Source organism: Antennarius striatus, chromosome 10 (genome assembly GCF_040054535.1).
Source record: "Antennarius striatus isolate MH-2024 chromosome 10, ASM4005453v1, whole genome shotgun sequence".
Classification (NCBI taxonomy): domain Eukaryota; kingdom Metazoa; phylum Chordata; class Actinopteri; order Lophiiformes; family Antennariidae; genus Antennarius; species Antennarius striatus.
Window position 1 is genome coordinate 21,909,224 of NC_090785.1, and position 72,089 is coordinate 21,981,312.

General features: G+C 42.3%; 1 protein-coding gene and 1 long non-coding RNA gene across 4 annotated transcripts; one reads left to right on the top strand and one right to left on the bottom strand.

The window, feature by feature from the left end:
- Positions 1-16,712: 16,712 nt before the first annotated feature.
- On the bottom strand, positions 16,713-31,393 carry LOC137602518 (uncharacterized). Its single transcript, XR_011037172.1, has 3 exons — positions 31,302-31,393; positions 19,688-19,721; positions 16,713-17,081 (listed from the first exon to the last, which is right to left on the bottom strand). It is a non-coding gene; the product is annotated as an uncharacterized lncRNA (long non-coding RNA).
- Positions 30,653-39,878, top strand: pcdh18b (protocadherin 18b). Of its 3 annotated transcripts, none has more exons than XM_068325331.1 (4): positions 30,653-33,437; positions 33,823-33,911; positions 34,297-34,466; positions 38,373-39,878. In XM_068325331.1, the coding sequence occupies exons 1-4, from the start codon at positions 30,939-30,941 to the stop codon at positions 39,329-39,331; spliced, it is 3,717 nt and encodes a 1,238-aa protein (XP_068181432.1). In that variant the 5' UTR covers positions 30,653-30,938; the 3' UTR covers positions 39,332-39,878. The 3 variants fall into 3 exon arrangements, with proteins under 3 accessions (XP_068181432.1, XP_068181434.1, XP_068181433.1); XM_068325333.1 differs by having other exon boundaries at positions 34,297-34,412; XM_068325332.1 differs by having other exon boundaries at positions 33,856-33,911.
- Positions 39,879-72,089: the final 32,211 nt, after the last annotated feature.

Here is a 72,089-nt window from a genome sequence, read left to right on the forward strand (position 1 = left end):
AATCTGTTCTGCATAAAGAAACAACTTGTCATTCATCACACTGTTAATATCTAAGGGACACCACTCTTTCTTTAACACCCGTTTCTAGGATTTAATAGTATGAGATCTTTTCATTATGAAAAGTATCCGAAAACACGACCATTATAATACCATTATAATATTTACACTATTATTAATAGCAGTGGCCACAGTAAATGAATGACACCAAAGTTGTTTCTCAGTTAAAGCATTGCTATAATGTAATCATAAAGCTATTTTTAGTGACAATATCTCCGGCTTCCTCCCACCTCCTAACATGCAAATTAAGTGAACTGATCGCTCCAAACTGACCATAAGTGTGAGTGTGTGGCCCCATTCGTCTGAGACGTACACCAGGTGTGGTTTCTTTGGAGATTCATCTTTCATTGCAGACCCTCCAGTCCTGTGAATCTTGTAGAAAGTGTTTCTTCATCAGGACTAATACAAACTGGAGATCTTGTCCTGGAGTTTTGATCCTTGTTGGTTTTTCTAAGTCATCACGTTACTGATTTTATGTGGGACAGAGTTGTCTGTCTCGCTACTCTCTGTTCTTTCAATTTCATGTGTGTCACTGATCCCTTTGTTCTGTCTGACAAGAGTAATGGAGATTCTGTCTTTTCTTAAAAAACTACTGTGTGTGTTAACCATCAATACTGTAAAACCAGTAACCACTGAACACTATCTGGGTACTTGTTTTTGTGTAAATGGAGACACAGTGTTTTAGCTCATTGTTGTGGAATGTATTTGTTCGGGTTGTGTCTCTCTGCTTTTATGAATGTGGTTCCCTGCAGCAGCAGCAGCAGCAGCTGCTCTTTAGTGGCAAATAGACTTTTGGTTTTTCTTAGAGACTAAAACAGAGCTAAAAGATGATACATTTGGCTTATATTATCTTGATAGAGTCTAAATGAGCAATGATGTTATTCTGTGTCTGCAACTGTTCTGCTGACATGTAATCTAACACACTGTATGAACTTCAGGTGAAGGACAGGAAATGCTCCATAATGACTTTTAAGATTTACGTATATTCTAGACTTATGACCAGTAGCTCTTGCTTGTCATGATAAATAGCTTTACTTGCATACATATAGTATTTTCTTGTGAATAGTTCATGTTTACATGCATTCTTATTGAATGTGTTTCCACCTCGTTCAAACTGCTGCTTTGTTCCACCGTTGTACTTACATTCTCTTTTGGGTTTGGGTTTAGGATGATCTTTTTGATTGCTAGTACAGCAAAATATGGGACAACAAGCAGCAAAGAATTTGTCAGCGTGGCAGGATTTCTCAGTATCTTGCTTGTATTTGTAAAGCAGATGTTGGAACTTTCTAATCATGAATCGATGTGTTGTCTCACTCTCGGCATCTCGTGTATATATATCCGTGAGATCAGGGCACCCTGTATCAGATGCACCAGGCTTTTTACTAACTGCAATGCAAGCAAGGTGTGACAACATCGGCCCCTCAGAGAGTTTGAGACTGGAGACGACTTTATTACAGCAGAGTTTGCTTTCGCTTTGACGTTTGCTTTTCTGAACATACAGTGCCTGTAAGTTTTAGAGAAAAAAATCTGCTTATTTTTACGATGTACCGTACCTTTTGTGAACAAAAACTAATGGACATATTTTTGAGTGTTTAGCTCAATAGCCTTGCAGCACAAAAGTTACAACTTTAGCAAGATGTTTATATTGCTTATTGTGCTTATTGACTCAAGTCATACTGTTTCAGTAGGAGCAATAGATCAAGTGATGATTGCAGTCTGCACAATGGATGGAGTGGGTCATTGATTAAGTCCATTCTATATGTCAGTTGATAAGATGCATGTAGGGAAGAGATTTGAAAAAAATAATAATGTTAGTACAGTAAATGCAGAAGGAGCAGAAACTTCACAACATGTATAGAAACTATTGTACTTAATAATTTGTATAGTTTTAAACTTTTACGTTATATTTTATTTGACCTTTGTTTAACCAGGGCCCGTTGACTAGTAACTACAGGATACAGTGGTGCGTGTGAAATGGAGCTGATGGCAGAGTGAAAGATAACATGAAGTTTGTGAAGACGGGCTTTAGAGGCAGATCTGTAAACAACATCTGCATAATCTAAAATGGTGAGAACTGTCATTTTGACCAGAAGATGTGTCGTTTGCGTACAGCATGAAGAATATCATTGACATAATGACTAGTGTTGGGTCCATTATAGATTATTGTGCTACTCCTTTAAATAAGGGTAGAGGGGATGACGGATGATCTTCTACCGTCAGAGAGTGAGAGCAACCCAAGACAAATAACTATCTGACAGACCTACACCTCCAAGTCTGTCCAGCAGAATATGATGGTCTACATCCAAAGGTAGTCTAGGGTCATCCAGTGAAATAGTCTGAGGTGAGCAAAATTGTTAATTCATTCATTTATTCATTCATCTTCAATGCCCACTTCTTCCACTGTTGTGGGTTGCTGGAGCCTATCACAGAGGACTTGGAGCATGGGACACTCCAGATGCAATGCTGATGCACCACGGAGCCAACATGAAGGACAGACAAACATGCGTGCAAATGCACATGCAAACATGGAAACTCCACACAGAGCGGGACGTAAACCGGGAACCGCCTTGAGTTCAACTCTGAATTTCCACAGAGAAAGATGGAAGATTATTTGGCAAAAGAGTCAAGAAATGCTGGATTTAGGAGCAGATGATGTATATCTTAATAAAAATATCACTGGAAAAGAGAGACTTTAAACACTGCAATGGTGGAGGAAGGAAAAAAAAGACTGGAAAAATGATTCTCAATGCCAGAAATCTCCACAGCTGCCCAAGTAATTGTTGAGTCACTGGCACTCCTCAAGAACCAAATCAACCCCCTGCAGATGTATTAGGTTGAGATAATACTGAATTTCCATTTAAAAAAAACAACATTTCCCCTCAGCTCCAGACAGTAAGGGATCAGCAGGAGTAAGATGAGCCATCTTAGGGGATTCACAGTCAACACAAGAAGGATTTTCTTTCCACTGCTCTGTGTATCAGCAAATACGAGTGGGAGAGAGTGACATGTTTTTGTGCCTGAAGATGCATTGTCACCAAGAGCTCCTGACTGGGTCTCCAGAGCTGAGTGCGTTGTGCCTCTCTACAGTGCCATGTTCCTTGCATCATTCAAAACCAATATTTGAATAGCAGCAGTCCCCAAACTCTGGCTTTTTGAAAACACATGGAGACATGGAGAGAGAGAGAGAGAGAGAGAGAGAGAGAGAGAGAGAGAGAGAGGAGAGAGAGAGAGAGAGAGAGAGAGAGAGAGAGACAGAGAGAGAGAGAGAGAGAGAGAGAGACAGAGAGAGAGAGAGAGAGAGAGAGAGAGAGAGAGCCTGCAATTTGAGCTCGTCAGAGAAGCCAGACTTCCTCCCACTGCAGCCCTCCTCCTTCTTTTCCTCTTTTTATCCTTTATAGCACTTTTTTTGTTCCTTTATTTCTGGGAAAGATTTTTCGTCTGGTGTGTTGGCGTCCTTCGGGTTCAACTCGTTTTTTGTGCTGAGTGTGTTTTATAAATCTCTCTCTCTCTCTCTCTCTCTCTCTCTCTTTCACTGTTTCTCCTCTGTCTATGTTTGTGTTCGAGGTCCAGATCCAAGGCTGCAAACAAACACTTTAGACAATGACAAACAAGAAGATATGAATTGGAGAGGTAGTGCAAGATGGAGAGATCAAGGGAGAGAGAAAAAAAAGAAAGAGAGAGAAATCTGAGAGCAATCAAAGCATGGCTGCTCTCCCAGAATGATTCCTAACACATGCCCCGTGCCTGTTGGTTCCTTTGTGTATATGTTTCCAGTCTAAAGTCAGATCTGAAAACAGTCTGAATGTGCAAAGATTTCCTTATTCATGTATATACATCCTTTCGGTCATTATATTCTACTTAAAAACAGTAGCCACAACTAATTTTTACAGGTGTGTATGTACGGGGTAGCTCAGGCACAAGGAGACTATCACAGCTACACTGATCTACAGCTCTTGAAGGGCCCTCCACACATCAGGATGATCTGCCACAGATTTTGAAAAAGTACGGTTAACAGTCCACGGTGCACTGGCGTCATGCCCGGAGTTTCCCCCGCCTCATGTCCTCAGTCAGTTGGGATAGGCTCCAGCTCCATGCAAAAGCGTATGAAGCAGTCGAGACAATGAATGAATGGAAAAAGGTTAACAGTATTGCATTTATCAATCATGTTCATCCAACAAAAACCAGATCTGTCTCTTTCTCCATCTCTGCTCCCTGGTTCACCTCTGATCTTCGCCTCAAGAAAGCCCAAGCTTGGCAACTTTAACGACTCTATGTCACGGTTTGGCGTGGCAGTTCTGGTGTGTGGCAGGGAGAGGCCAGGCTGGTGGGTGGAGCCACGGCTCCACACCTGTGACTCATCCACACCCCCATTCTGATCGTTCACACCTGAACTTCATTGGGGTTATCATGATGACGCTTTTTAAGCCTAGCTCAATGAGAGCTAGGTGCTGGTTAGTTTTCTCTTGTTTAGTTCCTGGAAGTCTGTTATGTTTCTTGCCTGTCTGGAGAATTCTTTGAGTCTCGAATAAATCATGGAAGAAAGATTTGCCTTTGGTGTCCTTGTCTTTGGGTCCATATCCCGCCATGCTTGACAGAATGAACCAGCCACAAGTGGACCCAGCGGACACCGATTATCTTGCTGCCCTGACCAGCAGCAAGTCCTGGAATCCGGAACAGGCTGCCGAGTGGAGACAGCGGGGAAGAGACACCTGGGCATGGCCGAGTCTGCTCCTGTTCCTGCACCCCAGTCCGAGTCTGCTCCTTTTCCTGCACCCCGCCTCGAGTCTGCTCCTTTTCCTGCACCCCGCCTCGAGTCTGCTCCTGTTCCTGCACCCCGCCTCGAGTCTGCTCCTGTTCCTGCACCCCGCCTCGAGTCTGCTCCTGTTCCTGCACCCCGCCTCGAGTCTGCTCCTGTTCCTGCACCCCACCTCGAGTCTTCTCCTGCACTTGGATCCCACCAAATTCCAGAACCTTTTCCTGACCCTGGGCCTGGACTCCATTTGGTTCGCGGGCACGACCGTGACCCTCCTTGGGACCGGTTTTGGGACGTTGGGGGGTACTGTGAGGGGGGATACTGTCACGGTTTGGCGTGGCAGTCCTGGTGTGTGGCAGGGAGAGGCCAGGCTGGTGGGTGGAGCCACAGCTCCACACCTGAGACTCATCCACACCCCCATTCTGATCGTTCACACCTGAATTTCATTGGGGTTATCATGATGAGGCTTTTTAAGCCTAGCTCAATGAGAGCTAGGTGCTGGTTCATTTTCTCTTGTTTAGTTCCAGGAAGTCTGTTATGTTTCTTGCCTGTCTGGAGAATTCTTTGAGTCTCAAATAAATCATGGAAGAAAGATTTGTCTTTGGTGTCCTGCCTTTGGGTCCATATCCTGCCATATGTAACACTCTACAGCAAAACTGATCTCACTATTCACAAAGATTTATACAATAACCATGTCTTACGTTACAGGGAGGTCATTGCCAACACCAAAACCCAATACAACAGTAGTATAATCACCGCCAATAAAGGAAACTCAAGGTGACTCTTCTCCCTACTTAATAACATCACCTAACCCTAGGACTCCCCATCGCCTCACTGGCAGACAACCTCCTTCTGCAACTCCACCATGACCTTTCAAAAATATCCACCTGTATGGTTTTGACAAAATCAAAAACATTAACCAACTTCTTGGATCCATCCCTTACCTTAGCGTCCCAGCCGACTGTCACACACTCTTAGTCTTCCTCCTCCTTCCAGCTACCTACTCCCTCAGAAATAACAAAACACATCAGAAATTCTAAGACATCCACCTGTCAACTGGACCCCCGACCCACACAATTTGTTAAAGCCTGTCTCCCCTCCCAGATTCTTCTTATGTCTGCCATTTTTTACTCCTCTCTCACCACTGGAATTGTCTCTACATTGTTATGACTTCAACAACTTCCGTCCCATCTCCAATCGACCCTTCATTTCCAAAATTCTTGAAAACAACAATTGCCTCCCAACTCCATGCTCACCTCTCACACAATAACCTGTATGAACAGTTCCAGTCTGGTTTCCACCCGCTCCACAGCACTGGAACTGCCCTCAACAAGATCACCTGTGATCCTATGGCAACTGATTCTGAACTCCTCACCATCCCTGTTCTCCTCAATCTGAATGCATCCTTCGATACCATCTGTCATTCCACCCTCCTCAACAACCTACCTTCTAGTGGTAGAGTGGTTCTCATCTTAGATCTGGCCACACTCAGTTCATCCAGCTCAAGTCTTTTAAATCATCCCCCATCTCCATCACTTCAGGCGTGCCCCAGGGTTCTGTCCTGGGTCTCCTCCTTTTCATCATATTCCTCCTTCCCCTCGGCAATATTTTTCGTAAATTCAACATTCATTTCCACTGTTATGCTGATGACACCCAGCTCTACCTCACCACTAAATCCTCCTTTCAGCCCACTCCCCTTACTGATGGTATCTCTGAAATAAAAATCTGGTTCACCCTAAACTTCCATAAATTAAACAGCAATAAAACCGAGGTCCTCCTCATTCGCACCAAATCCACCATTTCCAGTACAGACAGTTTTTCTCTTATGATCAATGACTCCACCGTTCTGCCTTCTCCCTGGTTAAGAGTCTGGGCGTCATCCTTGACAGCACATTATCCTTCCAGTCACACATCAGCAACATCACCAGGTCTGCCCACTTCCACCTATATAACATCAATATGTATGTAACATCACTCCTCCCTGACGCCCCACACTGCCACCATTCTCGTCCACAGTCTCGTCACTTCTCGTCTCGACGAGCTTCCGGTCCAGTTCTGAATTCATTTGAAAAATTATCCTCCTAACTTCTTAAAAGGGGGACCAGTCTGCCATTCCAGTGGCACTGTATGCAATGTTGCAAAGACATGTCAGCCATGACAACCCTACAAGATCCAGCCCTAGAACTACAGAGCTGTTTAATAGCTACAGTAGCTTTAGCCCTAGTGATAGTGTTCACCTAAAAGTCCTCCAGCTCAGCTTCCCCCTGGAATGAATGTCAGAGTAATTGAGGAGATCCTCAAAGTTCTCCTTCCACAGTGAAACTACTCCCCCAGCTGAGGTCAGCAGGCCCCCATTATCCCATTAAAGGTGTGGACATAGGGTTGCTTTACCCTACTGAGATGTTGAACAGTTTGTCAGAATCTCTTTTGGGCCTACTGAAAGTTATCTTCCATAGTCTTAGCAACCCTTTCCCCCAACGGGATCTTTGCATCCTTGGATGTTGAAGATGTCATTGTTTTTGTCGTCCCGTACTCATCTACATGCAGAGCTGTTTTTGTATCTTTCTTGTCACAGGTCCTGACTGCAGACGCCATCAGACCAATAGGAGCTTAGAGGTCAGAGGTCAGAACAGTCAGAACCTGTTCCACTACCTGAAGTTGCAAGGAAACAACCCTTTAATCTACTTGAGTAAACGCCAATACTTATCTACAACTAAATATAAAGAGAATAATTCCTTTGTAAATTCATTGGTAAGTTCATCATAACTTTCAGTTTAAATTAAATAATTCAGTTTAATTCTGAGTTGTTGGATTGAGGTACATGAGAAATGAGCAGTGACTATTTCTGTAGTTATTTAATGCTCGCCATCAGGTCATATTCCCAAAACTGAAACATTTTTTTATGTACTGCTCGTGAATTGAGGTACAGGTATCTGTAGCTGTTCTGTATTCTGACAGCACAGTAGAGGCTACTTCACCACAAAGCAACAGACCAGCTGTCTAAAACACAAATATGTTTTTATGATAGTACAACTACAGTATCTGTCCTTGTTGAATAATGACCATGAAAACTTTGACAAAGAAAATGAATGGTCATACCTTTAGCATTAATTCCATAAAATTATTATTATTGGACAAAAGTAAAGTGTTTGCTGGAAAATCCTTATTTATTTAAAATAAGGACAAATGATATGTAATTCTTGTGTGAATTACATATCATTTACCCTACCTCTCGCCCATAGGCTCCAGCAGACCCACGACTCGTAAGGGGGATGAGATGATTTTCGTCCATCTACAAGAAACTGGATGAATAGACTGATGTGTGAACAACAGTAAATCAGATTCATATCAGTCTTTTATATGTATCACCACATATGACCTCATTGTTTGCTGCTTTTACTGAACAAAAGGAATACAAATTATTTTTCCACTGATGATGTTTTTGTGACCACAAACATGACACATTGGATATTTGAGGTTTGATCATTAATAGTGACTAGTGCATAGAGTGGGTTATCTGTCAGTTCTAGTGATTTCATCTATAATGAATCAAAACAAAATGAAAAAAAAATAGTGCATGAAGTTCTTTGGTACAGATTGACTGCACTAAAAAAACATGACCTGAAGCTGCATCTACAGACATTTTTCAGTACGAATGATAATATATCCCTCATTTATATGTACATGTACAATATTTTTGAACAAGACACAAGATTGATTCACTCATTAGACAGATATTCAGACTAGTTTGTGAGCATCCACAAATATAGTCCCCATCAAGATGTTCATCTTCTCGTTCATAAATGTGAATGAACTTCATAAAGTATAACTGAAAATTATCTTTTCTGTTGACACACATCTGAAAATAATATTGCAGCAGCTCTGTCCCCATGAAGAGTTCATTCTGCATAATGAATGCTTTGGATTTGACACTCGACTCTTGTGCCAAACCTCAGGCATCATTTTTTGCTGAGCTCAGATTCTTTAATATAATCTAGATGTGGGGAGTGATGGATGGGGAGTGTTTTTTTTGTTTGTTTGTTTTTTTAAATCTACTTACCAATACTATTTAGTACGCACCCTCACACACTCATACAGACACACAAAACACTGTACGTCTGTCTATCTAAAGAAAATGGCACACGGTAGGTGTCCTCATTGGTCCGAAGATTGTCCTAATCTTAACTCTACCTGTTGAAATGTGTGTGTGTGTGTGTGTGTGTGTGTGTGTGTGTGTGTGTGTGTGTGTGTGTGTGTGTGTGTGTGTGTGTGATATTTCAAATGCATGACTTGCTTCTTGCCATATTAGTGTGCACCATATAATCCATTGCGCGTTATAGTGCGCTATATATATATATATATATATATATATATATATATATATATATATATATATATATATATATATATATATATATAATTGTATTATTTTTTATTTTTTTGCGGGACCCTGAACAATGTGGTAAATGCATGTGTTGGTTTCCATGTAAATGTACGTGTTAGCCACGGGGGAGCCACTGGTTCCTAAAAGCATGGGGGCCGTTCCAGTGTTTTAGCAGTGAGGGAGGAGTTGAGGTATGGATTGGCACAGAGGTGGGGGTGTTTGGTTGGTGTCTCAAAACACAGGCAGGGAGAAAGAAGGAGCTCATTGTTTTGAATTTCCTCAAAGGGAGAGAGAGGAGAGCAGTGGGGGCGGAATGGGGAGCGTATTATATTTCAAGTGATGTAGAGTGGTCCATTTTGGTAATGGGACACTAGGGGGGAGGATGTGGAGGAGAAAAATGACAAGAAACTGCAGTTTCAAAGTTCAGTTTCCAAAATACACATAAACCTCCTCCTCATTCTTTGTCCCTCCCTCTGTCTCATGAAAACACACACACACACACACACACACACACACACACACACACACACACACACACACACACACACACACACAAACACACACACACACACACACACAGAGAGAGGGGGGGGACTTTTTATTTGATTTTTAAAATCATGTTTATTCATAAAAGTCAAATTACAAGATAATCACGTTGACACAGAATCCAAGAGATTCACGCAAAAAAGAACTCACATCTCAAAAACAAACAACGGTAGGATTTTCAACAGAGAGAGAGAGAGAGAGAGAGAGAGAGAGAGAGAGAGAGAGAGAGAGAGAGAGAGAGAGAGAGAGAGAGAGAGAGAGGGAGAGAGAGATTTAACCTCTGCACTAAATTCCTAACGGTTCATCATGCTTGCATTTTCATCTGTTCGACTTTGTGCTCCCTGTAAGAAAAGCTTTGATTCACTGCATTAAAATATACCTTCTCCAAAAGCTGAAGTGTATGTGGGCCAAAAAGATTTTAAACTAAAGTAACTATTCTGTATGATTTATTAAGTCTCAGTTGTCTAGAGAGTGTTCAGTTATGGAAAAAAAAACAAGTTACGGTTGGTGGGAATTTGTGATCCTTTTTCAAAACAGTGAAAGTAAAATCAAATGTCTTTTTGGCATTCACTTTAGTTCCTGTAAAGAATCCTGTGCTCCTGATTGCGGTATATTTCTGTACTGGCTCTAGTCTATCCTTGTCGGTAGATTTTCTCTTTGACAAGCATGTTGAATCTCTGTTGACCCCGTTGCTGAGAAAAGTCACTTCGCCTGACTGTTCAGCTGAACGTGAATCAGTACCTAAGAACAATTTTAGAGCTAAGGCATAATCTTAGTGGAGGCAACAAGTCAGTCCTTGTCTGTCTGCAGTAACTGATTCATGTTTTGTTGGGGGGAGGGACACAGCATTGCATATGGAACGACCAGAAACATTTAAGGTATGTGATTTGGTCTCTCCTGATCTCTTCAGCATCTAATTCATGGACAGAAGTTTCTACTCCTCCCCTGAGCTCTGAGCGTTTCCTCTAGAGAGAAACGAAAGCGTTTGGTTCTGTTGATCAGGATTTAAACTTACTTATCCACTCTTAGTGTTTACATTTTTTCTTTTTCTTGGGGCTCTTGTGGGGGGGCAACCAGATGAGCCAGTTTTTTCCAGCGCTGGTGGTCATGTGCCAGCTGCTCTGCATCCTCCTCCTGTTGTCGGAGGTCGCCTGTAATGACGTCGAGCCATTGGGTGCGGGGCTTGCCTCGAGGTCGTTTCCAGCCTTCGGCCTTTGGGTCAAACTGAAGAATGGTTCTTGTTGGATGATCAGAGGGAAGAAGGAGGACATGACCAAACCAGTGGGTGCGACGTTGTGCAGCCTGGCAAGATGCTCTGGGTTGACATGTGCGTCCTCAAGTCCTAAGCACTTTGTTGGAAACCAAACTTTGTCTGACCTCGAAATCTAATCTAATTGCCACATAGAAATAAAACCTAATCAAATCCACACATTTTATGAAAGAAGAAATGTAACCAATAGGTTAATTGTAGCATGACAGTTCACACACACAATAGATTTTGAAGTGAAAGTTATCATTGTTCAGAGAACTCTACAGATCACCTCCAAAACGATCTGTTTCCCATGCAGTTCTGGTCTGTCCCCACTAGCTTCTCACATTTAACCCGTAAACGAGGCCCTGCCAGTATAGATGGCTTTGATAGCAGGGCTCTTGGAACCATCGAAAACATCAGGTGGCCCCAGTGGGTTTCCAACAAAGTCCTTAGAGCCTCTTGTCAGCACAGAGCATCTTGCCAGACTGCGCAACATCGCACTTGCTGGTTTACTCATGTCCTCCTTCTTCCTTCTGATCATCTAGTTTGACCCAAAGGCCACGGGCTGGAAACGACCTTGAGTGAGGCACACCCCACACCCGATGGCTAAACGTCATTGTGGGCGACCTCCGACAACAGGGAGTCGCTGTGGAGAATGCAGAGCTGCTGGCACAAGACTGTCAGCGCTGGAGCAAACTGGCTCATCTGGTTGTCTCAACGCACAGGGACGGGACTGACTGACCCATTTTACCTGAGGGAAAGAAGCTGCCCAATAATTATGCACACCTTGACATTGGGTGTTGATCATCTTAGGCTACACCCTACATCCATTTCACAAAAAAAAACATTTCCTGATAATGGCCAATCCAATTAGCAATCAAGTTTCTATTGGTTGTTATGGGAAGATACGTATACAAATGATGATAGATGGCCACTTGTTTAATAATTGTAGGTACAGTGTGACTCCTTAAAATATAGTTATAAATACAAAAGAAGATCCAAAATAAAATGATTGAAGAGAACATTTGCTCTGTTGGTGTTGTCCCTAAATATATATACTATTTGAATGTTTTTTTGAACCCTATAACAGATGTTGAGAGGTCAGGTAATGATTTTCAGTGTTGGTCAAAGAGACAAAGCCTCACAGATTGTTTGCTACAATCCATCAATTCAGCAAACACATGGCCCCAGAACTGTCCCCGAATACTGGTCCTCGATGAATGACTGTGTGTGTGTGTGTGTGTGTGTGTGTGTGTGTGTGTGTGTGTGTGTGTGTGTGTGTGTGTGTGTGTGTGTGTGTGTGTGTGTGTGTGTGTGTGTGTTTAATGACTGACTGGCCACATAAAGCACACATAGCCAAGGATGAATACTCAGACTATCTCTAGTTGCTCATGACACATGTGATCTGTGTGTCTATATGCACTGTTAAGCCTGGAATCAAACACACACACACACACACACACACACACACACACACACACACACACACAGAAATAGAGAGAGAAAGAGAGAGTTCATGAGAAACCGTTTTAACCTCTGCTTCCTTTAGAACCACGTGTGTCAAAGAAACTGTGTCCCTGAAAGTATCCAATAAAATTTGAATACTTGAAATAAAGTTGTATTTGCATATAGATACAGTTAATCAGTAATTAATAATAATAATAATAATAATAATCTATACATTAATCATCCCTCTTTTTACACTCACACTCACACACGTACATACTGTATATATGTGTCAATTACACACACGGGTTACAGGTTACAGGCCCCTAAACACAGCACACACTAGGGGCCTGTAGGCATGCAATTAGTCAAGAGAGGACAGAGGACATACAGAGTACAAGGGAGGCGGAACGACGGGTCACGCACGAGCATCTTGTAGGGGGGACGGCGCCTTGCTCAAGGGCGCCTCGGCAGTGGCTGGGAGGTGAGCCGACACCTCCCACCGTCGACTCACACTCGGTTGGATGTTCTGGCGGGAGCGGGACTCGAGCCCCCCACGGCTGGCCAATCCTGTCTTCAAGACGATGGCCTTACCGCTGAGCCACTGAAATGTCCTCCATCTTAAAAGCCCCCCTCTACTTGCTCCTCCCTCCCTCTCTGACCTCGTCTAAATCGGTACCTACCTCCCTTTGCTTCTCCTCCTCCCTCCAACTCACTGCCCCCCCCCCCCCGCCCACATGGTCACCATGGGGAGCAGGGCCTTCAGTCCATCTGCTTTCCCCTGACCTCCACAACACCGACCCACTCCCACGCTTCGAAACAAACCTACTCAGGTTCTTTTACCCTGAGTCACACTGTCCTCGCTTTTATGCCTTTTAATAAGTATTTTAATGTAGTATAATTTAAGTTAATAGGCTGTGTTTGCATTTACGTTGTTTTACTTTTGCGATGTTAAGCAACCGTGAGTGACAAGAAAGGAACCTAAAAAATAACTTGTATTATTATAATGACTGAAGTACTTCTTACTTCGGTGTAGTACTTCATGCTTCTACTGCAATGGATGTGTCATAGCTAAGATTATGAATATGAAGACGTTATAAGGAAAAGTTTAAAAGAGTTTAAAGGCTTCACCCTCACCGCTTGTTTCCATTTTAATAATCTGCTATAAATGGGTTTACCTTAAAACTTATGGGGTTTACTATTAGTTTTATCACAAAATCTCAAAATCATTAAGAAGTCATGCTTTTGTTTTCTATACCCTCTTGAAGTTAGTGCTCTAGGAGGATGTACATGAAGTGATTTACATATAGATATATTAATAAGGCCTTGTTGAAAAGATTTGGAGTGCATTCATCCAATAAGCCTTCATAGTCTTTGGGTGAATTTAATGTCATGTTTCTTTTTGTTTACCCTCAGGTCTCTGAACAGGATGGACAAATGACAGCAGAAGGTTCAGAACTACGAGCGTCCATGAGAAAACGACCTCCTAATAGTTATTGTGTAGCGTGTATGGGTTTGTGACGTGTGTACACACACACACACACACACACACACACACACACACACACACACACACACACACACACACACACACACACACACACACACACAGGGAGGCAGGTCTGCTAGTGAAAGACAACAAAACCAGCGACAGCATGTGACAAGAGTGACTGGGGTTAGGGGTCATGGGGTTGGGGGGGTAACTGGGGTTGGATGAAATCTGCATTGGACATACACATCCACACATATTCACGCACACACACACACTCACACACACACACACACTCACACACACACACACACACACACACTCACACACACACACACTCACACACACACTGGGCTGATTAGCTGAGGTGCTGCTTAGAATAAAAATGATCCTCCATTAATGATGATAAGACTCATGTCTAAGTGATTCTTGATCACTCTGGGACTTGTAAACAAGTATTTAGGTCATTTAAAATAACTGTGAACATGGATTTTTATTCTATTATAGATTTTTTTTATATTTTCTTTCGTAATTCATTTTCTCATCAGAATGACACTGCATGAAGTCAATTTAATTCAGGAGCAACATTTTATCTCTCTTTACTTATTTTGTTGTTTGTGTTCATCTCAGCGATTGTGTACCTTTAGATCTCACAATAATTACAGGCAAATTATGGGTGGAGGGTGGGAGAGTAAATGATTCCTCAGACTCTGACTTATAGTATATAGTATAGTTCATTTGGTTCCATTGACATTGCCATTGACACTTTGTTGTTGTAAGTTGTAGCCTACGTATGCGTCAAGCATCAAGTGGGTTTAGTTGGCTTATAGTTCTTTTTTTGTAAGTATTAAAATGTTTAAGTATTAAAATGTAAATGTTTAACATATAATGAGTGATAAATAATGTATAGGGGCAGCGAGGTGGTGCAATGGGTACTAACATCTAGTACAAACACCTGGGGTCTTCCTCCTCAGAGTTCCTGTGTTCTCCCTGTTTCTGCGTGGGTTCTCCCTCCCACCACCAAAAACATGCAGCTTAGGTGGACTGGTCTCTGTGAATTGGACTTAGGCGTGAGTGTGTGTGTGTGTGTGTGAGTGTGTGTGAGTGTGTGTTTGTCTCTCTTTGTGACCCTGCGATGAACTTACAACTTGGTGCACCCTGCCTTTATTACCTGACTCAGATAATCGGCTGAAGATGAGACGATTGGACGAAGACAATCGGATTGTCTTATCTTCAAGAAGATGAATGAATGAATGAATGAATGAATGAATGAATGAATGAATGAATGAATGAATGAATGAATGAATGAATGAACGAACTTCTAACTCAACTTAATTTAACCCAGTTGCGGGCGACTGGGTTAACCCAGTTAGTAAACCAATGAGATGAGACCTATATGCTGATGACACCCACCTTCACCGAGATTGGCTGATTTGACTATTTTATCTTTCTCATAATTTCTTGAGCATGGAGAAGAAGAAAAAGCAGGTCGATATTGGGGGTTTTTCTGCTTCAATGGAGAGAAACTTGGGTGATTTCCAAATAGGCTGCGCATCAATATTCATCCTGATAAATCACCACTTTCATCTTTCAGAATTTCACTCCCTCTTATTTCCACCACTGCCAACCCTACTTTCTGAGGTATTCTAACGTCTTGAAATCTGGTCAATGCGGTGGGCCACGGTGGAATACAAACTGTTTGAGCTCTTTGTGTATCCTCAAAGAAGTAAAGTTACTTCTGCTATAAGAAGATAACACTAAGAGAGGCTGTTAATGGGGGGATACAATAGTACTGAGATGTGTTTCTTACTTGCAGCCTCAATAAGAAAGCGATGGATACCTTGGGACAAAGTTGAGAGGAAGGTTTTCTGCACTCTAATGGTTCAAGTAACACATCTCTCTTTTCTTTAGTCAATCAATCTGATGTGTTTCTCCATTTTATTTCCTTTCACTTTTAATTTAAGGAGGAGGCTCCCTTTTAAAGCAGACCACTGTGAGCAAATGACTTGCAGGAGTCTTACATCCAACAAAGACCTTTGACAAAGGAAGGCACATTTTCCAATCAGAGGCAGCATGCCAGTGTTTTTTGTCTGAGAGTGTGTCTGTGGGTGGGTGACGCGACACACGGCTTATGAGAATATTTGAGTTAGAGTTTAACTCCAGTCCAGTGGAGGAAGGGCTAAGAGGTCAGGGGTCACCTCTGGTCTGACAAAAGGTGCCTGAACCTTCACAAAAAGTCATGTGCCTGGGAGCGGAGGCTGGGAGGAGAAGACTTATTACCATCGACTCTCGCCTCGCGCCTAACAATGAAGACTCAGCATCTGTACATCGCGCCACACTGACACTTATCCCTCAGTGGGATAGGACCATGACGCAGAGCACCAGAGACTGAAGGGGGGCTGGTGCAGGACATCTGTAGATATGTAGCATGTCGTGGCACTGAGCAGCGCCTGCTGTCACGTATCAGCAGATTGCCTGATTTAGGCTGCCAACCATCTGCATCTAATTACAGCTATTCATGGAGGCCACTTGGATAAATAACCTTCAAGTGAATAGTGAACACTACGCGCACCAGCAGATGAATAGATGCAGAGTGCAGAGCTCAGCTTTTGTCTGCCTGGACCTAAAATGTTCACAGAATGTAAGGGACCAAAGACATTTGCTTACAAGTCCAACTTCATATATATAGTCATAAATGGTATGACTTAAAATGATCAATAGAATGAAAAAGTGATCAAAATTTGCATCATTTATAAAGACAACATGACCTGTAGTCAACAGCAGCTCTCATTAAAATCTTACAGTGTTAAATATTAAGTGTCTGTTTTCCTAACATTCTCACTCTGTCTTCACACATTCTGTTGCAGACAGGTTGTTGTGTCCTTATTGCTCATCACTGCTCTGAACAAAGAGCGGTGGGGGTTGTCCTTTGTCTGAAGGTATTAACAGATGAGTAAGGCAGTGGGACAGGAGGGATGCATGATGGTTGGTTGTGCACCATCATGCAGCCTATGGGTGGACTGGTCTACGCCGGTCCGTCTGTGAACATGGATGGTTGTCTGTCTTTCCTGTGATCCCACTGGCGTCTCTTCCAGAGTGCACCCCACCTCTTGCCCATAGCCAGCTGTGATAGGGTTTAGCACAGGATAAGTGGCTGTAGATGAGACAATTACAAAGGATGGATAAAGTTAGTGGCTAATCCAAAGAACAAGAAAAATCTATCAAAAATGTCTTTAAATCAGATACTTGCTACTAGTTAAACAATTTTTTTTTAATCAACAATAGATGCTAGTTTAAATGGCAAACTAATGTTGTTACACCACTCATGCTTCTGGATTAGAGTACATAAATAAAAGTGGCGTATAGAAAAGACTCATTGGAGTGCTGTTGTGTTCTCATTTTAGAAAAGTGTTATTTATAGAAGAAAAGGGCAAGAGCAGAGTACGAGATTAAACATGAAGGAAGTAAACAAGTGTGGGGGGGGCGGGTGAGGTCGTCCTTTAGGCTAAGTCTGATGAATGAATGGTTGTGACTGATGACTGGGGCTTTTCTCATGGAAATCAACGGTGGCAAAGTAATTAGGAACTGCTTTCATTAGCCTTAACACAGCCAGGAAAGGAGACGCTCCTCGTGCACTAGTGTACTAGTGCACTGGTGCAGTGCTCCCTGTTTTTACAGTCTGCCCGACTAGAGAATGGCTCTTGGGAGCACTGGATTTGTTTGAACCTTAAGTTTTCATTAACAGACCTGCTAGCAAGAATGGAGAAGAAGAGGAGAAGGGAGAACTGAGGAGAAAGACAGCACTCAACTCCCCAAATCAGATCATTAGGCTGTTTTCTCTAAGTTATTTTTATCCAGTGGAAGGCTCTGATTCAAATTAATAGTCAAGTAGCTCCACTGCTGCTATGCAAACCCATAACCATAAGTTCATTTACCTCAAGAAAGTAGTGCATCCCTGGGATGCGCTGCAACAAAAATTTGTGCATCCCAGCATGACGTTTATGCATCCCAAAAGTAATAACAGAATATACGGTAAAAGCCGTACGCAAGGATTGAGTTTAGCCAATAGTACAACATAAAAACTAAACAACCAGTTCATTTGAATTATATTATTAATAATGTCATTACTGTTTATTGAGTAAAAAGAAAGAAAAGAATAAATTACATATTATTTTTTTATCAAAATGTTAAAGCCTGGCAGTTATTCTTTTAAAAAAAAGTTTCAGAAATATTGTGTCAGAGTAAATTATTTGAGCATAGAGAACTGACCTCTTTACATTTGTTACGTCTGCAAGGATGCTTAATACCAGAGATACCTAATTTTTTTCTATTAACTCTTTCTCTGCGACTTCAGCCAAACTATCCAAAGTTGGCTTCCTGTGACGTACGAGTCATAATGTATATTTTGTTGTTTAAGGAGATCCACATCAGGTACACCCATGTCAAGCATCAGTTCAACACTGATTGTCATTTGGTTTGGTTTTTTTCGGAGGCATGGTGATAACGTAAGATTAATTTGTCGCTCTCTCACTGCTGCGTGTAAAACGAGCAGACGTCGTGTTGCCGTTACTCTCGACTCAACTTTTTTCTGATGTAAATCATCTGCCGTGCTTTCCCCTCCCCCTCTTTTCAGTCTTTCTGGAATGTATATGTTGTGTTGCTCATGAATGATTCAGGAAGGACTACGGCGCTAAGTGTTACTGGCTTTTAATGTGTCCTTCCTCATCAGCACACGGGTATTAGCCTGGTCAACGTTTCAGCAAAGAAACACACACACACACACACACACACACACTCACACACACACACACACACACACACACACACACACACACACACACACACACACACACACACACACACACACACACACACACACACACACTGAAGACTCATGTAGCTGTGCCCTGCAGCTGCCTCCACACTTCCCTCAGTAGCTGCGAGTGTGTCTGTGTGCAAAACATGCGTTCAGTAGATGCCAGGAGACTCTTTAGTTGTCAGAAAATCTTGTTTACTTTTCATTTTTTACACCACACCACAGCCCCACTCTGGGGTTTTCTCATCGCTGCCATACTTCTAAAAACTTGTATAGCCTGTGCTCGTGCTTTTCCCCTGTCTATTTCTCTGAACAACTCAACCAACTGGCAGATTTGAGAGCCAGTTCCAACAAATATACATTCAGAGTTGTTTCTGTGAGCCAAACTCTGTTATGTTTTCGGGGGGGGGGGGGGGAAAGGCTTCTTTTCCTGACTTCGCACTGCAACAGACATACTGATACAGTTTCATTGAAAAAATTATTGCAGCTTATAAGACTGTCCTTCAAACGGTTTCCAGTGCAGACCATCAGACAAAGCTGTTGATCATTGGCCAGCTGAAACATTCTCCATGAGGCCATTCCAGTTTTGTTCTCCCTCCCAACCTAGAATGGGTTCAGATAAGGCATAAAGGACTGAGAATCATTAGGTCTGGCCTGGTTATAGCCCAAGTAATAAGTTAGTTTAGTATCCCCTTTAGTACCCCCTTCCCTTCAGGCTACCCTGATAAACACAACTGCTGTTTTTCCCTTTCTGGTCCTGTTAATTAAGACCATAAAACAAGATCCTGCAGTGATTAGTAATGGCACTGGTTTGCTTGCTCTAGCCAGATTTTTAAAAACCATACAGAGAAAGCTGTGTGAGGAAGTGTCGCAGAAAATTATTAACATGGAATGTGTTTCCCAGACAAGCCAATAAGGTAATAGGAAATAATGGGGAAACAAACCTGACGTACCTCCACTTCACAGTTGGTCTGATGTCTAATTGGAAAAAAAACAAAACAAAAACATTTAATAGCATTAAGAAATATAATTTTTATTACATGACTTTATTTGCACTATTATCATAATTTTGACGCTTGCCAATTACATTTGTGCATAATCCATTTCCTATATTAACCCGCTGAATGGCATTTCCCCTCTAAAGCAAGTAATGTGAAATATGGAGGCATTTTAAACAAAAGGTTAAACTGGATCTTCAGTCTGATGCTCACCAAACAAATATGGGGAGACTGTCTGGCCTGCTGTGAAATCTGATCCAGGGATCTATAAGAGTTTCCATGCAAATACCTCAAAATTAAGAACAGCCCCACTTCAAAAATAAAAAAGAAGAGTGAAGTTAGGGGCTCACATCTGCCAAGACTAACAGAAAGGAAGCCAAGGGGGCTGGTGTATGGCTGTGGCTCATAAATCGTCGGTCTAATGAATGAGTACTCCTGAAAATATGTCACCCATTGGCCGTGCACGTGTGGTGAACATTCAACTGGAGCCACACAAGAGGCCTTTGTTCACCCTGTTCTCCCCCTCCGACACTCACAAACTCTGTACTCGCTGCTGCTCTTCGTCTCTTGCTGAAATAGTGTTCATCAACCACGACTAATGACTTGAAACTCACCCAGGTTGTTGAAAAGCAAAGATAGAAGAAAAAAATCAGTGGAAACTTTATAACTGATAGCAGAGCAAAGATTTTATGTTGCGCTTGCTGCTTTGTGTGGAGGAGATGAACAGGGAGAATTGGTTTTATACGTTCTAAAATTAAACAAAAAGCAGATAGTTCAATTAGCATATGGCAGGCAGTACTTAGGATCACCTTTTTAATAATATAATAAAAACAAACAGGGGTGGAGTATACTATAGGTGTAACAATACAAATAGCTAAACCTGTAACAACCAGCAAGACATTGACCTCTGAGATGTGAAAAGAGGGCGTAGACCAGGAGCCATTGTGCAGCGTGGAAAAACAATGTGATCAGGTATCAGGGCAGCATATGCCAGACGTGTGTCCGTCAGGGAGGAGGGCTTTGGCTCCGTCACAACCTTACTGCAGGGAAGGAGTCTCTGTAGCAGTGTCTGTCGTGATCAAAACAGGCCTGCGCTGCGTGCACATGAAACCTGACTACCGCGAGTCTTTTGATGCAAACCCCAATGGTCAATAAGCTTTTGTGGGACAGAAAACCTACTGACAGAGTCCCTGCAGGGAGACACCTTTCTTCAGTTTGTCAGGACTGCGTAAATTTACATGCGTCTATGACAGACAACTTACACCTTGCAACTGCGTTGACTAGATATTCTGATTTTTGAAGCTCAGTAATATTGCATTAATTTCTAAACAATTACAACAAGGTTTTATTTGAACAATATTAAACTTATAAATAAGACTACATATGCATTCAGTATTAATTTCAGGGTACATTATTCCTGGACAGGTCTTTTCACATTGTGTGATCTTTGTGCTGCTCCTCAAAAGAACAAGATATATAAAAGCTTCTTTTCAAAGATCGAAAATAAGTCAGCAAGGTTAATAGTGGTGGCCTACAGTGAATACCTGACAAGATAAATGGCTTGTGTATAGCTCAGAAACCCCACTACCAAGTCAAGGAGCTCTTTAAATCGCTCCAAATGTGAATGAAGTCCTGGGAGGTAGTTAACAAGATAGCCCCCTAGGTAGAAGCATTGGCTTTATGTTTGGGCAGGCAATGCCAGCAACGACAATCAGAGCTGGCAAGAACAGAAACAACAGAAAAAAAACACTCTCTATGGCATGAGAACAATATTAACTCATTCAAATTAGACATAGACAGACCAACACAACTCTTACTGGCAGAAACATTTAGAAGCAAACATCACAATTCAAAGGTTTTAGGAACCACATTTTTACAAGGGAAATCTCATTTTAAGGGCCTGTACGTACACACACACACTCACACACACGCACAAATGTGAGTGTGAATAGTCTAAGAGTGCAAAAAATTTATTTGACCAGGAGGATCATTAATAGTAAATTTCTTCTTCTTCTTCTTCTGATCCTTTCCCTGTAGAGAGTTTGTCTCTTTGCTCTATCGCCTCCGTGTCAGACCCCATCAGCCTCAGTGACAGTAATGGGAAAAACACGTATAAATAGATGGTAAAGATTTTAAACAACAATAAACTTAAAGAGCGGGTTGACACAGCGTGGAGGGTGCACCTTGGTCTGGTGGCGGATGGGAGTCTTTCTACAAGCAGCCATTAACAAAAACGATTGGGAATCTCCAATGGAGGATTTTACACGGTGCTGTGGTCAACAAGTTTTATTGCAAGTTTGAATCTAAATATGTCGGAAAACTCTCCGTTCTGTTCTCACAGAGAAACTGTTTTTCACTGCTTCCTAGAGTGTCAGAGACTAGACAATCTGTTCCTGTTTTTAGAGAGACTCTTTGAGTGAAGAACTTGTGTTCAGTCAGTGGTTGGTTTAATTCACATATATTTTGCTTACGTTCCTATATACTATCTGTTTTTGAAATTTGATTTACTTTTTAAGAGAATCTCTTTTGGATTTTGTGTCAATAAACGTGATTTTAAAAATCAATCAAATCTTGTCCTTCTTCTTTTACTCGCTATTACTTCATTCATCTTCTTCAGCAATGGGTCACAGGTTCGAATATAGGTTACACTGGAGCCCGTCCCAGCTGACATCCTGCACAAGGCAGGTACAAGTTCGTCACAGGGCCATACAGAATGACAGACACCAACTCATACTCAAATTCACACCTATGGACCAATTCACCTCAAAGGCGGTGAGAAATGATCACAATGACAGTTGTAAGTTATTAAGCATCTTTTGAGGTCAAATGTAAATGTAGGAAACAAGATAAAGCGTTCCACTGATAACCAATAACAAACCACGGCCTCAGACTCCTGCCCAATCCTGTCAACACAGCTGCTAGGGTCTGCGGTCAGAAGATCAATGGCAGCCTACAACTCCATTGGTGGACATAGGTGGTAAAGTAAGTCATGAGGCTTAAGTCTTTTACAGGCTTTGCAAGCCCAGGGGGCCTCCTCAGAGGAACTCCCATATTAGAAGGACAGAACGGTGTATGAGCTTCTGTAGGAAAACATGGTACGGACGTTTGGGAAGGAAATGCTGAAGACTTTAGGTTGGCCTGAAGGATAGTTGGTCATTCATAGAGGGTTAGCTAACCCATTTGATAGCTTTCAGGCTATCAAACACAGTACAGTGGTACCTCTACTTACGAATGTCTCTACATACGAAATGTTCTACTTACAAACACCTCAACAGGAAAATATTACCTCTAGTTACAAAAGAAATTTTGAGTTACTAAAGGTAAAAACACAGTATGGGCTAATACTCGTAGCTCCCACAGGTTCCTGAACGCAACATTCTGATAGTTGCTCTGCCATTGGCTATTACCTAGCATCCTGGCACCCCATTGGCTAAGAGGGACCTCTGTGTGGAGCTAGATCGGTGTCTATGCAGCGTCCTCCTCATTCGGCCCTCGACCCATGAGGTGTTCTGATAGTTTTACGTAAATATATTAACTTTTAGAGTATTCACTATGGACCCCAAGAAAGTGACGGAGAAAAGAGGAAAAGAAAAGATGAAGAAAAGAGTTTTTTTGTCCGTACAAACAAAGCAAGAGATGATAGAAAAGCCTGAAAAAGGGATGCGTTTGGTTGATCTCACCAAAGAATATGGCCGTAATGCATCTACAATCACCACGTTATTAAAACAAGAGGAAGTTTAAGGAGTTTAAGGCGTCGCGTGGGTGGTTGGAGAAGTTCAGGAGGAGGACTGGAATTCACTCTGCTGTTCATGGTGGGGCAAGAGGGCATGAACCAAAGAGGGCAAAAAACAATGAGGACAGCAGTTAAAAGATAAATGACCGACATTATTATTCTTTATTCTTTGTTTTTTACGTTATACACAACTCTCATTTATTGTGTAATAATCTAATCGTAACATGTATTTGTTACATGTTTTGATGCATTTTTATGCTTTATAAAAAAATTTATGTCTGAATTTTGGGGGGCTTGGAATGGATTAGGGCATTTGCATGGAAAACGCGTCTCTACTTACGAAATTTTCTACTTTTGAAATTACTTCCAGAACCGATTATTTACGTAAGTAGAGGTACCACTGTACATGCACATTTCAGCCTGATGATACTTCGATCTGTTTTGTGTTTCCTCAGGTTACACAACAAATGGTTTTGGATTTCACAACACTGATACTCTTACTTCCCCTTATCTTGATACCATTGGTTACTCTGTCACTCAGATGTGCTTTCAGGCACCTAAATATAACACAGATTGGTGAATGCAAATCAGTTCTTTGTAATACCAAAGTATTCTATCGATAAAAAGCAAAAGTGGATAGTTTGGACACAGTCCCACAAGGCTTCCATTCAGATCTGTCTGTCAATATATCTAAACTTCATGGTGATCCAAACAGCAAATTACTTTCTGGAATTGCTTCAGTTCTGTCTGCAGCATTTAGTTTTGTCTTCATAAAAACTAAGTACAAAGCTGAGAACAAATCACAAATAACAGACCCGGCTCAACAGAAGTGTCTTTGTGTTGTTTTTCCTCTAACTGCAAATGTACACAACACGGCATCATGCTGACTTTGCTTCTGCACAACAGCAATGAGGACAGAATCTCAGAAACTGACACCAGAGTGTGATGTCTCTCTACTCACAGTGCAACCACCTAAACAAACGCCTATGTGGAAACAAATATTCAAATCTGCAGAATGGATGTTTGCAGATCCGTCACCACAGTCTCGTGTGTGTTTTTCTTCCCTTCACTCTCACATCTTCACAAAGAAAGAGTTTCCTTCCGAGAGACGACGGCACAAATTTTTATCTATGCAGGGTAGGAAGAAACACAACTTTGTAAGGTGACGAGGATAGTTGAATGTGAATATGATCTTTTAGTTTCTTTATGTGAGCGAAGTAATTGGTAAATAAAAAAAAGCTCATGTATTATTAATGTGAACTCAGGGGGAGAACGTTTACCTAAACTTAAAGGTCCCATATTATACTCTTTCTAATTAACTTTACACAGCTGACTGGTGTCCAACTACAATGTATTCAAAATATATAGAACCAAACTGATCCAAACTGAATTTCACTTGTTTAAATGTTCAAAAATGCCATATTGCATTTGCAATATGGCAAACGCAATATGCTCTATTCGCCCACACCGAGCATCTCCAAATGCATCTCCCTCATCTCATCTTTATGCCGGAAAATTGTGGAAATCATATAATAATGTGCAGACATTATTGGTGTGTGGTTGTTGCTGCAGCTGCTGCCCATTAGTCACTATGTTGACGAGTTGGGAGTGACGCAGCAGACATAAATGCACACACACACACACACACACACACATACACATACACACAGATTAGAGGAAGCGTGTAGGAATGTGTGTTTGGTGTGAACAGTGAATATCCCAGAGTTTGTTAACCCTGAGATGTGGGGAACTCAAAGTTTTCAGTTCCAGAAAGAAAGGCCCCTCCCACAGGTGTCTAAAAATAGCTAAGAAGAAACTAATGTCTCCAACAGTCTCCAAGCTTTGATACTGCAGTGAGTATCAGTAGTGTCTGTCTCCAGTCATCTGTACATTTTTATGGGACAACCAAGGTCTCACATAATAGTATTAAAATGAAATTATCTTCCAATGCCAAAGCAGAGCGGACAAAAGCAGAGTTAACTAGTTAGCCAAAAACATCATGGCTGACTTCACCATACTCGTATGCAACTGTAAATAAAATGTGGCGAAGCTTGCTTGTGGCCCCACTCCATAACAAACAAGGTCTCTCCTAATAGTATTTACATGAAAATATCTTCAAACGCAATGCAGAGCTGACAAAAGCAGAGCTAACTAGTTAGCCAAATATAAGCTGACTTCACCATACTCGTATGCAACTGTAAATAAAATGTGGCAAAGTTTGCTTGTGGCCCCACTGCATTTTCTCGGACAAGTATAGAGTGATCCTTTTATGAGGATCAGCGCTGAGGCAAAACCAGTTTTGTGCTGATCCTCATTGCTGCAAGAAGTCAGAGCACACACCAGCAAACCTGCAGGAAGGACAGGCAACATGTCATTAAAAGTGAAAAGTAATGATGGCCTCATTAAAGATGCTATTTGATTCGCACAACCAACAACTTGCGAGTCTATCTCTGATCGACCACATCACGACACACTGCTAGACAAACCCATCTTCCCTTTGGGGATGGACATGTCCTTATACCCCGGAGATGGGAGTTTTCTTGCTCAGACGGCCCGGGCTATGTCTGTCACTCCTGTCAATCACTAAGTTTGTTGTGTCATGAAAGAATTCTAAACAAGTTTCAGGACCGTTCCGTGAGTTTGTGAGCTGCATAGTCGATCTGTTTACTTTTCAGATTCTAGGAATTGGTAGCTTTAGGGAGGACCGCTATGTATATGTGAAGACCTGAGATAATAGGTTTTTCACAATATGACTCATTTAATACTGACACACATTCACCTTAAAAGTTTTTTTTTTAATTTTTTTATTGACTTCCCAATCATCCATCCATTTTCTACCGTTTCGGGTCATGTTTCGGCCGGGTCATGGGGAGCTGGAGCCTATCCCAGCTGACTGAGGGCGTGAGGCCAGTGTGGGCTAAACTGTCCACAACATCACTCTTTCTCGATATGGGGACCTGGAACTTTCTAGTTCTCCCTCAAAATTTGTTAGAGGTAATTCAAAACAATTCAAAACAATATCCTCCTGTACTTCAGATGTGATTGAGCACTGTGTAAATAAAAGTTGAGTTGAGTTGAGAATATACATAAGCACCACAAAGAAATGTTTTGACCCTGTTTTCTATGGAATAACTTCAGCCAGCTTCTGAGAAGTGGACCATCAAATGCAAAGGTTTTGGGTGTCTGCTGCCTTTTAGGGGGTCATCCATGGATGGAGTTTTGCTTTAATTCTGTGTTACTGATTCATCATGCTCTATTTATTCTAAACACCAGCTTATTTTGACTTGTCCCATTTGATTCTGTTACGAAGAGCACCTCTGCTGATTATCCATCGCAGTTTAATAAAAGATGTGTTAACTCTGGCCAAGCTTGAAGGGTGGAGGGAGGAAGAAGACCCCGATTCCTCAGCCTCGGAACACAAATCCCTTCCGTCTCATGCGAGCTAACAACATGCTAATGAGATGACGGCAGATGCTCGCGTGCCTTTACAATCCTCCTGACCCCTGACACACGCCGAGACCCCCCCTTCTGTCTGATGCAGGGAGAGGCTGAATATCTCTACTACCTCATTTCTAGCCCTTGATTGTAAAGTAACTGTTATTGATTTCATGATATTAACACCAATAACCATCTTTTGTTTCTCTTAGTACCAATTAGCCTCTGCTGATTTGTCATTTCCTGGAGTTACAATTCTGACGTTATATATTTGCTGGATTCAGACATAAGAAGGAAAATGAAGTGAGCACATATATGTTCTAAAAGAACCACACACATGACACTAAACACAGTAACACTCCAACTCTCCACCCCACACCCCTGGTGTGTGTTGGGCTCATTCTCCAGGGAGAGAGGATGGTTTGGGAGGGGTGTCTCATGACTCCCTCTCTCCACCTGCTAGGCAGCCTTTGTCATCAGGATCTCCTGCTTCATTTCAATGACAAAGTTTTTTGGAGACCTTCGCCCTGCACCCCTCACACTCCCCTCCAAACTCCCTTTCAGAAATTTTATTGTCCCCGAGGGCAGAATCCATCCCATCACCCACTCAGCCATCGCTCCTCCATATGAGTCGTCTGGGATTGCCGGTGGCCTTTCTTCCCTCCAAAAAAGAATAAATGCTCTCTGTGATGTTTGATACCTCCGTCTATATTACTGCTGACCATTTGGATATGATAGTCAATAGATTCCATCTGTGCCATACACAATCTTGCATCTTACAATATTTCACAAGAGAATAGAGAATACAACCTTTTTTTTTGTAGCCCCATCAGTTTTAACTGTTACATTTTTTTTCACGATTATCTCTTTTCATTCTATATAATATATTATCAGTATAATATGAAGGAACATTTCCTTTTATTAAACTTTTGCCAGTAACCATTAATGCCATTAGGATACCAGCAGCTCCCCGCCTGGAGGGTTGTAGTACTATGTACAGTATTTTGGGGCAACAGCAGGTAAACCTATGGCGGCTGAATAGACACTCATCATCATTTTGACTGCAAGACTAAAAAGATATAAGTGATACGATATAGATACACTTTTATTTCAGTGAGGTTTGTCCAAATGTGATCTTGGTTAAATGAAATGATGATGATGATGATATAAAATTAATTTAAATACATGTTAATGTTAGATTCACACTGGAAGCATTCATAACATCGTAGGAAAGTGCACTATCTTTGCTGATGTGCTCATTTCATGTTTGATGGATACTTTATATATATATATATATATATATATATATATATATATATATATATATATATATATATATATATATATATATATATATATATATATATATATATATATATATATATATATAAAAACCTCCCAGGAACACTTAGGCATAACTCATTTCTCCAGTTTATGTTTTGAAATTGTCCAGTACTTGAAGATTTTAGATACGGAGTTCAACTCAGTTCTTTATCCCTTCAGATCGGGGTTTGAATTCCACGTTTGACTAAATGTGAAGTTTTTGACTTATATCATAACCTCCCTCAGTTTAACCCCACTTCACCGTTTGTTTAGATCAGTCATGTAGTTTGGATCCTTCATTTGAGGAATCTAAATTAAGAATGTCTGACTTGTATTTTCTTTAACTTTTTTTCCAAACACGAGAGTCCAAATGCTGACCCAAAGCATTCTCAACTGGTATTTATTGTTGTTCTTCTAAAAAAAAATAATCAACTCACAATACTGCTTCTATCTAGTGACAGAATGTGTCTGAAATCATTTTGGAAAGTGAATTAGTTGTCTTTTGTAGCTGAAGCTCAGCTCAAAATACAGGGACTCAGCCAACGCTGATATAAAGTTAGAGACATGGGAGGGTTTTTTTGTTGGTGGTGGTGAAAGGTGGTATTTATTCTGTATTCAGTGTCCCATACTTAAAACATCAGTAGTAATATCCCATCCTCTGGTTGGATTAGTACAGATTATGATTCTAAACATTACATTCTGTCAGAGACTAACTGTTGGAAGAATTACTCTAGTCGATATTTCACCAAGTGATGGTGAACAAACACCACTAACAGCCTGCAGTCGTTTGTGAATTCATAAAATGAACATTTTCAGACTGTGAACTGAATGGACTCTTTGCCCTTGTGAAGTCGCTCAGCATCAGCGTGTATGTATATGAGCTGGTGAGCTGATGTCCATGTGTTTGCTCAGAGACAGATGGCGGTGCAGAGAGCCTGTTCCCACGGGTCACACATAGGAATTTAAAATGCAGATAAAATCCATCACAGAGAAACATCCTCCCAAAGACGCCGGCCCCAGATAATATGCTCTGTTGAAACCAATCGGCGTGCTAGACATCAGATGTGTCTTGCTCTCTAAATGAAAATATTGAGAATACATTATGTGCAGTGTGACTCATTACTTTCCAAATTATTTGGGGAAATGGAATCTAGGGAAACCTTCAAAATGGGCTTCTGATGGCTTATTTTAGTCAGGGACAAACTGATAAAGTTTTTTTTTTTTTTCAAAAGTTTGCTGTGAACTTTTAAGTGTGGAGAATGTATTAATACAGGCTAGAAAATGAAGTATCTTGATCCTTTGCAGCTTCACTGAAAAAATACCAGCAGCTGTGAGTCATCTAAACAATAGAAAACCAACTAAATAAGATCGGTTTAGAAGGTTATTCCACTATATATATATATATATATATATATATATATATGTGTGTGTGTGTGTGTGTGTGTGTGTGTGTGTGTGTGTGTGTGTGTGTGTGTGTGTGTGTGTGTGAATGAATGAATGAATGAATAAATAAATAAATATTGGTGTTACCTCTACAGGGTATGGGGGGGGGGTGCAGGCTTCAGGTAGACCACTGGTATTCAGTGGTGGGGGTATAAACTGATGGACAGGGGTGGTTTGATGTGGTTTCGTGCCCAGCACCCCCTCCTCACTTCCCTTCATCACGTATCATAATATTGTAAGTTGGTTTAATGGGTTTGCTTTTCGCTTTCAACAATGCTGTGATGATATTATTAGAGCATTTTACGCAATATTTGATTTTTAACTCCCCGGGTCACAACATCACCACCGTCTCCCTCCTCCTAGAAGTGTTCTGAGAGGAAGAACTTTTTACGCGCGTCTGACAAAAGAGCAGAATTGGCACACGTTTCGAATAGAAACCATAACAATGCAAGTCTGCCGCGGGTCAGTGTGTGTGTGTGTGTGTGTGTGTGTGTGTGTGTGTGTGTGTGTGTGTGTGTGTGTGTGTGTGTGTGTGTGTGAGCCCAGAAAATGTCCTCCTCTGGCTCCTTGTTGTGGCACACTTTTAATGCTGGGGTGTTCTCTGTGCAGTTCGGGGTGGTGGCGGGGGGGTGCGAGACGGGGTTACTATCAATAGTCCCTCCTGTGCTGCGAGAAAACCATTCTGGTGGGGGTCGGGGGTTGAGGTGGTGGAGGGGTAGACGCTTTTTTGGGTGCGGGGCGGGCAAAGAGAGAGAGACTGAAGGAGTGACGGAGCAGAGTGCGCGGCGCAGAGCGCGCACTTTGCGCGCGCACAGACACACACACACACGCACACACACACGCACACACACACACGCACACACACAAACACACACACACTTTGACTTCCTCCCTCTCTCTCCCCTGCTCTCTCACTGACTCTCCCGCACAGACTGGGAGAAAGCTGCGCCTTTTCTTCTCCCAGACGTTCCTTCTGACTCCATCACAGACGCACACACTCATTAGGAGACAGGCATACGTTGGTGTAAGCAACAGATTTGTTTACCAGGACAAGAGCTGTTCTTTTCTGAAGTTAAGCGCACTATATATATATATTTATGCATTTATTTATTTATTTTTGATTTTTCTTGCTTTTGCGGACTTCTTTGCGGACAGTGAGCAGCAGCCGGAGGATTTAACAATGACAGGCGTTTGAGAACAATTTTATTTTCTTTACCCCCCCCCCCCATTTTTTTTCTGCTTCTTTGAAGTGTGGCACAGAAGATGGAGGCAAAGATCCAAACCAAAGGAAATCTATTCTCTTCGGCACTATTCAAACTACTCCTTGTGGTCGCACTTACGCACAGCGCCAGCAGTAAGACTTTGAAATATAAAGTTTATGAAGAGCAAAAAGTGGGCACTGTTATTGCCAGGCTTAAGGAGGATGTTTCGGGTGTTTTATCAAAATTACCGAATTCCCTGACCTTTCGGTTCCGAGCTATGCAAAGAGGGAGCACGTCGCTCCTGTCTGTTCGGGAGGAGGACGGAGAGATCAGCATCGCCTCTAAAATCGACCGAGAGAAGCTTTGTGAGAAAAACTTGAACTGCTCGATAGAATTCGACGTAGTCACCCTCCCCACGGAGTACCTGCAGCTTTTCCATGTGGAGGTGGAAGTGTTGGACATCAACGACAACTCCCCGCACTTCTCCCGCGCCATCGTTCCAATTGAGATCTCCGAGAGCGCATCCGTGGGGACGCGCGTCCCGCTGGATGGCGCAGTGGATGCGGACGTCGGGGAGAACTCTCTGCACACATACTCTCTGACACCCAATAATTTCTTTAAAATTGACATCAGGACCAGGACGGACGGAGCCAAGTACGCCGAGCTGGTGGTAATGAGGGAGTTGGACCGGGAGCTGCAGTCCAGCTACCAGTTGCAACTCACAGCCTCGGATAATGGTGCCCCCCCAAAGTCTGGCTCCACTTTGCTCAAGGTCAGCATCTCTGATTCAAATGATAACAGTCCAGCTTTCGATGAGCAGGCATATATTATCAGTTTGCAGGAAAACTCTCCCCTTGGGACTCTGCTCATTGATTTAAATGCCACAGACCCAGATGAGGGCACTAATGGGAAAATAGTTTACTCCTTCAGTAGCCATGTGTCACAAAAGATCTTGGAAATATTTAAGATAAATCCAGAAAGTGGACACATTACTCTGATCAAAAACGTGGACTATGAAGCCGCTGCCTCCTATGAGCTGGATGTTCAGGCTCAGGATTTGGGCCCTAATTCCATCCCTGGTCTTTGCAAAATTGTGGTGAAAGTGGTGGATGTGAATGACAACAAACCAGAGATAAACATCAACCTGATGACGCCTGGCAAAGAGGAAGTGGCCTACATTTCAGAGGGTGCACCTGTGGACACCTTCATAGCTCTGGTGCGTGTTGATGACATTGATGGTGGACTTAACGGTGAAGTGGTGTGTAGGTTGCACGGCCACGGCCACTTCAGACTCCAGAAGACCTACGAGAAGAACTACATGATCCTCACCAATGTGTCACTGGACAGGGAGAAGAGGTCAGAGTACAGTCTGACCGTCATAGCTGAAGACAGGGGCTCCCCCAGCCTCTCCACTATCAAACACTTCACAGTTCAAGTGCTGGATGAAAACGACAATCCACCACTTTTTGAGAAGAGTCGCTATGAGGTTTTTAAGTCAGAGAATAATTCTCCTGGAGCATACCTGATGACTGTAGTGGCCTCAGATCCAGATCTTGGCACCAATGGCCAAGTGACCTACACCATCATAGATACCCTGATCCAAGGGAGCCCTATCTCCACTTACGTTACCATTGACCCCTCTAATGGTGCCATTTATGCGCTACGCAGCTTTGACCACGAGGACGTGAGCCGAATCACCTTCACCATTCAGGCACGTGACGGGGGAAACCCCGTCCTGTCATCTAACACCACTGTCCTGCTGACTGTTTTGGATGAAAATGACAATTCACCCATCATTCACTCCCCCTCCCTGCGGAATCACACCGCCGAGCTGCCTGTGTGGAAGTATGCGTCGCCGGGCCAACTGGTCACCGCGCTTAAAGTCACGGATCGTGATGCTGGTGCCAATGGAGAACTTAGCTGCACCATCGTGGGCGGTAATGAAGACGGACTGTTTATAATGGATGCTCGTCGCTGTGAACTCAGAACCAATGCAAGTCTTGAGCAGGCTCCACGGGATGTAATGGAGATCAGGGTGGAAGTGCAGGACAGGGGCAGCAGTCGGCTGTCCACGGGGGCTCTCCTCAGGCTCACTCTGCAGGAGACGATGGACATCCTTCCTCCTCTTCATCCCACTGGCTCCAGCCAGGCTCCACTAGACCTCTCCCTCATTGTCATCATCTCTCTTGGTGCCGTTTGTGCTCTGCTGCTTATTGTCATGGTGATGTTTGCCACTGCCCGCTGTAGTCGTGAGAAGAAGGACCCCAGACATAACTACAACTGCAGAGTTGCGGAGAACAGCTACCAAAACCACCCCAAGAAGCCCGCTAGGCAGATACACAAGTCCGACATCACCCTGGTCCCAACTGTTAACGGGACGCTGCCTGTCCGTGCCCACTCGCATTCCCCCTCAGCCTCACCCACACCTGAGAGGGGTACCCTGGGGAGCAGGCAGAGCCATCACAGCCGGCAGTCCCTCAGTAGCTTAGTAACCATCTCGTCCAATCACGTACCAGAGAACTTTGCCCTGGAGCTAGCCCACACTACCCCCCCTGTAGAGGTAAGACAGAATTGATGCTTTTTTGTAATTTTTCGAACCCATTTTTTGCTTAAAGTAGTAAAGATAAATTACCAAATAAACAACATTGATCTATAATTTACAATGTTATCATATTAAGTATTTGTTCTGAATTTATTCATTCCTCCCATATTTTGTTACTCGCAGCCGTTTGTGTCATGTTTTTGTTGACCATCACATTCAGGGCCAAGTCATAAATTCATGCCTACCCCAACACCTACCCCCTTCCCCCACAATTCTCCTCACCCAACATTGTCTTGTGGCCTTGCTTGTTTGACTCCATTCATTTTCCCCTCTTCATTTTTTCCTTTATTTTTGTCTTTTTCTTTCTTTTTTGTCTTTTTGTTTGTTTCCCTTGGGATTGTAGCAAGTCTCACAGCTTCTGTCCATGCTCCATCAGGGCCAGTACCAGCCACGACCAAGCTTCAGAGGCAATAAATACACCAGGAGCTACAGGTAATGCACACACACTGGGATCTGTGTGAAACCTTTATTTTGCGACATTGAAAATAGTATGATTCAGATTTAGGCATATTCTAATGTACTCTTTGATAAAATCACAGAAAAAAGTTTTCCTTGTAATTTTTTTCTGTTGTCAGCAATTTTGCATGGTCTCTTATACACATACCCACAAGCCTTTTGGTTTAGAGTCAAACTGTATGCTCAATAACTTTGCATTTGCATAATTCTATGTAAAACCTCCTCTGCAGAGAACTCTCAGTCTCTGTGTGCATCTCATTATCCATCAGTTGCATGCCTTTCCCTTCCAATTTGATCATTTTATCAGAAATTGCAATTTTTCTCAGAGAAATGTATAGAATCTGTGTGTTTCTCCATGCAGGTATGCCCTGAATGAGATGGATAAGTTCAGTCTGAAGGACAGCGGTCGTGGGGACAGTGAAGCCGGGGACAGTGACTACGAGCCTGGCCGGGAGTCACCCATGGATAGGCTCCTTGGTGAGGGCTTTACTGAGATATATGCCCCTGACGGTCAACACAGATCGCATGCAGGTACACCCCTGGTCCCATCTACCACACCCCACTACCCTCTGATCATATTCAGTCACCTCCCTGCGCCCTTGTTTCCCAAAAATCCGACTGTAAATGTAAAGTGCAGCATTTTATTTCAATTTATTTTGAGAATTCATATGTTTTACACCAAACTAAAAATTGTGAATACACTATTATTAAATGGCATGCAATTATTTCCACTAAGGATTTGGTTATAGAATACACTGTCAAAAACTAATGTCAAGTAATTGACATTGATTTTTGTGCATTTATAAATCAAACAACCCAAAGGTGAAGTCTCTAAAAATATCAATCTAAAACAAAAAAAAATACTTAATGTATTTTAATAGCATAAAAATAGAAGAAAACATTGGTTTCTGTTGTCCCACTGAGCAGTCATGTAATCAGTCAGTGTTAAAAACACTGCTGTCATCAGGATGCATAGACATTAATTATACCATTAATGTCATAATATAACTGTGGTCAAATGCTGGTCCACAATGTCTTTGCATTGGATCTTTATTATAGTTCAACTTGGCCAAATGAGAGTTTCTCAAACTTAGGATAGCACCCCCATCTAGAGGTCACCTGATGACCAGATATAGTTTGACTTAGAGTGACATGTCGATGTCGATGGCACATTTTTTAAAATAAAATTATTATTTCAATAATTATGCATGATCAGTTACAATATTTTTAGATGTCATACCTCATCTGCATTTCAATGGAGTACTCCCATTCTCTACATAACAATGTAAGTTATAGGTTGAGCCATTCATTCCTCCAACCCACACTAGCCCTGAGGTTTTCTCTTTCCTGAGCAAGCCTTCCTAATAATGGGGAATGGAAGCCACTGTCCTAATTTTGTGAGTTCTACAGATGATGCACAACACAACTCCAAATATGATTAAACGTTTACTCAACCTTTAAGGAAAGAATTTGATAAAAAAGTATGTGAATGGAACAAACATAACAAAAATAAAGAAATAAATAAAAATATGTGGAAGAGTAGTACCTTGAGATACGAGCTGCTTCACGTACAATTTTTCTTTAGGATGCAAGGCGTCGAACTGTTCATAGTTTTGTTTGACATACGAGCCTTGTGACTTCTTGTTTTTCTTTTCATACTTTATCATTTGTTACATAACTGATTATATATATATATATATATATATATATATATATATATATATATATATATATATATATATATATATATATATATATAAAATTATGCACATGTTAAGTATGCATTGGTTGATAAAAATATGTTTTTTACTGTCAAAATTCAGAAGGTTTTAGACATTTTTACAAGACATGATACATATTAAAATGATTTTTATTATCTTAAATGGAGAAATTTTGTTTGGCGTAAGACTTTGTTTGACTTACCGGCTCAGTCATGTAACAAATTGAATGTGTTTCTCAAGGTACTACTGTATATGACTCTCATGATCTTATGCTGTATGCATTTTGTTTTCATCAAAAGACGCCAGGCGTAAATAATCTGACCCATCTTTAATCCCCCCTAAAATAATGAATCTTAGTGACATGTCAGTTAACAGGATCATTAGAACGTTGTGCCCCATCAGCAGAGACTTTGGGTTAGGCCGTGGTAAATGTAAAGCCCCAATGCATCCCACTCCTGCTGCCTGCTGTAGCATGTTTTCTGGGTTCTGCATGTGTTGGCCTTTGTGATTTTTGAATATTTCTTACATTTAACCACTACAGCTGATCTCACTGTCATTCATTTTTTGGAATACAGCGTGTCTTTACGTAACTCAATGGATCCCCTTTCTAGCCATTCATTGATTCTCCCAACTGGCATTGATCTACATTGATTTTCCATCCTGGTTCCAACAGTTGACTGGCAAATGAAACCTTTGTTTGCACTGATTGACACAACCGACTCCCAAGTTCTTGATCCTTCAAACATAAGATTAAGTCTGTTCCGTTACAGCGCGTAGATGAGTTGGAAACACTGTCACATGCTGTAAAATGCTTCTCCCTATGAGTCTGTCTCAGGTGAAGTCACACAGGTTGCTAACTGCCACAGCTTTCTTTATCACAGCAGACCTCTTCTCCCAGAACTCCCACTTCTTTCCATCCGGCTTCCCACACAGCCAGCACTTGATTTGAGCTACATCCCAATTAAAGTTGACCCAGACGGGCAGACAGTCTCTCCGCTAACACCTCCTGCCTTTCTCCCATCCTCCTTCATAGCTCTGTGGAGAGGCTCGGCTCGTTAGTCCCTCTCTCTTTCCTCCCTTCAAGCCTTCACTTGAAGCCATCCACACAGAAGCCCTGGTGCTTCTCTGATGAAAAGCAGCAATTTAATTGACGTGTGATGAACAGTTGCTATGGAGTCAACTCTGAGTTGCGCTCGTGATTAAACCCTGAAGAGCATAATTACATTTCAAAGCTCACCTTTCTCCCGCTATGTGGTCACCCTGCCTCCACCCCCGTGCCCACTGCAGCACGGATGATTTCAAGCAGCGTTTAGTCAGTGCTTTATCATTATCGCTAGAAAAGGTAGTCCTCTCGGCTCAAGGGACAATGAGATATAACCCCTGATTTAGCTCACCTAGAAACGGTTCCATACAGCATGATAACTCTGAATATACCTCTGTGCATTTACCACTGAAAACTGCACATACACATACTTAAACATGGCAAAAATAGTAGCTCCTTATTCACCTATTTTTACTGCTTACTATTATGTTTGTAGGTAGATACACATTGTCGTTAATACTACGTATTATCACGTTTGAGCTTGACAACCCTGAAGTCAGAGCAGTATTTCTAAACTTAATTTCACGTTAGAAGCTAAATACTTTTTTTTTTTTTTACTCTCATCAGCAGGGCATCTAAACTGTGCTATTTTTTTACTTCCCAAATGCACTTTTCATCTAGTTTATGATGTATTATAAATGTTCCCTTTCATGTTAATGAGGGAATAATGAAGTCCTTCAATAGTACTACTGAGGAGTACCATACTCTTTTAATGAAGGTTTTAAGATTGCATATTTGATTTGTCTAATTTATTCTTCAAAGAGTTTGTATTTGAAGATGTAATATTAAACAGATCAACTTGAAAGGAAAAAAAACCAGGGCTTTTAAAGGATTTATTATGAATGAGTAATAGGCATTGAAAAGCAATGCTCAATGTCTCTCCATGCTAAATACATCAGAAGGTAGTGTAGCAGGCATCAGTCCGCAGAGAGCCTTTCAGACTAATTAAAGCGGATCTACAAAAAGTGCAACAAAAATATCTGAGAAGAAGCAGACAAATATCAGATGGATGGAAGGAGACACAATCGTCAAGAATCCTCTTTATTTCCCCACCGTTGTGATAAAATGGTCAAATCAGAATAATGCCTGATGATCAATCAAAGAACTAAAATAATATGAGACGTACATTTTCACATTCGCAGTATCTGTCACATTACCATTTTCAACTGGTATGTGGACAAAAATGGAGAAATACGGGCAAGTACGTAACAGCACATTTCATGTATTTGCAACCAATTTATTTTGTCTTTATCAAGTAATTGATCAATTGCTCAATTGCTTTAACTCTACCCCATACTGAGGTTGGTCATGAAATGCTGTAGAGGTCCAAAAAGGAGAAAACCAATGGCTAGGTGTCATTTGAGAACATTCTTCTTCTTATTGGGCATCATATAAATAGTCATCATTAACATAATGAATATAAAATTGATCTTAGATCCATGCCATTTGAGGATTGAGTAAAAAATGATAACCAATCAAAAACAAAACAAACAATAGTTAGCAGACACAACTTGTCTTTTGGTTTAAAAACTAACTTTGGTTTAACCATGTCTGATTTTAGCAACTACATCTGATTGACATTATTTATGAGTGTGTGTGTATCTGTCATTACAGCGATGAGGCTCTGCACAGAGGAGTGTCGTGTCCTGGGTCACTCAGACCAGTGCTGGATGCCACCCCTGGTCTCTTCAGCCTCATCCTCTTCTGACTACCGCAGCAACCTGTACATCCCTGGAGAAGAATCCCACCAAGCCATGGACCTCTCTCAAGAGAAGACTCCACAGCCTTGCACTGACACTGGTCCCACTCGTAACCAAAGCTTCTCCACTTTTGGCAAGGAGCTGAGTGGTGAAGAGGATGGAGAGGAAGAGAGGAGGGAGGAGGGAGAGCAGGGAGCAAGAGATGAAGACCTTTGTGGCACCACATCATTACTGTCAGAGATGAGCAGTGTGTTCCAGCGGCTGTTACCCCAAGGTTTGGACTCCTACATGCAGGTCAATGAAAGCCAGAAGGGGACTAGCCTTAGTGGGGTGGGCATTCCCATTACCGGATCATTAGATCGGAGAAGAGGCCATCTCCCCGGCAAGTCTAACCCCTCTGCTCACCAGCAGGGTGTGGCTGCGTGGGCTGCCAACACCCACTTCCAGAACCCTGGTAGCAGCATTGGCCCTTCCGGCCACCATCAGGGTGGCAGCTACCACACCCTGAAACCAAGCACCAAGCTCAGCTCTCAGAGTAGCAGCCACAAGGGGTCACAGGTGACCAAAAACAGTCCCCAAAACAGTGGGCATTCCCCCAAACTCCACAGCAGCTCCCTGCTCACAGCACTGGTCAACCCCACTCAGGTGCAACCTACCCTGGCCCCTGTCCCAGTTCCAATTCCACTCTCTGGGTCCTCCTCCAAGTGGCTGCCAGCCATGGAGGAGATCCCAGAAAACTATGAGGAGGATGATTTTGACTCAGTGCTGAACCACCTTCAGGGCAAACGCAGTGAAAGTAGGCATGAGCTGGTGGACGCCAGCGAGCTGGTGGCCGAGATCAACAAACTTTTACAGGATGTCAGGCAGAGCTAAGGTTCCTGTCTGTTATCACCGTTATTTATTTAACGCTCATTGCCCGTTTCCTTTCATTTAACATAAAAGTAAAGAACTGAAAAAAAAGGACATAAAAAAGCGATGAATTTAAAAAAAGCAGACCCGCAATTGTCGTTAAATTTGCTTTTCTAAAATAATAATCGTGTTTTGTGAATGCTAATTATCCCAAAAAAAATTGTTTGTAAGTGCTGGTTTGGTACGCAATCTACACTATGTGACCGTATTTATCTTTGTATTTTAAAAATACATTTGTATACTTATATTTATAAAAAAAACTGTATATAAACTTAATCAGAAGTCTATTTTTATATTGTAAATGCATGTTGCCTACAAACACATTGAATCAAGATTTTGACATGCGACTGACATTCTAAGTATTTAAATTGTCTTTTGTATTGTGATTCGTTTTTTTATTTTATTTGTCACTATGATATGTATACACAAATATATTAATGACTTAATGGACATTTGTCTTTGTGGATTATTATTGAAAAGTGGACAGTAAACAAATAAAAATGACAAATTATGGAAGTGTCCGTGGTTTATACTGAAGGTTTTTCTTGGGTTTTTTTGGCAGAGAAATTATTAACTTACCCATTCAAGAATGAATAAATGTGTGCATGAAATAAAACATGTAGATGTTGGTTATACTGAAAAAAAAACGTATCTGCTGTCTGCTACCCAACAAATGTCATACCAACCGACCGATCAACCAAAATGACCAATGAATTAACCAACGAACAATCATGAGACACACCTAATGACAATATCTGTTCAGGCCAATACATCAGAAACTCATGAAAATAAAAAAGACCTATGAAACACTGTGGGTGAGTAGGAGAGTCTAAACTCATGTAGTCTTACTCCTCAGCAAATTGGTTTTTGTGCTTTCAATGATATTCATGTGTTTGGTGAAGTATTTTCACCAAACATTAAATGAAATTTTTTGGAATGAGGAATGTTGTCACAACCAAGAAAAACACAAGGCTCTTTCTCCTGTCAAACTCACACACACACACACACACACACACACACACACACACACACTTGAATTAAAAAAAACAACAACAACAAAGACTTAAAAATGTGTTGGCTGTGGAGGAATGGACTATGGAAGCAGTTGGGGATAGTTGTTATGAAAACACACTGGAGGGGTTCGATGGAGATATCCTTACCCCCACTGCAACTGCTTTAATACTTCATGATGAGTGACACCTAGAGTCTCACCATATACACTGTAAAACCATGAGTCCAGCACCCAGCTCCCCTTACCATATAAAACCAGCTGCTCCAGCCCTGACATGGAAAGAGCGCAGACAACTAGAGGGAGCCCCCTGCAGGAGAAATCACGACCCTGCAACTGCCACAGAGAAAAAATGTCAGAGGGAGAAGGCACACACAATAGAATAGAATAGAATAGAATAGAATAGAATAGAATAGAATAGAATAGAATAGATGACCAAATTGGCTCTTATGTCTGTCATCATGACCGTAAAACAAGGATAAAATACATTAAAAAAAATACATCAATGTTACGATGCTATTGCCATATTAAAATCTGCACTGTGGATATATGAATTATTTCCATTCTGTTTGTTATAATGATGGCACACATAGCCCAAAACAGTATATATCAATGCATATACCTGATTTATTTGTATATAAATCTGAATTAGCAAGCATTTGCCCTCAATTAAGCTAATCCTTTCACCTGAAATGCATAGCGTATGAGAGAGAGAGAGAGAGCGAGAGAGAGAGAGAGAGAGAGAGAGAGAGAGAGAGAGAGAGAGACATAGTTTTTGAGCTTCCTACACTTTTCCTCCAGATGTTCCGACTAGTCAGATACCGCACCATGCCTGTTAAACACACAAACACTGTCCGTATCAGGTAAGCACACACTGTTTGTAGAACATACTGGCTCAAAACCCCAATGTGTGCTGTGTTGTGTGCACTCACTCAATATCTGTATTATTCTGACAGCTTGTGTGAAAATTGCTCACACAGAATCATAGAGTGAAACAGATATAGTACAGTGCTAAAATGGAGCTACAAAGCAAAGAATGAATCAAGCGGACTTGCTTTGGTTGAAGATGTTTCACTTGTCATCCGACACTTCTACAGTTTTTAACGATCTGGTAAAAAGTCCAGATACTTATTTTCTTTGTTGGAGCAGAAAACAAGCAAAGCAGCAAAACCCCCAAGACAAGACCAAGACCCGCCCACCCTCCTGTTAGCTGTTACGGTGAGCTGCACTCAGGTGTGAATAGCTATCGTGGTTTCTGGGGATGGAAGTCAATGCTGCAGGTGGCTGACAGATAGTGCCTTAATCCTTCTCCTCTGTTCGGACAGGGTTTCTCCAGTTTGAGAAAAATGGCGTCTTTGACTCGTGTCTCTATCCATCTGTCTTTCCTGGTTAAGCCTGGACATTGCTTGTCCTCAAAGGAGTGGACTGTTTGTTTCAGGTGCAGGTGGACAGCTGAGTCTCGTCCTGCAGTTGTCTCCTGTGTACATATACTTTTGGAGCGGTTGTTTGGTCTCCCCAAAGTCACTGCATTCTTCACTACACTGGACAGAATGATGCATTACTCTGGACCAGCTTCTGTCTCAGTGCTTTGTTTGGATAGCCACATGTCTTAAGAGCATTCTGTATGTATTTCTGCTTCTTGGCCTTTCTTTCTGTTCTGGTGAGGATGTTTTGAGCTTGGTGGTTCAGGGTTCTGATGGCTACAAAGTTGTACTGCAGTGGACGATGGGAATCAAAAAGATGATACTGGTCGTTGTGGGCGGGTTTCCATCATGTTGATGTAGTCTGTAAAAGTCTCCACTTCTTGGGTCTTGATATATAACCAGGTGTCATCCACATACCCAAACCATTGGCTGGATTTTGTGCTTGAGAAAGAAGTCAGACCCTTGCTTCCCACCTCTTCATTATACAAATTGGCTGTATGAATACTGTATGAAATCCAGGTAAGCTCATGGCAAGACCATTGTTTCTGTATGTAGTAGCCTTCTCCGTACTGGAGGGAAGTGGTGGTCAGACAGAGGTCAAGCAGTGAGAAAATATCTGTGGTGACGCGTGTTCTGTCTGGTCGTGTTTGGTCTTCAAGTTTTTTTCCCTACTGTCCTAACTGCTTACATAGTTGGAATGCAAGCAGATAGTTATGTGACCTCACCTATATTCAGCTTTATTTCCTTTATTTTCCTTCGCCTTGAATGCAGGAGGACCCAGAGTTTTTCACATGTTGTGGAGTTCTGCCAACAAGAGGGGCTCAGATGATAGTAGGGAAAAAATCAGAATATTATCGATCTAAACAAAAACAAACTTGTCCAACTTGTCCAACTTTAGTATATAAGTCCTGTTAGTGCTGCATGTGTCTGTTAGTGTAATGTATGTCTTGTGGTATGTCCTGTGATGTCAGTGTTTCCTTTTCTCCTGGTGTTTATCCAGTATTATTTGTTAAGTAATGCCTGAGCAGTGGATATATGCAATTTCCTCCGGGATTAATAAAGTATCTATCTATCTATCTATCTATCTATCTATCTATCTATCTATCTATCTATCTATCTATCTATCTATCTATCTATCTATCTATCTATCTATCTATCTATCTATCTAACTTGTCTATTAGCACATCATTACCAAGGTCCAGAAGATGGTCTTTGCCAAAAGGGGAGCCCAGAAGGCATGGCCAGGTATACATAATGCCCCAAAGAAGTGTTGAAAGCAGTCTTCCTTGTCTCAAGAAGAATGCAGGTCGAAAATGAGGAGTGTTTTTTGCACACATTTAGATGTGATGAAATCAGATGTATTAGTCCATCCAGCAAGATGAGGAGATATAAAAGAAACCACTGTGTCCTTGATGTAATCCTCCATTCCAAACATGAATGTGTTTCACTGAGCAGCCGCAATTCAATCTCTTTGGCAAGTGTGGGTGTGGAAGTCTGCTTTGCTTGGCTCAGACCCAGTAACCTGCCAGCAGCATCAGGACCCTGGGACATCTTCTGAAGGTGTGTCGCTGTAGGGAGAACAGGATGGGACAATTTGAGATGAATGGACTGCAGCCCTCAGGATCTCCAGAGTAGTATTTAGGGGTTCCCATCCGAGGCTCCACTAGCAGCTGTGGTGGGACTGGACCAGGCACTGAAGTGTAGTCATAAGCATTTTGGTCTGCGTTTAACTAGAGTGGCCAAAGCAGCCAATGCTTGTTCTTGGTTCACAACAGCCAGGAAAATATCTACATTGATGGGGGAGATGGGGGGTTTGTTGTTGTGGATTGTCGGCTCAATCTATGGTGATCCATTCTCAGACAGATGCTACTGTAACAGGAGTTGACCTCAGACCCAAAAGCGGCATTCTCTGGTAGGTAAGTCTATAGTTATATTTCAAAGCCACACTCAAGGTAATCAGCAAACAGGGATCGTGGGAGAGGCAGATGGAGTCCAAGTAAGGAAAGGCAAGCTTGTAGCCGGGTGCAGAAAGCCAGAAAGGTAAAATCCAGACTGATACAAGATGGTTAATTGGAGACAGGAGAAAGGCAAACACAACACGCTGCAAAGTTACGCATATGGGATGATTATAAATCTGGTAGAGAATCCATGGTGGAGATGGAGGGTGGATTGGGGACCAGGGGAAGTTACAGCAGCTGGTGAGTGGATTTTGACCTGTTGAGGAGTGAGTATTCAACAAACAGGTGATGTAGGGCAGGTGGAAAAGTGCTGGGATTTGACATGGATGGTGAGGGAAAATAAAGGCTGCGATTGGTTTCTGGTGCCCAAAACCTTCTTCCATGAGCTGACAGTGGAACACTGCTGTGAAACGCATATTGCCATCATCATTGATTAAATGAATTACAACCGTTCTTGACTGTTTTGTCATTTCATAATGTAAATACTCCTTTACACTCTAAAAAATCGTAGTGTAAATGCATTAGAGGATATCTGCATTGCAACGACTGAGTGTGTGAACCCTTTCACTCAGGTTTCTTCCTCAACATTGAATACAGTTGCTAACTGTCAAAACAATATGCTGCTGTTTTCATCACAACCATAGCATCCCCTTAGTTTTTGACTTCAGCAATAATCCTGCTGTGTATGAGTAAAATTATATATAGTAATCCCTCATTTGTTCACGCTTCAAGATGTACGGCTTCACTACATCGCAGATTTTTAGTAGGTAGTCACGTGATGCTGTACGCGCATGCTATTGGCTGACAACATCCGGAAGTGCACTACGTTCCGAGACTCTCGGAACACTGCGCACTTTCGTGCAACACAAAAGTGCTTTAAACAGTCTATAAGAGTGTGGGAAAAGGTAATACATAAATGTAAATGTTTAAATTACTGTAAATAATAAAATAAATAGTTGGTCGCTACATCACAGGATTTCGTTTTTCACGGGTGGTCCTGGAACACATTAACGGGGAGTGATGATGGATTACTGTATGTGTTGTTGGATGCACTTTTTCTTCCTTGTGGTGTAAATGTAGCACTATAGTGGGGCACAAAGCTAACAACCACGGTGGGAGGTATGCTGTCCACACACACACACACACACACACACACACACACACACGCATGCCGATGACAGAGGCTCGCAGTGGATAATAGACCATCAACCAAACAATAGCTGCTGGATGTGTGTGAGTCAGTGTCTTATTATCCAGTCGCTGCGTTTTTGTGTCCCTGTTTGGGTTTGTGTTCAGGATATTTGTTGATTGTTTCATGTAAAGCATTTGTGTTACTGTGATAGACACACATCCACGTTGTGGACATCATGTTCAACGTGTTTCTCCTTTGATACACCTGTGTGTGTGTGTGTGTGTCTGTGTGTGTGTGTGTGTGTGTGTGTGTGTGTGTGTGTGAGTGTGCGTGCGTGCGTGCATGTGTGTGTGTATGTGTGTGTGTGTGTGTCAAGGCTCAATGAGCCAGTATAATGTCTCTTTACATGGGAGTAAACACATCGCTGGGTTACTGGTTACCATCTGTGAGGCACAAGGTCGGTACATCAGTAGAATAGTGTGTGTATGTGTGTTTGTGTGTGTGTGTGTGTGTGTGTGTGTGTGTGTGTGTGTGTGTGTGTGTGTGTGTGTGTGTGTGGTGTACATTCGTGTGTCCAAAAGAGAGAGAGAGGAAGTGAGGGTAGGACACATAAGCTTGTGGAACTATGTGTGCACAGGGAATTAACCTTTTGTGTAGAAAATGGGATGTTTCACTGTGTGTTTAGGTGTGTGTTCGTGTCTGTGAGGTGTTTTAAAAGCCTTGGATGGCACATCAGCCTTGAGTGTGCCTTCAACGTGAGCGGTAACAATAGTCCTGACATTCAAATGAAACCACTTTAAAAACATGCCATCCGTCAAAATAACAAGAATTGCTGAGTGAAATGCAGCAATTTTTGATGCCATGATCCATTCATGATGAAGTAGTTGCAAAACTTGGTTAACAAAAGTTCAGTTTATGAGCTTTTAGTTGCAATGTGAAAACAGTATGGGTACAAGAAAAAATGTCCTGTATTTACTGAACAACAAGTTGGACAAAGAAGATGTCGATACGTGTTGAGAGTATTTTCAAGTTTGAAATGCTTCTGTTCCAGTTGTTACTGCATCAGGACAGTCTTTAAGACCACTAAGTATTGCTGAACCGGGCTTAGAGACAGGCCAGTCTATTTAAGCCAATGACTGAAGCTATGCTATGTGACTTTTGCGCTCAAACTTCAACTTGCAGAGGACACATTTACAATCCTCTCTTCTCCAGCCACGTGTCCAGCTGCTGGGTCATGGGTCTGCTGGAGCCTCTCAGCTGGCGAGAGATACACCTCGGATAAGATGCCAGCTAATTGGGGGGGAGACTTGAAAAGCAAACAACCATGCATGTTGACACTTACATCTATGGATAATTTTGGTCTGAGCTAAGCTGCTGTATTTGGAGATGGGAGGAAGCCAAAGAACCTGATGAGAAACCCAGGCAGACATGGGGAGAACATACAAACTCAATGCAGAGAGGAATGGAACCCGGTACATTGTTGCTGTGAGGCAATAGCCCTACCTGAAAGATGTTATTTGCTGAATAATGATATTAAACAAGTTATTCTACTTTTTAAAATCACAAATAACTCTTGGGTTTTGTATAACTGGTTTAAGATAGAATAAAAGTATGACAACTTTCATGTGCGTCCAGTCCTCTGTGCCTGCGATGGCTGGAGCCCCGCACTGGGAGCCCCACAGGGAACGGTCCAGGGAACGGTCCAGGGAACGGTCCAGGGAACGGTCCAGGGAACGGTCCAGGGAACGGTCCAGGGAACGGTCCAGGGAACGGTCCAGGGAACGGTCCAGGGAACGGTCCAGGGAACGGTCCAGGGAACGGTCCAGGGAACGGTCCTGGCTCCATTCCTATTCACCATCTACTCTGCAGACTTCTACAACTCCCACACTTGTAATCTGCAGAAGTTCTCTGACGACTCTACGCTCTGCGATCGCCGGCCTCGTCACTGATGGGGACGACAGGGACTACAGAGAACTGACCCAGGACTCAGTAGACTGGTGGCACCGGAACCACCTCCAGATCCGGGCAGGGAAAACCAAGGACCTGGTGGTGGATTTCCACAGGCAAGCACTCTGCCTGGTGACATCGGTGAACATCCAGTGATTGGACATTGAGATGGTGATGTCTTACAAGTACCTGGGTGTTCACCTCAACAATAAACTGGACTGGTCCAACAATACAACCGCTCTCTATAAAAAAGGTCAGAGCAGACTCTATCTGCTCAGGAGGCTGAGGTCTTTTGGAGTGCAGGGGGCAGTCCTGAAGACCTTCTATGACACTGTGGTGGCCTCAGTTATTTTCCATGGGGTGGTCTCATAGGTCCCAGTCCACCTTAAATAATCCATCATGAACAAAATCTGTTGACCAGTGTAGCTTGTAGCTGGTAGCTCTTACCTGTAGATGTAGATTGTTAACTGTACAGTGGAGACTGTACATTTTTGTAACTTATTAAATCTGTTATGTATATATGTATGTTTGAACCTCCTCTTCCATTCTGCAAAAATCGAGCAAACGTCCCCACTGCGGGACAAATAAAGGTAGTCTTATTCTTATAAGCAGTCATACATAGCAACACATGCTAGCAACCTGTTGCACTAGCTGAGCAGCAGAAGGTCCCAGTAGACCTTGGACTCCGGTGGCTTTGCTGGGTCGCTGACATAATGCCTTCTGAAAATCACTGTTATAATAATCGTTGTGGGCGGGTTTCCATCATGTTGATGTAGTCTGTAAAAGTCTCCACTTCTTGGGTCTTGATATATAACCAGGTGTCATCCACATACCCAAACCATTGGCTGGATTTTGTGCTTGAGAAAGAAGTCAGACCCTTGCTTCCCACCTCTTCATTATACAAATTGGCTGTATGAATACTGTATGAAATCCAGGTAAGCTCATGGCAAGACCATTGTTTCTGTATGTAGTAGCCTTCTCCGTACTGGAGGGAAGTGGTGGTCAGACAGAGGTCAAGCAGTGAGAAAATATCTGTGGTGACGCGTGTTCTGTCTGGTCGTGTTTGGTCTTCAAGTTTTTTTCCCTACTGTCCTAACTGCTTACATAGTTGGAATGCAAGCAGATAGTTATGTGACCTCACCTATATTCAGCTTTATTTCCTTTATTTTCCTTCGCCTTGAATGCAGGAGGACCCAGAGTTTTTCACATGTTGTGGAGTTCTGCCAACAAGAGGGGCTCAGATGATAGTAGGGAAAAAATCAGAATATTATCGATCTAAACAAAAACAAACTTGTCCAACTTGTCCAACTTTAGTATATAAGTCCTGTTAGTGCTGCATGTGTCTGTTAGTGTAATGTATGTCTTGTGGTATGTCCTGTGATGTCAGTGTTTCCTTTTCTCCTGGTGTTTATCCAGTATTATTTGTTAAGTAATGCCTGAGCAGTGGATATATGCAATTTCCTCCGGGATTAATAAAGTATCTATCTATCTATCTATCTATCTATCTATCTATCTATCTATCTATCTATCTATCTATCTATCTATCTATCTATCTATCTATCTATCTATCTATCTATCTATCTATCTATCTATCTAACTTGTCTATTAGCACATCATTACCAAGGTCCAGAAGATGGTCTTTGCCAAAAGGGGAGCCCAGAAGGCATGGCCAGGTATACATAATGCCCCAAAGAAGTGTTGAAAGCAGTCTTCCTTGTCTCAAGAAGAATGCAGGTCGAAAATGAGGAGTGTTTTTTGCACACATTTAGATGTGATGAAATCAGATGTATTAGTCCATCCAGCAAGATGAGGAGATATAAAAGAAACCACTGTGTCCTTGATGTAATCCTCCATTCCAAACATGAATGTGTTTCACTGAGCAGCCGCAATTCAATCTCTTTGGCAAGTGTGGGTGTGGAAGTCTGCTTTGCTTGGCTCAGACCCAGTAACCTGCCAGCAGCATCAGGACCCTGGGACATCTTCTGAAGGTGTGTCGCTGTAGGGAGAACAGGATGGGACAATTTGAGATGAATGGACTGCAGCCCTCAGGATCTCCAGAGTAGTATTTAGGGGTTCCCATCCGAGGCTCCACTAGCAGCTGTGGTGGGACTGGACCAGGCACTGAAGTGTAGTCATAAGCATTTTGGTCTGCGTTTAACTAGAGTGGCCAAAGCAGCCAATGCTTGTTCTTGGTTCACAACAGCCAGGAAAATATCTACATTGATGGGGGAGATGGGGGGTTTGTTGTTGTGGATTGTCGGCTCAATCTATGGTGATCCATTCTCAGACAGATGCTACTGTAACAGGAGTTGACCTCAGACCCAAAAGCGGCATTCTCTGGTAGGTAAGTCTATAGTTATATTTCAAAGCCACACTCAAGGTAATCAGCAAACAGGGATCGTGGGAGAGGCAGATGGAGTCCAAGTAAGGAAAGGCAAGCTTGTAGCCGGGTGCAGAAAGCCAGAAAGGTAAAATCCAGACTGATACAAGATGGTTAATTGGAGACAGGAGAAAGGCAAACACAACACGCTGCAAAGTTACGCATATGGGATGATTATAAATCTGGTAGAGAATCCATGGTGGAGATGGAGGGTGGATTGGGGACCAGGGGAAGTTACAGCAGCTGGTGAGTGGATTTTGACCTGTTGAGGAGTGAGTATTCAACAAACAGGTGATGTAGGGCAGGTGGAAAAGTGCTGGGATTTGACATGGATGGTGAGGGAAAATAAAGGCTGCGATTGGTTTCTGGTGCCCAAAACCTTCTTCCATGAGCTGACAGTGGAACACTGCTGTGAAACGCATATTGCCATCATCATTGATTAAATGAATTACAACCGTTCTTGACTGTTTTGTCATTTCATAATGTAAATACTCCTTTACACTCTAAAAAATCGTAGTGTAAATGCATTAGAGGATATCTGCATTGCAACGACTGAGTGTGTGAACCCTTTCACTCAGGTTTCTTCCTCAACATTGAATACAGTTGCTAACTGTCAAAACAATATGCTGCTGTTTTCATCACAACCATAGCATCCCCTTAGTTTTTGACTTCAGCAATAATCCTGCTGTGTATGAGTAAAATTATATATAGTAATCCCTCATTTGTTCACGCTTCAAGATGTACGGCTTCACTACATCGCAGATTTTTAGTAGGTAGTCACGTGATGCTGTACGCGCATGCTATTGGCTGACAACATCCGGAAGTGCACTACGTTCCGAGACTCTCGGAACACTGCGCACTTTCGTGCAACACAAAAGTGCTTTAAACAGTCTATAAGAGTGTGGGAAAAGGTAATACATAAATGTAAATGTTTAAATTACTGTAAATAATAAAATAAATAGTTGGTCGCTACATCACAGGATTTCGTTTTTCACGGGTGGTCCTGGAACACATTAACGGGGAGTGATGATGGATTACTGTATGTGTTGTTGGATGCACTTTTTCTTCCTTGTGGTGTAAATGTAGCACTATAGTGGGGCACAAAGCTAACAACCACGGTGGGAGGTATGCTGTCCACACACACACACACACACACACACACACACACACACGCATGCCGATGACAGAGGCTCGCAGTGGATAATAGACCATCAACCAAACAATAGCTGCTGGATGTGTGTGAGTCAGTGTCTTATTATCCAGTCGCTGCGTTTTTGTGTCCCTGTTTGGGTTTGTGTTCAGGATATTTGTTGATTGTTTCATGTAAAGCATTTGTGTTACTGTGATAGACACACATCCACGTTGTGGACATCATGTTCAACGTGTTTCTCCTTTGATACACCTGTGTGTGTGTGTGTGTGTCTGTGTGTGTGTGTGTGTGTGTGTGTGTGTGTGTGTGAGTGTGCGTGCGTGCGTGCATGTGTGTGTGTATGTGTGTGTGTGTGTGTCAAGGCTCAATGAGCCAGTATAATGTCTCTTTACATGGGAGTAAACACATCGCTGGGTTACTGGTTACCATCTGTGAGGCACAAGGTCGGTACATCAGTAGAATAGTGTGTGTATGTGTGTTTGTGTGTGTGTGTGTGTGTGTGTGTGTGTGTGTGTGTGTGTGTGTGTGTGGTGTACATTCGTGTGTCCAAAAGAGAGAGAGAGGAAGTGAGGGTAGGACACATAAGCTTGTGGAACTATGTGTGCACAGGGAATTAACCTTTTGTGTAGAAAATGGGATGTTTCACTGTGTGTTTAGGTGTGTGTTCGTGTCTGTGAGGTGTTTTAAAAGCCTTGGATGGCACATCAGCCTTGAGTGTGCCTTCAACGTGAGCGGTAACAATAGTCCTGACATTCAAATGAAACCACTTTAAAAACATGCCATCCGTCAAAATAACAAGAATTGCTGAGTGAAATGCAGCAATTTTTGATGCCATGATCCATTCATGATGAAGTAGTTGCAAAACTTGGTTAACAAAAGTTCAGTTTATGAGCTTTTAGTTGCAATGTGAAAACAGTATGGGTACAAGAAAAAATGTCCTGTATTTACTGAACAACAAGTTGGACAAAGAAGATGTCGATACGTGTTGAGAGTATTTTCAAGTTTGAAATGCTTCTGTTCCAGTTGTTACTGCATCAGGACAGTCTTTAAGACCACTAAGTATTGCTGAACCGGGCTTAGAGACAGGCCAGTCTATTTAAGCCAATGACTGAAGCTATGCTATGTGACTTTTGCGCTCAAACTTCAACTTGCAGAGGACACATTTACAATCCTCTCTTCTCCAGCCACGTGTCCAGCTGCTGGGTCATGGGTCTGCTGGAGCCTCTCAGCTGGCGAGAGATACACCTCGGATAAGATGCCAGCTAATTGGGGGGGAGACTTGAAAAGCAAACAACCATGCATGTTGACACTTACATCTATGGATAATTTTGGTCTGAGCTAAGCTGCTGTATTTGGAGATGGGAGGAAGCCAAAGAACCTGATGAGAAACCCAGGCAGACATGGGGAGAACATACAAACTCAATGCAGAGAGGAATGGAACCCGGTACATTGTTGCTGTGAGGCAATAGCCCTACCTGAAAGATGTTATTTGCTGAATAATGATATTAAACAAGTTATTCTACTTTTTAAAATCACAAATAACTCTTGGGTTTTGTATAACTGGTTTAAGATAGAATAAAAGTATGACAACTTTCATGTGCGTCCAGTCCTCTGTGCCTGCGATGGCTGGAGCCCCGCACTGGGAGCCCCACAGGGAACGGTCCAGGGAACGGTCCAGGGAACGGTCCAGGGAACGGTCCAGGGAACGGTCCAGGGAACGGTCCAGGGAACGGTCCAGGGAACGGTCCAGGGAACGGTCCAGGGAACGGTCCAGGGAACGGTCCAGGGAACGGTCCAGGGAACGGTCCTGGCTCCATTCCTATTCACCATCTACTCTGCAGACTTCTACAACTCCCACACTTGTAATCTGCAGAAGTTCTCTGACGACTCTACGCTCTGCGATCGCCGGCCTCGTCACTGATGGGGACGACAGGGACTACAGAGAACTGACCCAGGACTCAGTAGACTGGTGGCACCGGAACCACCTCCAGATCCGGGCAGGGAAAACCAAGGACCTGGTGGTGGATTTCCACAGGCAAGCACTCTGCCTGGTGACATCGGTGAACATCCAGTGATTGGACATTGAGATGGTGATGTCTTACAAGTACCTGGGTGTTCACCTCAACAATAAACTGGACTGGTCCAACAATACAACCGCTCTCTATAAAAAAGGTCAGAGCAGACTCTATCTGCTCAGGAGGCTGAGGTCTTTTGGAGTGCAGGGGGCAGTCCTGAAGACCTTCTATGACACTGTGGTGGCCTCAGTTATTTTCCATGGGGTGGTCTCATAGGTCCCAGTCCACCTTAAATAATCCATCATGAACAAAATCTGTTGACCAGTGTAGCTTGTAGCTGGTAGCTCTTACCTGTAGATGTAGATTGTTAACTGTACAGTGGAGACTGTACATTTTTGTAACTTATTAAATCTGTTATGTATATATGTATGTTTGAACCTCCTCTTCCATTCTGCAAAAATCGAGCAAACGTCCCCACTGCGGGACAAATAAAGGTAGTCTTATTCTTATAAGCAGTCATACATAGCAACACATGCTAGCAACCTGTTGCACTAGCTGAGCAGCAGAAGGTCCCAGTAGACCTTGGACTCCGGTGGCTTTGCTGGGTCGCTGACATAATGCCTTCTGAAAATCACTGTTATAATAAAAAAATAAAAATTAAAAAAGGCAGTTTTTTTAATGTCTAAAGGTTTCATGTTCTGGGTACAATTCCTGTGGTCCTTATTCCAGACTTACTCTGAAGAACTACCAGACACAGAATAAATGAACTGAAGTGAAGAAGTTGAATTTTTCCTGTGTAGTCAAAACAATAAAACAAGCACTGAAAATATATCTTTTTTTTTCTTTACTTTTAGAAATGTGTAAAGATTCCTGTCTCAACTATTGGCAGTAAGAGACCAAGTAGAAAATAAAATGTCAAACCTGTTCCCCAAATCTAAAACGATCTGCATGGCTAGATACCACTTGTTCTTTTAAATTTGAAAGTACTGCAAAGGCAGGATCAGCACTGTCTCACTCGCATTGTCACACACACACACACACACACACACACACACACACACACACACACACACACACACACACACACACACACACACACACACACACACACACACACACACACACACATACACACACACACACACACACACACACACACACACACACACACACATACACACACACACACACACACACACACACACACACACACACACACACACACACACACACACACACTACACCCTTAGTATTCTCCCAGTAACACACAATCAGAGCTCTGAGCTGCTGGCCTCTGTGCAGCTTCAGTATCAGCAGTTTGACTTATCTGCTTTTCTCTCTCTATGTGTGTGTGTGTGTGTGTGTGTGTGTGTGTGTGTGTGTGTGTGTGTGTGTGTGTGTGTGTGTGTGTGTGTGTGTGAATTACCACATCAAACTTGTCACATTGTCGTTATTTTTTTAAGACAAACACAGTAGCACTTACCGCTGCTACTCCTGCTAACTGTTGTCCCTAATATGGAACAACAGCGCCTCATAAATTACCAAACACTTTTTTTTGCTGCCAGAAATCCAACCATCTGTGCTGCTGAACTCATTCACTAACCAATCTATGAAACTATTTCACTAACTAAGCTGTCTGTCCTCTTGATAAAAAGAAGTCCACCTATGTGTGTGTGTGAGTGGCTGTATCTGTGTTCATCACTGGTGGCCAATTTATTCATCAGGCCACCTTCGCATGAAGAAACAATTGGTCTATCATCAGTATGAAGAGAAAAGTAAAGACATGAAGTGAAAAACATGACATGATACGTCGCCTACATACAAGAAGGAAAAGAAAGTTGGCTCTTTAAGCCACATAAAAGTGTCAGCAGAAGATTTTTTTCCTTTTTGTCTCTCTTAGTTTAATGTGTTTCTGCCACTTGGGGGAGCTCTTCCTATACCTCAGGACTCTTATCTCATGCTCCACTCCCTGTGGATGTGACTGTGGGCTCACTGACAAAAAAAGGAAAAAAGAAAAGCAAATGGATCCGCAGCAGGAGAACAAAAGGATGGTTATGATCCCTCAATATCCACATTCTCTCCAAATTTGGCCTCCCTTCCAACTGGCAGCGGCTTGTGTCCCATATCCGCTGTGTCTCCGCGCACTGATTTAGCAGGATTACAATTACACCTGCTGTTAAAATGCATTCCTGGTATGTGGCTATATTTGATTTCTCTTCCCATCTCTGAAGCTTCCATAGATTGCTGGACACATCTGTCGTTTTCCCTTTTTACAACAACAACAACAACAACAACAACAACGATTAAGTGATGAATTCAAGCATGACATTCAGTTTATACACCTTCTCTGTTTCAACAGGAGTGGAGATGAGTTCCATAGTTTTCAACCACTATGTGCCAGCTGCATCAGGAGCCAATCAAATGCTTTCTCTTAGTCTCGACTATTTTGACACTTAAATGCACAGGTGGGGTCAAAAATGACACCAGGGGTTGTTATTTTTCAAAAGCTTTAAAATGAAAAGTAATAATATTTCCATATTCCAGGTTTTCCTCATAAAATATGTTTGTGACATGAGGCCATTTGAATTTTAATGTATTTTTTCTAATTAATCTTAAGGAATTACAGTTTGTGCATCACTACCCCACTCTTCCACAAGTGGGGTCAAGTGTGACCCCAATCTGTTCCAATGAAATCTTGTATGAACCTTTGAATTCTCTGCAACTCTGACTGTCCCACATCCCCATTTACACATCTGATGTCAGCAGTCGCACCACCCAGGTCATTTTACACAGTAACATACAACATTTCCATTTATGAACTTATGTTTCATTGGCAGATTATAAAGTGTGATCAAATTACTGATCAAATGTGTGAAGTGTGTGATCAGATTAACCTTCCTTGTTGTTAGCCAACAGTATCATATTTAGGTAGGTAACAAAGTGTTACACACACACACACACACACACACACACACACACACACACACACACACACACGCATGCATGCTTTGTAGCTGACCTAGCTAACTCAAAAGTATGCTAATGTCATAGCATAGCCTAGCCTATCCCATAACCCCGGAGGGTCGTTGGGGCATCACAGTTGACCCGCGGTTGACATCATATGGTGTGTCGTGGAGATTTGAACCTGGCGGAGCCCATCCCCCTCCAGGTTGGATGCAGTTTTCCATCAAATTCAGTTATGGTAGTTTTATGTTAACTACCATGGTTGCTAGGCGGCGGATGGGATGAGGAGGTCAAAATAAAAAAAAATAAAAATCATTTCATGGCCTTCATTGGATTGACCGTTCTTATAGGAAGTAAAAAGAACTGGGAGTCCTCTGCATGACCCATTATACAAAGCTAGTAGCCTTGTATAATGGGGTCTCGCTCTGTGAATCTCTGTCAATTCAAAGATTTGAAGGTATTTGCTGTTTCTTGTGCTTTAATGACTAGAGGACCAAAGCCTACCGACTGAAAACAGATAATAATAATCCACCTGTTGAAGTAGCATTACTTTTCAAGTTACATTCAAGTTTAAAGCACACATACTAATGTACTTGCCAGGAAAACCCAGGCAATGAAAAAATAATTTCACAGTCAACTTTCAAATAAACATTGTATTAACACATCGATACATCAGTGGTGCAAAAGATGTAACTATCTACAGTATTCACAAAGCAATTGTCTACATGTGGGAACCTACACAGGCAGGCAGACAACAGAGCTGCATCACATCCACTCAAAGGCCAGGTCACATGTTTTGGGTCCAATTAGGAAGTGATAAATGATTGATGGTAGGATTAGACTCTCCTTGAGGTTTTCTATTCGATGGTTGTGGGAGCTGATGCAGGATAATTGTCATTGCTTGGAGGACACAGATTTCAGCAATGAAATCTCTCAATGATTTACTTCATTGAGACTTGACCTGCTGGGCTGCACAGACAGAATGTGAGCCACGATTTGTCCTGTCCAAATATGCGGCGGGACAACTGAGGAGACCAAAAAGGACCGGGCCAGCCACTGTTTCTTTTCGGAAGAATTTGTACTTTTAATTTCTTTTTCTGTTCTTTGTTGCCCTCCTGAATTTGATCTTTTTAAGGGGTAGTGTCAATGCTGGTGGTTCTCCTCTCTAATTGTGTTTTTGACGTAGGATGGTCATTGTACAAGTCCAGACCTACGCTGATGCCTGCACCTTGTAGGGGGATTGTACTGGTGGGACACGACATTGGTGTGTACTCTTACCCATTTTAACACGGTGTGACATTTGATAGTTTTTATTAGATTTTAAGTGTGGCGTTTTTTATTGCAGGCTTTGTGTTGGTATTGGGCCTGTGTTTTTACCTTTGTCTCACCAGGGGCCTCCGTAGCAGGGGTCTCGAGTCTGCGGGACCGGCCTTCCTAGACCGAGGAGAATCCACCAGCCTTTCGTAACAATGTTTTAAGGGAACTATTTGTAACTGGTTTTATGCTATGTCTGGGGGGGCAGCAATAAATTTTGGATACAGCTATATACCTGCCTCTTTCCAATTGCCCCTTAGCGGGAAAATATATTGTCAGCCACACCACACTGAAGAAAAGTCTGTGGGTCCTCCTGCCCAGTCTCAGGAGGTGGCGTTGTTGGACTCAAGGGGAGGTTTGCCTCCTCCCCAGGTACCACATTTTGGTGTTGTCAGCAGGATCAAATGAGGTATTGGTATTCTTTTTTCTGTATGGTTTTGCTTGTGTACTCTGATTTAAATTGAAACAGTGGCTGGCTCTGGACATCAGGAGACGACAGCTGGACACTCAGAACAAACCACAACGGGACCCAAAGGCCAGTGACTACCTCTCAACATGCCTTTTTTGTGTTTGGTACCATTTCATGTTCACTTTGGATGGAGACTATTCAAACTGACAAAATGAGTGTGGTGGAGGAACTTGTACCTGATGAACTCCTGACTCTTCGAGAGGAAGTGCAGAGATTACGAGTGGCCAATGAACAACTTCAGAGAGGAAGAGGTGCCAATGCAGGTACCTCTGGTAATAGCGCTACTACTGATGGGATAGCCCCCAGTAGTGATGGGGGCTCACCAAACGTTTCTGGTCCACAACCTAGACCAGAACATGTTGTCTATATTCTGAGAGAGAGAAAGTGCCCCCACTTCTCTGGCTCAATGTCAAATTCTAATACAGTATCCAGATTTATGATTGGATAGAAAATATTGAGTCATGTGTAAGGTATAGGGACAAGCCCTCTTCCTTTATGATCACCTAGAAGGGGAGGCAAAAGCTGAAATCAGGTTCCGTTCTTTAGCTGAGCGAGAGAATCGAGGCACGATCATAAGAATTCTGGAGGAGGTCTATGGTTCCTCCGCCTCCTTTGTCAGCCTGCAAAGACAATTCTTTGACAGAAAACAGAGAGACGGAGAGTCTCTAAAAGAGTTCTCACATTCTCTTTGGGCTCTGATTGAACAAATAGAACGTGCCTATCCTGAGCGGTTGACACACCCAGATACTTTAGTCAGAGATCAGTTCATAGAGCATGTGCGTGACATTTCCTTAAGAAGGGAGCTTAAGAGTATCGTGCGAAAAACAGAACAGTTGCTTTCATTGAGTTGCGACATGAAGCAATTAAATGGATGGAGGAGGGTGAGCGTCCCCGTGGACAAATTCAGTTAACATCAGCTTATTTATTGAAGAAATCACAAAAAATTCCATAATATGCAATATTAGCAAAAGAAAAAAAAGACCCAGGATTACTCAATATTTAGTCAACCTTTCCTCAGCCTGGGGATCATCACTCAATTTATTAATCAAAACCTCTTAACCTTTTATAATAGTTATAATTATACAGGAAAAGACAAATGTGTGGATAATAAAATACACAAAGGATTTGAAAAAGACACGTGTAAAAGAGTTTGAGGAGCAGAGGCTGAAAAAGTCTCACTTGTTAACTTGAGTTTCAATCTTCAAAAAGACGAAGATTGATCCTTGACACTTTAAAACTGTATTTATTGGGTTTAGACTCCTTACAAAACTGGGTGAAAATATATAAAACTACATAACCATATTATGTATGACACAAAGAGTTAAGGTAAAAATTATATCTATATGTAAAGTATATAGTTAAGAAAATATATGCTAACATATAATTGTTTAAAGGGTATTAAAACAAAAGGAAGTTTAAGGAGTTTAAGGCGTTGCGTGGGTGGTTGGAGAAGTTCAGAAGGAGGACTGGAATTAACTCTGTTGTTCATGGAGGGGCAAGAGGGCATGAACCAAAGAGGGCAAAAAACAATGAGGACAGCAGTTAAAAGGTAAATGAGCGTCATTTTTATTCTTTATTCTATTCTTTATTTTTTACATTATGCACAACTCTCATTTATTGTGTAATAATCTAATCATAACATGTATTTGTTACATGTTTTGATGCACTTTTATGCTTTATAAAACATTTATGTCTGAATTTTGGGGGCTTGGAACGGATTAGGACATTTGCATGGAAAATGCGTCTCTACTTACGAAAATTTCTACTTACAAAATTTCTTCCAGAACCAATTAATTTTGTAAGTAGAGTTACCACTATACCGTATATACATATACACACACACACACACACACACACACACACACACACACACACACACACACACACACACACACATACACGAGTATGTGCATATTTATGCACTAGCAGGAACATGTCAAAATTCCACGATGAAACAATAATATCAGACTTCGTTTGTTTTCTTTTTTTTCCTCGCCATCACAAGAGAACAAACCGCGTGTCCGACGAAGTCGTGACAACTCCGTGTGTGTGGGACGGACGGACGCGACGACGAAGGCCGCTTCGCCGTTACGGTCCAGTCATCCGGGTAGACGCCGGCTTCGTGAATTCGGTCCTGGTGAATAAACAATCGGGGTTCCCCACACGACAATGTGAGGTCCATTACAATCAAAGAATATAAACCTCTATGTTTGACGAAGACAAAACGGTTCCGTAAGAGAGAGACATGGACAGTTGTGAAGACCTGAGCTAACTCAGCTAACGGCCCGAACTTCTCTTGTCTGTGATCAAATGTGATATTGAGGCAATAGTTATTTCAGATCATGGTCCCCTAACCATGACAATTCGTATTCCACATATACAACAAGGCTACCGTCCTTGGAGATTTAACCCTCTCCCTTTGGCTGAGGAATCCTTGGTTATCTTTATCTCGGATGAGATTAAATTGTTGTAGAAATTGTAGAAAAACACCTCTGGACTGCAGAATTAAGAGAAGCAATCAGAACTACGCAAAGTGGCAAATCTCCTGGGCTGGATGACAATCAACTGACAATCAAAAAAAAAATTGCAGATCAACTTGCCCCTTTGTTATCGTCAGTTTATGAAGAATCACTTGCACTTAAAACCTTGCCTTTAACTGTTTGCCAAACAGTTATCTCTGTAATCTTTAAAAGTGGGGGGAAAAAAACCCTGAGTGCAGCTCTTTTTGCCCAATCTCTCACTCGAACATTGATGCTAAAATCCTTCTGGAATATCAAACAGGCTTGATCAAGAATCGCTATTCCTTATTTAATATCAGGCGTCTTTTTAACATTTTTTATAGCCCCTCTCCACCCGGTGTGCCACCAGTGGTTCTTTTATTAGATGCTGAGAAGGCATTTGACCAGGTGGGGTGGAACTATCTTTTTTAGCACTTTGGAGAGGTTTGGTTTTGGTCATAATTTTATAGCATAGATTAGACTCCTATATACAACTCCAATGGCTGCTGTACGTACTAACAACGATCTTTCCTTATATTTTGAGCTCAAGTGCAGCACAAGACAGAGATGTCTTGTAAAAATGAATGTTTTGCCCAAATTTCTATAAATCTTCCAGTGCCCTCCGCTTTTTCTAACCAAGTCTTTTTTTTATTAAGCTAAACAACCAAATATCAAGCTTTATTTGGTATAAAAAAACACCCCGTATTAAAAGTAGAATACTTCAAAGGGCTTGTTCAATGGGTTGGATAGCACTCCCAAACTTCCTATATTATTACTGGGCGGCCAATATTAGAAACTTGTTGGTTGGGTAACCATAATATTTCTGACATTGGATGGTCGGCAATGGAGGATGCTTCTGTATGTTTCTGTCAAGGCTCAAACACAACTGGCAGGGGGAACCCAAAAGCATGACAGAGTAGCAGGCGGGTCAAGTTTCAAAAAGGGTTTAATTGTACAGGCAGGGTTCAGGTTCCGAGTAATCAGTCCAACAGGCAGAGGTATCCGATAAACGACAGGCAAAATGACAGAGACCAGAATCAGGCATGGTCAGGCATGGAGCCATCAACAAACCAGGCATACAGATCAGACAAGGAGAAGGCAACAGAGAGCAGACGGTATTCGAACAAGGTCAATATCAGGCAGGATAGGCTGCAGAGTCAGGGCAGACACTAAACAGTCTGGCGAAGAGCAGAAGGTTGAGCTGGCAATTGAAGGGTGGAGGCTGATTGGGGGGTGGCTAGTGATGTCTGAATGACGCCCTATGAGGCTTTCAACCATTTGCGCCAATTGTGCAGCAAACTGTTTCATTACTCGGCGCCCCATTCATTGGGAACGTGGGCGCCCTCTTTGGCAAGATGACTGTACTGCAACCACACAACGATCAATGAGCCCAGAAAACAGCGCTTTGACGTTTCCTGTATGGCATTTATTTTCTGAATAAAACCGAATATAATCGAATTCATTGTGTTAATCTGTGCTTTCTATATTCTATTTTCTTCAATTTTATTTGCCGCAGCGGGTCACGAGGAGCTGGAGCCTATCCCAGCTGGGATACGGCATGAGGCGGGGGTCACTCCGGGCACGATGCCAGTGCACCACGGAGCCACATACAAAGACAAACAACCACGCTCACACACTCATTCCCACCGTGCAGCCACAAAGCAAGAACTTCACCTGCAAATTAATATGACATGTGTGTGGTTTATTATTTTCCACTCTGTGAGCAACAGAGCCTGAAAACAAGTCGCATCAGTTAAAAATGTTCCCAGACTTGGATCACTGTTTCATCCATTTTAAGAAGAGCATGCTTCAATTGAGAAGTTAATAAAATATTGAGAAGTTAATAAAAGAGGGGGAAACCTATAAAGAAGTGCAAAAAATTATAGGTGTTCAACTAAAATGATATCTAACACTTTAGAATGGCAGCCAAATCCAGGGGGTTGAGGAAGAAAAAGAAAAAGAAACTACTCAAATGGATTCAAGAATAAGTAAAATGGCAAAGGCTCAACCAACGATCATCTCCAGCAGGATCAGAGAAGATTTGTCTCCAAGTACTGTAACAATCAGAGGACGTCAATGTGAAGCCAAGCTACGAGCAAGAAGCCCCTGCAAAGGCCCATTGTTAAAAGCAGTTACAATTTGCCAAAGACCACATCCGCTGGCCTAAGAAGAAATGACGTACAATTTGTAAACTGATCCAGGGATCAGTTTGTTGCTGTATGCTGAAGTGGACATTCCCTTGAGATGGGTGTTTCAACAAGACAATGACCCCAAACACACCTGCAAACGAGCAAAATTATGGTTCCAGACAAACAGCATCCAACTAATGAAGTTGCCAGCACAATTCCCAGACCCCAATCCCGTAGAAATACGGGATTGGGGTCTGCTGCTCATGAGGCAAAACCAAGAAATCCAGAGGGAGTGCACAACCTAGTACAATTGTCGTGGGCTGGAGAACCCGTTGACCGGTGCCAGAAGTTAGTCGACTCCATGCACCACAGATGTGAAGCAGTTATCAGAAACTGTGGGTATGGAACTAAATATTAGTTTAAATTTCTCAGGAAAGTTGAATCTTCAAGCAGTTCTTAGTTTTATGCAGTACATTTTTGATGCAACACTGCTGTTTTTTGAACACTATATTTGTTGACTTTCAGTAAATATCATATTCAATAACTTCTTGTTCCACTGTTCTTGCTTTGAAATAGAATGTGAAGTGTCCCCAATGCCTTTGTGTGCATATATATATATATATATATATATATATATATATATATATATATATATATATATATATATATATATATATATATATATATATTGAAGAATTTTGAGGTTTACTCACATTTTTAGACACACTGCTATTATTATGAACATAACTGTATATTGGGTATAGGGAGGTTGGGGGGGGTTGGGTATATTGGGGATGGGGAGGATGGGGGTTGGGTAAGGTTTAGGTTCAGTTGTTTTGTTGGATTTGTGTTGTAAAACGTGAAAATGAAATAAAAAGATCTTGAAAAAAATATGATGTTATCTAAAAATGTCAAGTGGAAAAAATAGGTAAAAAACTGCAACTTTTTAAGGCTACTTGAACTATACTATGAAAAAGTACAGAGAATCCTCATGGGACATTGAAGCAGTCAGCTCATGGATCATACTCTGAGGATAATGTCAACCCTGAAATGATATTAAGGTGTTATTTAAGAGTTTCCAATGATTACATTTCAGCTCGATTGCTGAAAGAGGGGGGCTTGTATCCATTTTCAAGCTTGTGAAAACAGTGGTCAAGAACGCTCTAGCTAGGAAAGAAATTTAACCGCTCAAATATACATGTCAGTACTGCTGAAGTGTAATTTTACAAGAACCATAGAGCATTAAATTGGTCTTCTTTACTGAAATGAAAAAACAGGCACTTTGCCAGACTTTCCAATCTGAAAAAAGGATGCAAGAACAGAAGCTGCCTGATTAGCTTCCAATAAACACTAACGTGTGATGGATATTGGACTTCACAAACAACAGAGTTCAGAGAGTGAAGGTGAATGGACGAGTCTGGACTGTCTTCAACTGTCTTCAACTCTCTCTTCTCTTCTGCCAAGAACACCAAACTTTAAAAATGGTCACATTTTGAAGCTCGCAAAAGGATGCGATTGTGGTGACTCTGAACCACTGTGAAGCACTCTCAATCTCTAGAAAACCACTACATAAATATAACCCATCATTATTATTGCTTTGTCAGATTATATCAAGAATTTCTGATTTTAAACATGATTTTAAAAACTAAATGGATATTAGACACAATGTCAACCCTTTAAACCCTACAATTCACAAACTGATTGACAGAATAATGAAAATTGTAGTTGTGTAATTACACAACTACAATTATCTGACATTATGCTGAACTTTGTGGATAACAACATCATTTTATTTGAGAAAAGCCAGCAGTATCTATTTGTCTCAAGGTTGAATTGATGAATCAATAATAAAAAATGTATTTTGACTCTTATTTTTTTACTCATTTTAATTCACTTGTGTTCATTTCCTTGGTTTAAAGAGATCACATTACATTTATCACATTTATCCTTCTCAGAAATTAGTATTATTTTGTCGTGTTTTACTGTATATAGAAACATTTGTAATTGTTGATACTGCAAAAACCCCTTGAGGACAGTTTGCTTTCATTTACAATGTTTAAAAGATGGTTATTGGTCAGACTGGGATTTTGCAGGGTTTAGCTGCAGCATGCTGATGTAGTGGAGCAAAAACCCTTCACCATTTAATCCATTTTTGATGACAATGTCTTGCCAAATATACTTGTGTAAGCCTTAATCACAGTATGAGCTTCACACAGATTTACCCTGCCTCATTACAAAGATACACTAAATGACACACACCACTAACCTCCAAAAGATCAAAGTAAATCTTTTAAAATTCAGTTTCTGTTTGAATTAATTTGGTTAAGGACTACATGTGATTTATTTTCACTGATCCAATAGAATCCAATAAAACATAGTTGAGTGTTTTCCCTGAAGAGTATATAGCTTTGGTTTCATGTGCCAAGGTTTAGAAATACCCACCTGTGATATTTCACGCCAGTGCATTACAGGCGGACAGAATATTCAGCAGTATGTTGTTCCCTGAAAAATGATATTCATCCTCAGTACCAGTTTGTTATGACCCATCTAGAGGAAAGGGAAGCAACATAAAATTATCCAAGATTGATTAAGGGGTGAAGTGATTTATTAAATATTAATAATTTCAGACTTGTTCAACAGAGGATTATAAAGACAACAAACAAAACAAAGTGAGAAAGGGCTAGTGGGTGCTAGGAAACGTAAAGTAAATAAATGTTTCAGTATAAACCGAAATGCCCACGGTTAAATCAAAAACAACAATAGGAACAAGAAAAAAAATATCCTCAACAGTCTAACTTCAACAAAAACAGTACCCCTGCACCTAATGAGATAACAAGCCATAGCGAGCATCAAAGAAACACAATAAAGCTGTAGAAACAGTCTAATTTTTCAGAGCAACCGACCACGGGGTGAGCTGCCAAACATTGACAAGCCCGTCTGAAGCTGACAAGGTGAGGAGGCTTTAAACGGGTGGGATTCCTGGCATTTTATTTGCCAGGCGGAAAGCTGACGCTCCAATCCGGCTAACGGGCTGCAGCAGAGGAGGTGAGGTTGGGAGTCCAGGTAACCGCACCAATCAGGTCGAGCAGACCTTAGCAGGGAGGGCGTGGCCAGGAGTCCAGCCAAGTGCCAATCGGAGCTGAGCAACTGAACACAGGGAGAGATGACGGATGAAACGGAGAACTATACAGCCAGAGATGCACTCTCCCGTCAAAATGACACCCCAATCGGGTTTAATCACAAAATCTTTAACTAAATTCAATACCTAGATAGGTTTCTTTTCTATTTCGCAATCAATGCAACACTTACCACCTGGACAAAGGATTACATTCTCAGACTCCTTTTTGTGTTCAAGATCTACGTTCTAGTCCTGCATGATCAGAGCCTGTGCATGAGCTGTTGATTGTGGTTATACACAAGGAAGAGGAAGATCAGAGGGGATATGATCAGTGTAAATAGTGACTGGCAAAGAACTGGACCCGAGATATACATCAAATTGCTCAAGTGCCCTCAGCAAAGCGAAGGTGTCCTGTTCAGTGGTGAAGTAGTGAACTTGATGCTTATTAAACTTACTGGAGAAGTAAGACACTGAATGATCCACCCCATCACAATCTTCGTGGAGCAGCACAGAATCGGCGCTGGCATCAATATCTAGATTAAAAAGAACAAAAGGAACAGAAGAATAATGGAGCAGAGACTTTATACTCTCAAAGGCATGCTGGCATGCCGGCGACCAAATAAAATTAACTTTTGTACAGGTTAACGAGTGCACTACGGCAGAAAAGTTTCGACAGACGTTCATGTAATAACCAGCTATGCCAAGGAAACGGTGTAGACCTCTTCTCGTAGAGGGTGTGGGTACTGTAACTAATTTTTTTCAGGATGCCCCAAAAGTCACTGAAGACAAATCAACTAATGCAGAATGCTGCTGAAAATCTTCTGACCAGGACCAGTACCAGAGACCATATTTCTCCTGTGTTGTCTTATCTACACTGACTTCCTGTGAGAGCTAGGATAGATTTTAAAAAACTCCTCCTCACATACAAAGCCCTTCATAGCCAGGCAGCGACCTTCTAGCTCAACATACAAACCTACTGGTGATTCCTAGAATCTATAAAAAGTAGGACAGGGGCTAGATTCTTTAGCTATCAAGCCCCTCTATTGTGGAACCACCTCCCTACCTTGGTTTGGGAGGCAGACACCCTCTCATTATTTAAGACTACACTTAAAACGTTTCTTTTTGAGAAAATTTACACTGGCTTAGGCTGGGAAGTTATTTGCTATAGACCTACACTGCTGGAGACTCAACATCAAGACTCACTGAGCTCCTCTCTCATCTTTCTTCCTTCTGACCCTCTGTGTTACCTCTCTTCCTCTTCGACCTCTCTCTCCTAGTCTCTATTCACACCCTTCTAACTCAACTTCTTCCCTGGAGTCTCTGTGCTCTATGCCCTCACAGGTTTTTTCAGGTTCACCCCTCATCTGTCCATCAACTGCGGACCTTCTCCTATAAGGTGAGGAGGGCCAGCGGTAGAACGGGTCGTCCAATGTTCCAAGATCGGCAGTTCGATTCCCGCTCCCACCCAAAAACACCCGGAGTGTGAGCTGACAGTGGGCGATGTCAGCTCACCTCCGGAGCACTGCCGATACGCCCCTGAGCGAGGCGCCCTTGAGCAAGGCGCCATCCCCCTTACAAGTTGCTCCTTTGGGCACACCAAGCAGTAGCTGTCCACCACTCTACCTCCCCCGGCATGCATACAGGCCCCTTGTGTGTATTTGTGTATTTAGGGCCTGTACACACTAATATATGCATGTGTGGATTACTTAGACTAGAGCGTGCTTATTTCCCTTCAGGCATTAATTGAATATATATATATATATATATATATATATATATATATATATATATATATATATATATATATATATATATATAAAAATGTCCCTCTCACCCTTGTGGGGTGGTATCTGTGTGTCATCCTCAAGCTCGGGTCCTCTACCAGAGGCCTGGGAGTCTGAGGGTTCTGCGCAGTATCTTAGCTGTTCCTAGGACTGCGCTCTTCTGGACTGAGGCTTCAGATGTTGTTCCAGGGATCTGCTGGAGCCACTCTTCCAGTTTGGGGGTCACTGCCCCAAGTGCTCCTACTACCACGGGGACCACATTAACCTTAACCTTCCACATCTGTTCCAGCTGTTCTTTCAACCCTTGATATTTCTCAATCTTTTCGTGTTCCTTCTTCCTGATGTTGGCATCAGCTGGAATCGCCACATCTATCACCACTGCTCTCTTCTGCTCTTTGTCCATCACCACAATGTCCGGTTTGTTAGCCAGTAGCTGTTTGTCGGTCTGGAAGCTGAAGTCCCACAGGATCTTAGCCTTGCCGTTCTCAACCACCTTCGGTGGTATGTCCCATTGGGATTTGGGTACTTCTAGTCCATACCGGGTACAGATGTTCCTGTACACTATCACAGCTACTTGGTTGTGCCTTTCCATGTATGCTGAGCTGGCGAGCATCTTACACCCTGCTACCACATGCTGGACTGACTCTGGGGCTTCTTTACATAGCCTGCACCTTGGGTCAGATCTACTGTGGTAGATATTGGCCTCTATTGCCCTTGTACTTAGGGCCTGTTCTTGTGCTGCCATGATCAGTGCCTCTGTGCTGTCTGTCAGTCCAGATTTATTCAGCCATTGGTAGGTCTTCTTGATATCAGCCACTTCCTCTATCTGACGGTGGTACATGCCGTGTAGGGGCTTGTCCCTCCATGTTGTCTCCTCCTCCTCCTCCTCCTCTTCAGGTTTCTGCTGTCTAAGGCATTCACTGAGCAGTTCATCTGTTGGGGCCATCTTCCTGATGTACTCTTGTATTTTTGATGTCTCATCCTGGACAGTGGCCCTGATGCTCACTAGTCCTCGGCCTCCCTCTTTCCGCTTAGTGTACAGCCTCAGGATGCTGGACTTGGGGTGAAACCCTCCATGCATGGTGAGGAGCTTTCTAGTCTTGATATCTGTGGCTTCTATCTCCTCCTTTGGCCAGCTTATGATCCCAGCGGGGTATCTGATGACCGGCAGTGCATACATGTTGATGGCTCGGACCTTGTTCTTGCCATTCAGCTGACTTCTCAGGACTTGCCTTACTCTCTGGAGGTATTTGGCTGTGGATGACTTCCTTGCGGCCTCCTCATGGTTGCCATTAGCCTGTGGGATTCCAAGGTATTTGTAGCTGTCCTTGATGTCTTCTATCCTGCCCCCTGGTAGGTTAACCCCTTCAGTTCTGATCATCTTGCCTCTTCTTGATACCATCCGGCCACATTTGTCTAATCCGAATGACATCCCTATGTCGTCGCTGTAGATCCTGGTGGTGTGGATCAGTGAGTCAATTTCTCGCTCATTCCTGGCATACAGCTTGATGTTATCCATGTAGAGGAGATGGCTGATTGTTGTCCCGCTTCGGAATTGGTATCCGTAGCCACTCTTTGTGATGATGTGACTGAGGGGGTTCAGGCCTATGCAGAACAGCAGTGGTGATAGTGCATCCCCTTGGTATATGCCGCACTTGATGTTAACTTGGGCAATTGGCTTGGAGTTAGTCTCCAGGGTTGTCTTCCACTTCCCCATTGAGTTCTTGATGAAGGCTCTTAGTGTCCTGTTGATCTTATACAGTTCCAGGCATTCCAGTATCCACGTGTGTGGCATTGAGTCGTAGGCTTTCTGGTAGTCAATCCAGGCGGTGCACAAGTTGGTCTGCCTATTCTTACAGTCTCTGTGTACTGCTCTGTCCACCAGTAGCTGGTGCTTGGCTCCCCTGGTGTTACTACCAACTCCTTTCTGTGTCCCACTCATGTATTGATCCATGTGCCTACTCATCTTAGCGGCCATGATGCCTGACAGGAGCTTCCATGTTGTACTGAGACAGGTTATTGGCCGGTAGTTGGATGGGGTAGATTCCTTCTGTGGGTCTTTCATGATCAGGACTGTCCTGCCTTCAGTCAACCATTCTGGGTGCGTCCCATCCCTTAGCAGCTGGTTCATCTGTGCTGCTAGACGCTCGTGGAGTGCTGTCAGCTTCTTTAGCCAGTATGTATGGATCATATCGGGGCCCGGTGCTGACCAACTCTTCATCTTTGACACTCTTTCTTGGATGTCTGCTATTGAGATGGTTACTGGTTCTTGTTCTGGGAGGCAGCTGTGGTCAGTCCTTAGGTCCACTAGCCACTGGGCATCGGTGTTATGTGATGCTACTCTTTCCCATATGCCCTTCCAGTATTTCTCCACCTCAGCTCTTGGTGGGTCTGGCCGGATGCTATTTCCCTGCCACTGAGAGTACACCTTTGCTGGTTGAGTGGAGAAGGTCTTGTTTATTCTCCTGGCCTCAATCTCCTTGGTGTATCGCTTCAGTCGGGTAGCCAGAGCTGTTAGTCTCTGTTTGGCAGTTTCGAGTGCTTCAGGTATGGAGAGCTTGCTGTATTTCCTGGGTGACCCTTTATTCACCATGTTCCCCTTCTGTAGCTCGGCTAGCTGGCTGACTTCTCTCCGTGTCGCCTTTATCTTGGCCTCTAACCGTCTCTTCCATGGAGGGTATTGTTTGTTATGCCCTGTGTTGATCTTGTATCCCAGCATCTCGAGGATTACTGTTGCTGTACTGTGGATCAGCTTGTTGGTCTCAGTTATGTTCCCTGTGGGGATGGTTCTTATTGCAGCATTCACATCTTCTAGCAGATCTTCTGAAGGTACTTGACAACTTAGCTTCGGTATTTGTCGGAGGCTCCAGGTTTCCATTTGGGTCAGGATCTTCCTTCGCAGGTCAGCAGCTCTTGTATTGAGGCTGTCTATGTCTCTTGGGGCTTGGTACCCAATCACGGATTGTGGGGGGGGTGATATCCCCCCGCTGACCTGGCGTCCTGGCTCCCCCTTGCCGTAGCATTGTTGTTGTATTTCATCGATGTGATATATATATATATATATATATATATATATATATATATATATATATATATATATATATATATATATATATATAAATCCCTCCAGTATCACCCTTCGTCTATCCATCAGCTGGGGCCCTGCTTCTTTTTCTTCCTGCGTGCCATCATACAGTCATCAATGCAGCTCAGCTGTAATTGTGCTTTGAATTAACCAACTACATGATTGGGAACATGTATAGAAGACCACAACCCAGGAGTCGGTGAACGCAGCCTTTCCCAGTTTTCCCGTCAGCGCCTGCATCAAATAAGTATAACCATAAAGACACTGACTCTATCTGGCCTATCTGCTACTATCTCTCTCTCTCTATTTCCCTCTTACCTTATCTTTATTGTATTTCTTTTCCACCCGACCGGTTAAGGCGGATGGCCACTCATCAGAGTCTGGGTCCTGCCCAGATTTTCTTCCTCAATGAGGGAGTTTTTCCCCACCACTGTCGCCTATGCTTGCTCTGGAGGGTTTTGTTGGGTTTTTCTGTCTCTTGAAGTGCTTTGTCTGTTGACATGATTAAGCGCTTTATAATATCAATGATTGATTGATTGATAAATGTTGTACTACGTCATCAATCAATAGAGAGTCACAGTCAAGTCTAAATTACTATTTATGAAGTCATAATTATAAATCATTTGGTAATGATTCCATGAAACATATACATCTGTTCATCTGTACTGCGTTTTTCTCTGATGACTCTGCACCGGCTTCAACACTGATGGGGACGACATTGAGTACAGAGAACTGACCCAGGACTTAATGGACTGGTTCCAGTGGAATCACCTCCAGGTCAAAGCGGGGAAAACCAAGAAGCTGGTGGTGGGTGAGCACTCTGCCCGGTGACACCAGTGAACATTCAGGGAGTGATCATTGAGAATCTGAACAATTAACTGGACTGGATGAGCAACATCAGTGCACTTCACAGAAAAGGTCAGAGCAGACTCTATCTGCTCAGGAGGCTAAGGTCTTTTGGAATGTGAGGAACACTCCTGAAGACATTTTATGAGACCATTGTGTTTTTTATGCAGTAGTTTTCTGGGGGAGCAGCATAGAAGGAGACTGGACAAGCTGATTAAAAAGGCCAGCTGTGTCCTAGGATGCCCCCTGCACTCAGTAGAGATGGTGGGAGAGAGAAGGATGATGGCTAAGCTGTCATTCATGAAAAAGAACGACTCCTACCCCCTGTCGAGCACGTTAACGTCATTGGAGAGTTCCTTCAGCCATATGTTACTTTACCCAAAACGTTCCTGCAATTGCAAGGAACACCATTGCAGGTGTTTTCCTCTTATTATACATTATAACCAGCACTGCTCACAATCGAACACACAGATACATCACATGCACAATCGCTATGAACAGTGTGGATTATAAATTGTACATCTCTAAATATGTATGCATGTATGTTTAAATCTCTCCTCTACTACTCTTATTACGTATCCTATTGCTGTCTATCCTATTCCTATTCGCTCTTAACACTGCTGCTGAGATCGTGAACATTTCCCCACCGTGGGATGAATAAAGAATTTGTTTATTTTATCAAATTTTAGTGAAGAGTGTTCCCAGATTCTGGCTCATCTAGGTAATAGCAATCTAAAGGCAGCAAGGCAGATTGCCATGACAACATGTTTATGGCTCTTATGGGATTTGGAACAAAATGCCCCACTCCAACTTATCCAAGATAAAAAATCTGGCATTCTCTCTATATGTGTTATTGAATATCTGTATTTTTCAGATTTTTTTGGAAACATTCTCATTGCTTTAACTTATTGTAAATGCTGATGGCTGTGGTTTGATTATTTTCACTTCATAGTCATTTTTACCATCATATTGGATGCTTCATATCCAATTCTAGGTGTAAACAAATAAGATGTGACAGGACAGGTCAATAAACCACATGTTTACACAATAGACTTATCAAATATAGAACAATACGAACATTGAATAAAAATGACTCAGTCAAATGTTTTATGAATAAAAAACAAAAACAAATCATGAGACAGAATGCAGATGTTGAAAATAATCTCTCGAGACATTTTCACAATGATTTTAATAGGATTTGCCATAAAACAGCAGAGGTGACTGTCTCTTTTCTCCCATTCTTTGACTTTTCTTCTATTCTCTATTCCCTTTTTTTCTGTTGTAAATCCTCAGTCCTTTCATTAATTTGTGATTGACTCTAACATAGAGTTGATTGCTTCTAATTATTTGAGCACTTTGCCCATTACACCTCTGACCTAGATTGAAGCAGATTGAAATATAATCTCAACCCTCCCTAATTGTCTCATACTCATGAGGATCTTCCAACTCCTAAACCAAGACTGTCCCTGAATTGTTATATACCCAGCACCCTGGAATGGA

Excerpts from the sequence above, each read along its gene's own strand:
- pcdh18b (XM_068325331.1), top strand. The coding sequence starts at position 30,939 with ATGGAGGCAAAGATCCAAACCAAAGGAAATCTATTCTCTTCGGCACTA. Across the intron at positions 33,438-33,822 it reads ACACTACCCCCCCTGTAGAG|CAAGTCTCACAGCTTCTGTC; the intron begins GTAAGACAGAAT and ends TTGGGATTGTAG. Across the intron at positions 33,912-34,296 it reads AAATACACCAGGAGCTACAG|GTATGCCCTGAATGAGATGG; the intron begins GTAATGCACACA and ends TTCTCCATGCAG.